We start from the raw sequence: 72089 nt of genomic DNA on the forward strand, positions 1-72089 counted from the left end.
TTTGATAATTTCTGCCTTTATTCACTTAATATTGCTACGCCTACATTATAAAATAACCAAATTAAGTGAAAGGAAAAAGCTGAGAGTAGGTAAAAGAACACCAGGATCGACCCAATCGTTTTCAAATATTTTCAGTTGGTTAAACGTTGAAACACGAATAAAATTATTACAGCATAGAGTCAATAGCTCTTGTAGGAAGTTACTGAACTCTTTGGTGGATTTCTCTGGCTGATGGTCGGTATTTTCGAAGTTAAAATTGTTATATCTGAGCGTCTACTTGACAGACTGACATAAATTGTGACGTGCAGGGAAATTTTGGATGTCTTATTTTCGTAATTAGCAAGTTTAATAGAGGAGGGATTAACCGTTTTAGTGTTTATTCTATTCAAACAGAATGACACACGAACAGATATTTCAGAAATTATGGTTACCTTCTTCGCATTTTGTATACTATAAACATTATTAAGATCGCGACAAAAAAACGCACGGCTGGACTTAACGTAGCCACACAGACGCACACGAGATGCTAACAGTAGGTACGATACTTTTATTTACAGATATTCACAAGTTAATACACACATAACCTTGATCACCGTATCACAGAACAAAAACACTTCACTTTTAGGGTATCTACAAAGCCGCAATCTTTAAGCAGTTGGCAAATGACACCGAATAACACAGAGGTTACATTTTGAAACACCGTTAGAAACACATGACTACCGATCAATTCAACATGGAGACTGCCTGGCTTGGCATGTCAGCCACGTGCTACTAAACAATAACTCTCTTCCAATAACTTCCAAACCACAACTAACTAAAAACTAACTTCACCGTCAAGTTCATCCCTTTATATATATATCCTGGCCAGGTTTCCAGAAAGATACACTACAAAAAACTAACTTCTTGAATATTCTTGAGTGCGTAATACATAGGTCATAATGTACAGTTTATTCTCAAATGTTCTAGCGCCTATACCATTCTGGAAGTTACACTGTGTTTCACAATTATGGATTACAATTTATATATACAGTTAATAATAAATTAAATATTAATTTACAGGTATTTACATTAACGGAACTGATATCAATGTATATGTACAACACATGTTTCATAACCTAACACACAGCGCGATCGTATCGTAATAATAATACAAATACTAACATGATGTAACACCTCACAGCCATACATACAACTAATAAATAATAATAATAATAATAATAATAATAATAATAATAATAATAATAATAATAACTATGGGTGAGAGAATATTGTTTTCAAGTTATACCTGATATCGCACTTGCGTCAGACTCTACATATTATATTAATAAAATTACTTTGAATTGTTTTTAGAATAACCCGCACACGAATAATAGGGAATTTACTGTATTTGCTGAAATGTATTAGATGTGTCCTGTTATTTAGAAAAGTACGGGCAAACATGAAATTTAAATTTACATTATTTACGAACGTGAAGCTGTGCTATTTCATGAATTCTCGCCTTTTATATTTCTGGAAACAACAACATGAACTGAATTCTGTATTGTATCAGAGAACTCTTTCGCTATCTCTAAAGCAGAACGTGAGCTCGCTTTCGTGTTTTGTTAGCGTTTTATCTACTGCCGATAGAAATATTGTTTATCTTTCTGGGACGATGTGGATTGGACTGCCAGCTGGATCACTGTGTAAATGGAGCATATTTCCCTTGTTACTGGCGTTAGGTTAACCGTACAACAGCGGGTTGTTATGAAAATGTAAATTCCACTTAATAACCTAAAGATCGTTGGTATTCCTCACCAACAGCTACTTGAATCGGTCACTAAGGATCTGGAACTGCAATGTGAAAATGGACAATGTGTTTCTCACCAATTTTTATTTTGTGAAAATAAGTTTATGAAGTGTTACGACTTTGAATAACTTAGTCTACACTGAAGTACCTATTGTTCTTGATATGCGATTATCTGATATTTTCTAAAATGTCCTGTATTAATCTACAAGAAGTCATGGTATCATTCTTTGACCATAGGTCCTAAGGCTATTTGTACTTTATCACTACATTTGATATCTGCCCCTCGAATACGATACTATAGCGTTATAAATCCTTCACTTTTCAAGATCCACTTTCTACGATAGGTTCCCTTTTCACCGCATTGGCTGGTATATTTTATAGCCTTGCGATATGCGAGGCTATAAAGTGAATGATATGCTTTCGTCTGCAGCTATATTTCATCATAGACTGTGTTGCCTTCCCTCTGGAGTGCTTCAGTGAGCAGTGACCTAAGTGTATGATGACGAGCAATTTATCATGACAACAGATTCCAAGACGTATACATGTGCATCACTTTTTTGTACAACATTTAGAGAGAGGTCATCCTGGTATAGATAGGCTGATGCCTATTTTCATTCACATGCTGAGCCTCGCACTATTCAGTACCTGCTAGTCTCTTATGATTTCCTGTCAATATTCAGTTGGTGAATCCAGTCTAAGAACACCAGTCCTCTTCCTTTTCATGCTAAGGCTCAAATAAATTCATTGCATATCATGATGTTACGATTTCTTATCCATAATTTGTTGCCTTAATTCCCCACCACCAATCCAGTGTATTATTTTTCCTAATTCTAACATCAACTGGACGATAAGAGCCCTTAACATCATAGGTCCATTTTCCTCAGAATATATTATTTTAATCGCCATATCTCCCTTTGTACCTTCACCAGAGTTAAGTTCGATTGGTTACATTTAGAGCGCAGTATATATTTTTCCTTGATCATCCGTGTTCATTGAGGAAATTGCATTACATTGAGTCTTTCTCTGAGAGAAACTACCCAAAATTTGGAAAATGAAATACATAGTTATTTTCCAAAGGCACCGTTAAAATCCACGGATGTGGATCAGTGACAAAATCACTAATAATAGTAATGCATTTTAATGTTTATTGTATTCATTCCTCCCGAGGACGTCGGCGGATGCAGAGTGGGTCTCGGCCCATAAGTGCCACGGCTTTTCCGTGGTTCGACAGCTCTGCACCCCGACCAGCCAACCCACCATATATCCTTCTCGACATTTTATCTAAAAGTAGGTACCGTACGTATAATGGGCCCACAATGCTAGTCGTTGTTATTATTTGTTCTTGAGGTTTAACGAAGCATTAACACATCAAAGGGTTTCCGCCTAACAAGGAAGGGAAAGGCAGCATCGGCGTCTGATAAGGGAGAATAAAACGAGAAGGTAACATGCATTTCCAAGTCATTCATTAGTTCTTCTGAGTTAGGACCTAAGCCTATCGCCATAAAATAATAAACTCAGATGGCACCATTATTGCGTTCGATACGGGAGGAAGAGCGCTTGGTCGTGAAGCCATGAAATGCGATTGGGGATAACTTCACGCTGACTACGTGATACTACAGCATCACTGGCCATCAGGCTGGGCAGTGGTCATCTTAGTAGGCCTAATTCCTAATTATAGCTGGTATGAAAATAGGAAAATACGGAAAAACATCTTCAAGGATGCCGCCAGAGGGATTTATTTACATACACTGACTGACAGAGCAAATGCAACACCAAGAAGGAGTGGTCAGAACTTTATGCCAAAATTGCAGGGTAGACTGACGTCACTGAGGTATGCTGATGATGTGAAATGCGCCGCTGTGCTGCGCACGTAGCGAACGATAAATGGGACACGGCGTTGGCGAATGGCCCACTTCGTACCGTGATTTCTCAGCCGACAGTCATTGTAGAACGTGTTGTCGTGTGCCACAGGACACGTGTATAGCTAAGAATGCCAGGCCGCCGTCAACGGAGGCATTTCCAGCAGACAGATGACTTTACGAGGGGTATGGTGATCGGGCTGAGAAGGGCAGGTTGGTCGCTTCGTCAAATCGCAGCCGATACCATAGGGATGTGTCCACGGTGCAGCGCCTGTGGCGAAGATGGTTGGCGCAGGGACATGTGGCACGTGCGAGGGGTCCAGGCGCAGCCCGAGTGACGTCAGCACGCGAGGATCGGCGCATCCGCCGCCAAGCGGTGGCAGCGCCGCACGCCACGTCAACCGCCATTCTTCAGCATATGCAAGACACCCTGGCTGTTCCAGTATCGACCAGAACAATTTCCCGTCGATTGATTGAAGGAGGCCTGCACTCCCGGCGTCCGCTCAGAAGACTACCATTGACTCCACAGCATAGACGTGCACGCCTGGCATGGTGCCGGGCTAGAGCGACTTGGATGAGGGAATGGCGGAACGTCGTGTTCTCCGATGAGTCACGCTTCTGTTCTGTCAGTGATAGTCACCGCAGACGAGCGTGGCGTCGGCGTGGAGAAAGGTCAAATCCGGCAGTAACTGTGGAGCGCCCTACCGCTAGACAACGCGGCATCATGTTTGGGGCGCTATTGCGTATGATTCCACGTCACCTCTAGTGCGTATTCAAGGCACGTTAAATGCCCACCGCTACGTGCAGCATGTGCTGCGGCCGGTGGCACTCCCGTACCTTCAGGGGCTGCCCAATGCTCTGTTTCAGCAGGATAATGCCCGCCCACACACTGCTCGCATCTCCCAACAGGCTCTACGAGGTGTACAGATGCTTCCGTGGCCAGCGTACTCTCCGGATCTCTCACCAATCGAACACGTGTGGGATCTCATTGGACGCCGTTTGCAAACTCTGCCCCAGCCTCGTACGGACGACCAACTGTGGCAAATGGTTGACAGAGAATGGAGAACCATCCCTCAGGACACCATCCGCACTCTTATTGACTCTGTACCTCGACGTGTTTCTGCGTGCATCGCCGCTCGCGGTGGTCCTACATCCTACTGAGTCGATGCCGTGCGCATTGTGTAACCTGCATATCGGTTTGAAATAAACATCAATTATTCGTCCGTGCCGTCTCTGTTTTTTCCCCAACTTTCATCCCTTTCGAACCACTCCTTCTTGGTGTTGCATTTGCTCTGTCAGTCAGTGTATATATTCTTTACGTCAGACCGACACAAATGTATCTTATGGCGGCGTTGGGACAGAACTGGGCTAGTTGACGGGGAGAAGCGTCCTTGGTCTTGACTAAGTGACAGCCCCAGCCTGGTGTGAAATTGGGAGACCCACTGTCTCCCGAATGCAAGCTGCCAGTAACGTGAACCATACCGCACAGCCACTCGCTCGGTACTGAGAAATTAGAACCCACCATCTCGCGAATGAGAGCTCATGACTACGCATCTCTAACCGCGCGGCCAACTCGCTCGGGTGTTAAAACTTTTATTTAAAGGAATTATGAGAGTCTACTCCCCCACTGTATTGAATTAAATGAAAAATACGTACCTAATCTCCTTTGTTGAAAACAGGGGGATAATTTTCGGAACAACAAGAAAATTCACATATCGAACAATTTCCATCCAAGATTTTCAAAATCAGCTTATCCCTTAAGTTTTTCTTCCCCATGAATCCTTAAATACAATATTTCATAATGCACGGCTATCAGGGAATTCGTGTGATTGCTGCCTGGGGACCCGATTACCTCGGACCGAGTAGGGGTATTTCAGACGCCTTGACAAAGAATACTGCAATGTAATCGAAACGTCGGCAAACTGTATGTAATGTACGGAAAACAACAACACGGTTCAACCCGGGAAATGAAATAAATCATTCTACACACTGTGAAATCTTCACTTCTAAGAAGATTTCACTTGTTTATATAGTCGAGTGGTTTTTAGAGCCTCCGTGGCTCAGGCTGCAGCCCGCTGGCCTCTCACCGCTGTGTTCCGTGGTTCAAATCCCGGTCACTCCATGTGACATTTGTGCTGGACAAAGCGGAGGCGAGACAGGTTTTTCCCCGGGTACTCCGGTTTTCGCTGTCATCTTTCATTCCAGAAAAACTCTCCAATATCATTTCGTTTCACATGTCATTCATTAATCATTGTCCCAGGGGACTGCGACAGGCTTCGGCAGCCGGCACAACTCAGCTCCTCGCCGCTAGATGGAGGCTTCATTCATTCAATTCATGACCTGGTAGAATGACTGGAAAAACAGGCTGTGGATTTTTTAATATAGTCGAGTGGTTTGCTAACAAAATATTGAACAGTGTATAGATACTTCACAAGTGAACTTCCCGTTTAGCCCACGACTATTATATGTAGGGGAGAGAAATTGATCTAGTTCATGTATCAATATATCCGTATCTGTCTTGAATTCTCACAGGTCCTTACCTGGAGATACGATATTTTTGTATTCTCGTACATATTGGAGTGTTCAGAAATGTGAATACACGAGCGTCTGATAAGTGAGGATAAAACGAGAAGGTAACACGCATTTCCAAGTCATCCAGTGGTTCTTCCGAGTTAGGACCTATCGTCATAAAATAATAAACTCAGATGCCAAAATTAATTCGTGTCTAATCATGCGTTCGATTTGTATTGCTCAGGAGATGACAGTGTTGTTTTCGTAAATTAACGATTACATTTAGAAATATGATTCCCCATCACCGAGCTCGATAGTTGCAGTCGCTTAAGTGCGGCCAGTATCCAGTATTCGGGAGATAGTAGGTTCGAACCCCACTGTTTCCCATTTTCACACCAGGCAAATGCTGGGGCTGTACCTTAATTAAGGCCACGGCCGCTTCCTTCCCACTCCCAGCCCTTCCCTGTCCCATCGTCGCCATAAGACCTATCTGCGTCGGCGCGACGTAAAGCAACTAGCAAAAAAAAAAAAAAAAAAAAAAAGTGATTCCATATTACGTAATCTCTAGTGCCAGTCCTGTAGAGTAAGTAATCGTTCTTGCCTCTTATCCAGAGGCCCTGGGCTCTATTCTCGGCTAGTGCAAGCAATTTAATTCTGGATTTAAGGCTGAAATGGGAATCACTTAGCCTTGTGAGGAGCTATCTGATACGGGAGGAAGAGCGCTTGGTCGTGAAACCAAGAAATACGATTGGGGATAACTTTACGCTGACCACGTGGTACTACAGTATCACTAGGCATCAGGCTGGGCAGCGGTCATCTTGGCAGGCCGCATTCCTAATTGGCTGTTGATAAAAACCGAAATGTTTGTTTACGAATTCAAAAATATTAAACCGTGTATATTTAGCCTCTTAATAAGTGACGTCCGCTGTAGTGATCAAGTCACTGTCAAGTGTTTTGTTCGTCCATTCTAAATGACCATAGTTCGTTGTTCATGCCTGAGTGTATTTAAACGTTGAATATAACAACCCAGTTTAAAGTGAGAATGAGTTAAGGAACGTAACAACACCAAGCGAGTTGGCCATGCTGGTAGGGTCACGCAGCTATGATATTGCATTCAGGAGATGGTGGGTTCGATTCCCACCATCGGCAGCCTGGAAGATTGTTTTCCCTATTTCACACGAAGAAAATGCTTGGGCTGTACCTTAAGTAAGGCCAAGGCCATTTCCTTGCCAATCCTAGTCCCTTCCTTCCCATCCTTGTGTTAGTGCGACGTTAAACCACCAACAAATGACCAAAAAGAAGGAAATAAAAACGCAAGAGGTTTACTTTTTTCATGCAATTCTCTCTGCTGACAGCGATCTCTTCGCAATGAGAATAGTGTAGTGCATGAATGCTGTTAAAGGGAGACCACCAAGACTAGGCCGCGCGTTTCGAAACGCATGAGACAACCACAATTTGAGCACAGACCTGTTGTAAATAACTGTAACAATCAAGCTGGTAACTCAAAGTTCAGACAAACTTTATTCCTGCCTTGAGTGGCGTAGCTTTGAAGGTATTCTGTTCGACATTATCCATTCAGTTTTCTTTGACCTAATAAATTTATTTACATTTACGTAAAACCTGGTCGGTATTTCATTCATAAAGCCTCCCGTGGCCTTTCCCACGTTTTTCCTGATACCCTCATTCTCCGATTGGTCTGACCTCGTGCATTATTTCCTATCATTATTACTAAAGGGTGTTGTTGCCATAAAACTGTAATTCACCACCACCGCCAACACTACCATCACCACCACTGTTAATTTACTCCATTCCATTTGCAAGCTAGCATACTTAATATCTCTTCATATCAAATCATTTGCGGCCTCCATGGCTCAGGCGGCAATGCACCGGCCTCTCACCACTGAGCTCCGCGGTTCAAATCCCGGTCATCCCTTGTGAGATTTGTGCTGGACAAAGAGGAGGCGTGACAGGTCTTTCTCCGGGTACTCCGGTTTTTTTTCTGTGCCCCACCGACTCAGATAGGTCTTATGGCGACGATGGGATAGGAAAGGCCTAGGAGTTGGAAGGAAGCGGTCGTGGCCTTAATTAAGGTATATCCCCAGAATTTGCCTGGTGTGAAAATAGGAAACTACGGAAAACCATCGTAACCCACTATCTCCCTGATGCAAGCTCACAGCCGCGCGCCCCTAACCGCAAGGCCAACTCGCCCGGCATCATATCATTTGTACTTTAGCTTACCCAAATACGAAAAGAATAGCATTCGCTATTCATTAATTTAAAGAAATCCGGCTCCATGGCTAAAAGGTAGCATGCTGGCTTTTGTTCCAGAGGGTTCCGGATTTGATTCGCGGATGGATTTTAACCTCTATTGGTTGATTCCGATGGCTCGGGAGCTGGATGTTTGTGCCGTCTTCATCACTGGAATTCACCACAAGTAGGGCCCCATTCTCATAGATGCGCAGGTCCCCTAAACGGCGTCAGCTCGAAAGACCTGCACCAGGCCTCCTCGGAGGCCACACGCTATTATTATTATTATTATTATTATTATTATTATTATTATTATTATTATTATTATTATTATTATTATTATTATTATTATTATTATTATTATTATTATTATTATTATTGTTGTTGTACCGGGTGGTACACCTCCACGCCGCTAATTCAAACGTTGCGCCAGTTGAAACTCCTCTACTGGAGGAAGTCTGAACTTTATCTACTGTGTTAATTCTCAAGTTTCTCAGAACATGTCCCTACTTGTAAATTTTGAAGTTTCTGAACTGGGTCGTTTTCGATGTATTTTTGTTTTGCCTGTAGTAAGAAGTGTGGACATTCTCTTCCAGATGGCACTACTGAAGGACTACAATTATGCACCCTAGTGCGAAGTGAAAGAACTGTGTTTCTGGAGAAATTTTGAATTCATAAGTTTGTTCTTTCTTAAATTTCTTTCAGTTATTGTTTAAGTTGGCAATATTAACCCTTTCTTTCCGCCAGTTTTGAATTCGACCAATAAGGAATTTCTGTAATTAATTTTCCACCAATAATGTGTTTCTTCTTCATCTAGTGTAGGGGTTTTCGTTATTAGCCAATAAAGTGATTGTGGGCGGGTGTTTTCATTCCTGAAACGCCTCGAACTTTCCACGAGGGTATATAAACTGCTGATTTTCGGGTCTCCGCGCCACTTCAGTAACATCTATCAGTGTGTAAAGTACGTAGCAGGGGGCGGGAAGCGCCTCTTTCTTCGGGCAGCAGTTCAACCACCAGGTAATGGCCGTTTAATAACTTCTTTTCTTGCTAGCTCAGCAGTTTAACTCTCGGGGCAGGTCCGAAGCGTTTTTACCATGTAACTTTCCCTAAAATGTAAAGACACTTGGTACCAATTCTATCTTTTTAAACTACATGTTGGGATAGAGAGTGCTTAACCCTCTCGAGCTCCCACTCATATTGCATTGAGGTGAACTTATTTTCACTACCGTTTCTTCCTTAACGTAATGTAAATTGTCTCCTTCTATAAGTCACCTCTTTAGTATGGGATTAGCCCTTGCAGTAACGGCCTAGTGCCAAGTAGGTCTTATATGAAGTGTATTAGGAGTGCAAGAACGCCTCCTCTCAAGTTGGTATTTTAGAGGCCATGTAATTGACCTGTTTCTTTACTTAATAGGCCTCAGTAGGTTGGATATTTTTACCCCTGTTTTCATGTCCTTGGAGGACAGCTTGAAAGTGGAGTTTGGTGTGGCCTTTGATAGGCTTGAACTTAAGAGCGGGTTCCTCTTTCTAAAATTTTGTTTTCTGCGCGCCTCGAGGAGGCTTTACTGTGTAATTGGGAGCAAGTGCTCCTGGGCATGATAGGGGTCTTCTGCCCCTTTGTTTAATTCTGTATATCGTAAGGTTGGGCTTATAGCTCAAGAATTGTGTGTCTGGCTCTCGGAGCCCAAATTCTGTAACTCTGTAATTGTACATTATCGATTTGTGTTTCGGCTACTGAGTACCTGTTCTATTTGTTATTTCTTAATCTTAAAAAGAAAATATAACCTTGTTAAATTTTATCTTAACTTTAATTTCGTATTATGAGACCTGTTCACCCCCGCACCTTCTTTCACCTCTGCTAATCCACCAAACCTCGGTAACAATTATTATTATTATTATTATTGTTATTATTATTATTATTATTATTATTATTATTAATGATAAATAATATCGCTAATTTTAATTCGCTGAACTGATATGAGCTACTGTCTTAAATAGAATCCCTTGCATATGGCACAACATTACCTTCCATCATAAGTAACACGAGGAAGACTGGTATCCCAAACGAAAAGCAATATTACTTATTGAAATGTGTGCATTTATAACTTCGTAATGGATTTCTGATTAGATGTACGGAATAAATCCATGCTATAATGGATTAACCCTCAAAGTAATACTGCCGTCCTTTTTTATTGCTACAAAAGTCAATGAAAATAATTTACGAGTGCTTAAAATCCCCCTTTTATGGCGCTCCGAGGAAAATAAAGCCAGAGGAAGACAGTCCCAAAATAGGGAACGTTATGTCTTGCTACTTTAATTTATCACGATATCAAGTCTTTGTCTGCACTGTAAGTACATAACGTCGACTGGAAGTATAGTTCTACAGATTCGGCTTGCGAGAACAAATATGATTATAGCGTAAGTAAAGCAGTGCTAAATAAATTATCTAAAACGTTATCATGACAGAGTGCTGTTGAATGTTCAGTGTTCACGTCCTCACTGTACTCAAAATAGCCTTTCAACATATTAGGTCGTAACTTATTCAGTACATACCGAAGAGATTTTTAGTCGGTTCGGGCCACGCAGCTGTCTACTTGTGTTCGGGAGATAGTGGATTCGGACCCCACTGTGGGCAGGTCTAAAAATGGTTTTCCTTGGTTTCCTACTGTTATACCAGGCATATGCTGGGATTATACCTTAACTAAGACCACGGTCGATTCCTTCCCAGCCAGGCTGAGTGGCTCAGTCAGTTAAGGCGCCGGCTTGCTGACCCCAACTTGGTAGGTTCGAACCTGTCTCAGCCCGGTGGTATTTGAAGGTGCTCAAATACGTCAGTCTCGTGTCGGTATATTTACTGGCACGTAAAAGAACTCCTGCGGGACTAAATTCCGGCACCTCGGCGTCTCCGAAAACCTTAAAGGACTAGTTAGTGGGACGTAAAGCAAATAACATTATAATGATTCCTTCCCACTCCTAGTCATTCCTGTCCCACCGTCACATCATGACGCCTGTCTGTGTCGGTGTGACCTGAAGCAAATTGTATTTTTGAAAATCGTCGTTTCCGGGACAAAACCTCCTATGTGATAATATTTTTGGAGATATACTGACCCGCAGCACATACATTACGAAGAGCGAGAATGCCTTGACCATATTCATACAATATTGTACCTTAGATGACAAAACCTTACCGGCCAATGTTCTAAGCTAAAATGTTTCGCATAGGAGGTTTTGTCCCGGCAACGACGAAATATTATTTTAAGCACAGAACACAAATGGCCAACCGAGCATCAGTGGAATCCAAACCCATTACGTTCCTATTTCGGAACACCAGAAATTGATTTTGGGCCAGTATGTCATCCAGCTTGGCCGTTTGAGTGTAGATTCTCCTTCAGTGCCGAAGGTATTGTCCATTTCAATGCGGTTTAGTCGCGACAATGCTTGTGGCTGACTACTGTGATATTGTATTTCTTTTGGTAGAGTGACATAATAACTTACTGTAACCACTCCTGAAGATGTATACCGAATGACTACGCTATCCAAATGCGATTGACCTGAATGGTTGGCAACATGGAAATACTTTCCGTTTAGGAGTGAACAATTTTGATCAGTGTAATAACTTGTTTTGACGTGAAACTTCCTATAAATCGGTACAATCAAAATTGTTTTATATCAACAATGAATTTCTAGCACTGAAACTAAAGGAGATATACAAACGGGCCATATACCATTCGAAAGAGAAAAATGGAATTATGTCTTTCCAGTATCAGAGTTGCCGAAATATACAGTACATGACGAGCCGATGTCTGAGGTGCCGAGTGCAGGATAAACTTTTCCTTCGCCGTCCTCGTTTCTCTTCTGTTTTGTCTTCTATATCAGTTGTATCAGGCTGTCTCATTTCGGATGCTGTGACCAAAGTAGGCTGCTTTTCTGCATTTTTCGAGGGTTAAGACTTCACCTGATGTTCTGCCACGACGAAGTAATTCCTCGCTTTTGACGTGGTGCAACCATGGGTTCTTGAACATTCTGAGATGTAATAATAATAATAATAATAATAATAATAATAATAATAATAATAATAATAATAATAATAATAATAATAATAATAATAATAATAATAATAACAGTGTATGGCCTCCGAAGAGGCATGGTGCAGGTCTTTCGAGTTGACGCCCAATAAACAAACTTTCTGTGACGAGAGGGCCTTACCTGAGATGAATTCTGATGCTAAGGATGCAAAAATACCCATCCTTCGAGACAGAGTAATTAAGCAATGGCAGATAAATTCCATGGCACGAGCGAGAATCGGACCCGTGACTCCTTGGACCAAACGCCAGCATGCGAATTATTTATCAACTGAGACAGACCATTCAGCGATATATCCGCATTTTTACGGCGTTTAGTCTGTTCGTTGACTGAAAGAATGAGTCATGGAATAATTTATAAATTATGAATTAAGATAGGAGGTATAAAAGAATAATTTACTTCATATATAGCAGGTATTAACACGTGCGGTGAAAATAGTTACGTCCATTTTATCCTTATTCCTAGAATTCCAGGTGAATGAAGAACAACGTAGGCTAATTGGTCTACCATGTTCTGCATGGGATAATTGATTGCAGCAAAAACTTTATAAACGGTTGCCATGACTTTAGTAACTCAACACACGGCTGCATTGGGGAGATAGGGAGGGATATGATGTACATTTTCCTGGCAACATGCCACGCCACAGTAAGCGAACTAAACCTTAATTATCTCCTGCATACAAAGAGCAGCTGAGTGAGCAAAACAGTGTTTTTTGCAGATCAGTCGTGGAACTACGTGATTAAATATATTATTCTTTAAAAACGTACAGTTATCTACGGTATGTACTGCTCTCCTCTTTCTCTTAGTTTGTTCATGTTACGAATATACCTTCGTCGTGACGCAACACAAGGCTGCAAATACTGAATGTTTAGTGTTCAGTAAATAGAAAAAAAAGGATGCAAATCACTAGAGAGGAACTGAACGAATATTTACTTCTGTTATTGTGGCGAACGATTAGAATGTGTGCCATTGGAACAAAATGGAAAGGAAACCTCAAATAGGAAGAAGAAAAATGTCATGAATGAACGGTAGGAAAAGGCCCGTCTTTGCTGTGGATGTCTAATACTACCGAGTTGGAAGGAAACTAATTCTGATGGCATACAATGTACTAAGCCCTCGAATCCAACAATAACTATCAATTCACTGACTTGTTAACTGGGTTCTGCCACATCTAAAGCCAAACATCTTCGCTAGGTAGAACTACTGCTTCAACTGACGAGTAAATAATTGCAGGCCCTATTGCCTACTGCGCGGTCACAATCGATTTGGGGAGTTTCCGTTACAATGGCAGTCCCCCTTTCCTACTTCCAGACATATTACAAATTGAGGAATTTTTATTATAATGGCAGGAAACTTCCCTACAACCAGTCAAAATTGAGTTGTGCAGTTATCATTATAATGTCAGGCCCCTTTTCCTACTGCCAGCCAGCTTACTGCCAGTCACACCAAGTTGGTGAGTTTCCATCAAAATAGCAGGCCAGTATGCCTAATGCCAGTCACATTTTAGATGGGTACATCTGTTAATAACTGCGGGAACGCTTGCCTACAGCCAAACACAATCGGGTAAGGGGACTTTTGAACAAAACTGCATGCTCCCTTGCCTTCTGCAAGTCAAATCGAGAAGTGAATTATTCATTACAATGGTAGGCCTGCCTTATTAATGCCAGTTACACAGGAATTGGAGAAGGACCCCATTCCTACTGCCAGTCAAAGTAGGTGTGGGGAGTACTGATTACAATAGCAGACACACCCTTTCTCGATCGCTACAAAATCGACATCTATACAGTTCGACATACGAAAGTATGTGCTTTTTTACAATATTGCAGACCTTCATTTACAGATTAACTTCTGCTAAACGGTACATCATATCGAGAAAGGATTGTACCATAACACGCCGTATTTAGCGGCCTAAATTGCTGGTCTTTTGATATCTCATCTATTCATGGGTCAGATTGAGTTAGAAACGTGGAATACGGTAAAATTTGTGTAAGATTATCTCAATTGCATTGCTTTTCGGATAATTAAGTGACAGCTACATACATAGCATTTGGCTCATATATGGCTACTGGGTGGACCAATTTTCGTGTAGAGTTTGATGATTCTATCTTTACATAAGTGATGGAAGGTATGAATTATGTATGTGAAAAGTCCAAATTTACTTAACATCGAGAAATAGAGAAAAAATCAAACGTAAAAGGGATCGAAATACGACAAAATGTCGAAAGACCAAGGTTGTAGATCACTCCAAATTGAACGGGGATTGTGCCATCCGTTATGTGATAATACTTCCCGAAGGTCTGCACTATCATTAAAATTGCCTCCATATTGCGATATTCTTCGGGATAAAAAGGGAAAAATGTAAATAACTTGGAAGTTTTCCGTCCGTTACAGGCTAAAACGTATAATTTTGCCAAATTTCAATATCCTTCTTCTACTGGAAGATTATCCCGCAATCTGGGTTTTTGGTGAGAAGTGTAAAAATTAGGACTTTCAAGAAAGTAAATAAAAAACATGCACATGGATATTATTACACCTTAAACGTGTAGCTGTACGAAAATTTCGCCAAAATAGTTAATGTACAGGCACACAGTCGTTACGATTTTATTTATATAGATAGATAAGGAACCTGCTCCACGTACAACACCTTTTGGGCTATATCCGCTGGACGTAACCGAAAAAACGGACCGTTTATGATATTTCCCTTATTAATCCTCCTGTCGAAAAAATGCACATGAAAAAAAATTTTACTGATGGAATTCCATCACGTTTGGTCGATTTCCAGTCAGGTTGGTCTTGCACTGTATATATTGTGTAAGAGTAAAACCACCATTTCTGTTCCCTATAAACCGCCAGTCCATTCCGGGAAATGAAATGTTATTGACGATTAACACCTACCGTTGGACAGGTGGATGTTAATGTAAAGTTTGACTCAAATACCTTCAGTAGTTTGCAAGTTGTAAAAAATACGCTTCACACACATCCGCTCTTAAGTTAAGTCCGGTGGGACTTGAACCGGAAAACGGTCTGTTAATGATATCTACCTTATTAATCCTCGTATTGAAATGACGCACATGAGGAAAAAGGCTTAGAAATTAATTTCCATTAAGGTAGGTCAATTTACATTAAGTTTGGTTGTGTATATTTTGTGGGAATGCAAAATCACCGTTTCGGTTTCGTATAATCCCCCAGTCAATTCAGGGATTTAAAACCAATATTTGCCCTAAAACCTACCAAAGGACAGGTGGATTTTAAATATCAAGTTTGGTGGAAATATATCCAGTAGTTTCCAATTTATAGACAAAGAGACAAACAAACAAACGGACAGACACCAGAACTCAGTATATGCAGATGGTCATTATTACACCTGAAACAGATAACCGTACGGAAATTTCGCCAACATTGTCAATGTACAGACACACTCTAGAAGTGCAGACCTTTATGTCGATAGTTACTGCTTTGAAACTGTACGACGTATCTACAAACGGACTACACCATCAGACGCATCTTTCAGTGCTCTACTTGGTTGGTCCTATGACATCTTCTCGTATCTCCTATATTTATGGATTAGATTGAGTTAGTGTTATTGAATGGGGTGAAATTTTGTACAGTTTTCACACACTACTTTATATTTTTGATACTCATGTGACAGCTAGAATTATAAAATTTGGCTATAAGGTGGCCAATGGTCATGTCAATGTGCGTGCCGAATGTCATGATTCTACCTTTCCTATAAGTGTGCCAAATGATAACTTATTATTATTAAAGCGTCTTTATTGTGGCGAAGTTAGAGCTCCCGGCCCTTTCTTACACATAATCACTTCATGTATATACAATGTAATTTTTACATAAAATTTAAACATAGAAATTTTTACAACCTAAAGTATAACTAAAGCAACTAAAGTATCACTAACTAAACTAAGGTGAGTAAAGTATAACTAAATTATATCCAGGAACACATTGCAATAAACAACCATATTAACTCTCATTCATGCATCCCATTCACACTCAAGAAAGACTGGAAGTGCTTAAAAGATGACGCTGACAAAGGATTTTAAATTTTGTCTTAGATTTAGCCTCTCTGATGTCATTGGGGAGTTCATTCCACCAGCTCGTGGAGGTGATCGTGAACGATCTGTTGTAGGTTGCGGTTCGATGCACAGGAATTTCTAGCGTACAGCCTGACCGGGTATTGAACAGGTGTAGTGAACTAAGGTAGCGAAATCTGGTGGATAAGTAAGGAGGAGTGTTTTCAGAAAGCACTTGATACACCAAAGTAGTTGCATGGAGTCTACGTCTGCCATTCAGTCGTAACCAAGATAATTGTGTACAGAATGGGGATACATGGGCGTATGGTTGTTTGTCGAATGCCTACCTGATGCATGCATTTTGGGCACGTTGCAGTCTCATGTTTTGCTCGTTATTGATATCAATAAAAACTGTATCACAGTATTCGAGAACTGGAAACAAGAGTGATTGAATGAGCTTTATTTTCAAGGACCAAGGAAATATATTTTTAAACCGCTTCAGAGGATGCAGGCTTTGATATACCTTTTGGCACACTTTCGTCACATGTTGCGACCAGTTCAATGTTTCGCTTATAGCTACACCAAGATTCATAACTGTTTCACAAAATGGAATAATGGTATTGTTTAGTGCTAGAGGAGGAATTTCGTATTGTTTTAAGACGTGTAAGTTTTTCGAAGTACCAATGATTATTGCTTGCGTTTTAAGAGGATTAATTATGAGACTTAAATCAGCGTTAACTTTTTCTACAGCACTCTGAATTTTATCAGTTCTTGAGTGGTAGTAGATCTGCAGATCATCAGCATAAAGATGATACCTGCAATGTGTAAGCGATTTGGCAACATCATGTAAGTAAATTGCAAACAGCAATGGTCCAAGTACAGACCCTTGGGGGACACCAAGAGGTTTGTTAAGCCACTCAGATCTGCTATTATTTACTTTGACACACTGACGGCGATTTTTGAGGTACGAACTGAAAAAGTTTATTGCCGTCTTGCTGAAATTTAATGAATCCTATTTTGAAAGTAGCAGTTGAGGAACAATAGTATCAAAAGCACTAGAAAAATCAAGTAGAACCAGTACAGTCACTTGTCGAGTGTCCATTGCCTGTCGGATATCATCAGTTACTTTCAGTAGGGCAGTCGTTGTGCTGCGTCCTTTCTTGAAACCAGATTGGTAAGGGTCAAGCAGTGAGAAGTTAGTCAAGTAAGTGAGGACTTGTTCGTGTACCAAGCGTTCTAGTACTTTGGAAAGGGGTGGGAGAATGGATATAGGGCGATAATCTGATGGTAAACTAGGAGAATTCTTCTTAGGAGTAGGAATGACGATACCGTGCTTCCACACAGTTGGGAATACTCCCTGTACAAGGCAATGATTAAATATATGCGTCAGAATAGGTAATATGGCACCAATAATATTTTTTATGAAAGATAATGGCATGTCGTCATTACCTGGAGCATCTGACTTGAGGGAGTAAATTACACGCTTCACATCGTTCGCACCAACTTATTTGAAAGTGAATTTTACTTGATTTACTCGGGAATGAACATTTATGGCGTTAATATCATCATCAGTTAGGTCATCAACTGGTCGATGATGATGATTATTATTACTATTATTATTATCATTATCAGTATAGTTAGCATCATAGTCATTATTGTCAGTAATATCATTATTAGTGTATGCTGCTTTCGTAAAATGAGAATTTAGATCATCAAGTGGTATACTGGGTGTCTGCATGGTCAGGCTGCGACCTATACCCATCTGATGCAAATGTCTCCATATTAGTGCTGAATTTCTTCTGTTTGTTATATCTTGAATATATTTATACTTGCTGTTACGAATTAATTTCTTAACTTGATTTCGAAGAATACGGTAATTTTCGAAATCACTAGCGCTTTCAGTTCGCCTAAATCGCCTATACCAAGCATCACGATTTGCCATGACCGACTTAATTTCATTTGTTAGCCAAGGAGACGAAGGGTGAGAAACTCGAATTTGCTTCTTCGGAGCGTGTTTGTCATACAGTCCTAATATTAAAGAGTTCAGTCTGTCAATCTTATCATCAATGTCATTAGTCAGTTGAATGTCATTCCACGGCAATTGATATGCTACATTTCGTATTATCTCAGTATTAAAATGCTTGAAGTCCCTTCGCATTATGTACCTGGTTTTGTACTTTGGTGCCTTGAGAGAGTAACATAGGTATATGAGATCGTGGGTCGAAATACCTGGTACAGCAACCTGTCCATGTTTTATCATTTTCTGCGGATTGTTTGTTATAATAAGGTCAATCAGTGTGTGAGACGTGTGGTTTATTCTGTGAACATGGTTAGTCGCGTCTAGTGTCAGTGTATTGTAATCCATGCCATGGAATAAGTTTTGTAAGTATGTTGATTCGTTACTTGTAACTAGGAGATTAGTACTGAAGTCACCAAGAATGATTATGTTTTCGTACAGCGGAGTTAACTTCGATAATGCCACTTCTAGGTCAGATATATGTCGTACGTCCAGCGCCTTGTATACCACTCCGATCAGTAGTTTTTGATTATTAAGTAAGAGTTCAACAAACATGAATTCAGGTCGAAATGGAGTCTTAGGATCTGAGGTCATAATTATTTTACTTTTTAAGTCGCTACGGCAATATATAGCGCAACCGCCGCCTACACGATTTAAACGATCTAGGCGATGTAACGTCATTTTATTCAGCTTTACGAGATCAGATTTGAGTGACTGCTGTAACCATGTCTCTGTTACACAAATACAATGCAAGTTACTGTTACTAAATAGAGCCTGTATTTCGTCCAAGTGACAAAGAAGCGATTGTGCATTGATATGACAACACTGAAAATATTGTTGGTGGGGAGCTAACTTTTCCTTAAGAATGTCTCCTGCCACGGCTGGTGAAGGGGAAGGTAAGGGTGAAGGTGGACGACAATGAAGAGGGATAGGGTCAATGACATCACGGTCATGCTGTTCGGTATAAATAATCGACTCATTTACGTTAGCCATTGTCAACAGAAAAATTCAAACTACTCACCCTAGTTGTTTCATAAGCACCTCCAGAAATATTTACACAATCACTCTCACACACACTTATACGTGTAAAAGTACAAAATCAACTTGAAATCGAGAAATACAGCTGTATTTAACGTATTAGGAATAGAAATACGATGAAAAGTCATAGGACAAAAGTTGTATATCTCTCCAAAATGAAACGCCATTTGCTTTCTGACTTGTGATACGACTTACTGATTAGCCACCAATTACACCGAAACGAAGATCTGCACCGTCGTTAAAATTGCATCCATATTTCGGAATTTTCCTGGGCGAAAAGTTATACATTTGCATAGCTTAGAATATTTCCTCAAAGAAAAGAGTGTCCAGCATTCGGGATTAGCACTCGCATACATACGTGGTAATTGAGGAAGAAAATAATACAGTTTAGTAAGTTGAAATTAATAGAAAATGGATTATAACTGAGGATATCCGGATGACGACAAATATGTAAATACCAAGTGAATGTATTGGAAAATCAAATGCTTCTCAATAAATTATGCCGGTGTGAATTATGGATATAAGAAAGCGGTAATCGGAGAGAAATTTAGGCGTAGGGATTCTTAGGTAATCACATAAGAAGATGAATATTTGTGTTATTACTTAAGCTATTCGAGGACGGTTATAACCTCCAATGATATTCTGCCAATATCCCGCAGAATGGCCGATTGACGACTCTGTTGCTGTCTGCCCAAGGAACAACCACGAATTTAAAGGAATGATGAGGAAAATGGCAATACGTTACTTCCCTGCTGGCAAGCAGTCAGAGACGTTGCCATAGTAACCTGTAGGTTCGTTGTCGGTCTGTCGGTCACTCAATGCAGAGCATTGGTATCGGCAGAAAAGAGTACGTTTCTCCGTCATATGAAGAGTAAGTGAAATTGTGTACGTAAAAAAGTTGTTTATAATGAGGGGACGTTTCATATATAGTCCACGGATTTTACAGAAAATCAATAGTGTAAGAGAAAACGGAAGAAAACTGTTCTGGTTTTCCTATAAATACCCCTTCTATTCCGACATTTTAAAGTTATATGTTGTAACTACTTCTACCACTACTCTTACTATTAATTTCCTTTACACAATATAATACAGATTGGTTGAGCGCCAGTTGCTGTAATAAGGAACAAAATTCGGTGAGCATTCTTCTTATCTTAATTATTCTCAATGCGTGAGGTGATAAACTCACACATCTGGCAATATACAGGACTATGGATCAAGTCAATTGTATATTATGGTTGCATTTCCACAATTGAGGATTGTACTTTTAAATATAATTATTATTTTTGAAAGAAAACTGAATTCATGACTATAGCTTACATCACAATTAACTTGCATTGCCGTACATTAATTTAATATTATCTAAGATACGCTGTGAGATTTGTTGTTACATAAAACTAGATATAAATTTAAAAAGTATAGACATTCAGTGTGAATTAATTGTGAGATCGCTGCTGATTAAATGCTTCTTCATGTTATTTATGCATAACATGAATGACATTGTAATTACCTGATGTCTGCACACACGGCTTTTGAACTTGAAATTCCTGGAAAAACCGTCGGGTTATAGTAGGAAGCCGTCTTCGGTTATCTCCTCTTCTTACGTAAGTTGGAGTTGACCTACATTCCCTGGGAGAGTGTAGTAACCTTGATGCGGTTACGTCAATTACTATTTATTGTTAGAAATTGGAAAACTTTACTGAAGAACCTGTAATATCTACTCTTTTTTTTTCACACGTCCTGATAGCTAATATAGAGACTGCTGAAATAAATACATCAGTTCTATGCGATATTAAATGTATCTACGTTTGATTCAATTCTCGAACAAAGTTCGCGAATTTCATAGTAGAATTCAATAAAGAATTCGAAGTACACTGACGACTGTTAACTGCATATATATAGTTAAATTCGATATATATCTATACTGCCTATATATCTACGGACCACGGCAGCAAGTCTCCGGTGAATCTAAAATAAACTTTCATCACGAAGTTCTACCTCGCAATTAGATGCTGCTGCTTCACTATCAGCCCGCTACAAGTTACCACTCATATACGACATATCAGACTACCACTCAGATCAGACCACACCTCTTAGACCAGACCAGACCTATTAGACCTCTTACACCTCAGAACAACCGTAACATCGACCTTTATAAAGTCGGGATGACCACTGAGAACCCTTCTAGCTGGCCACCCCTTCCACATCGACACTAGCTAGCTAGCGAATACGGAAACACTATCAAAACCACGTGGCCACGCACTTAACAAAATTTGCCTGAAGGAGAAGATGGAAACCACGGAAAACCACTTCGAGGATGGCTGAGGTGTTATTAGAACCCCCATCTAATCAGTTGACCTCCCTAGGCTGATTGGACCACGTTCCAGCCCTCATACCGCTTTTCAAATTCTTGACAGAGCCGGGAATCGAACCCGGGCCTCTGGGGGAGACAGCTAATCACGCCAACGGCCAAACCACAGAGGCGGACATTCTACCCCATTTAATATAGTTTATGTTTTTGTTTTCATTACATATAGTATCGTTCACCTCTATTGGCAGTTAAAACCAAAAAAGTCCATTATCGGTGCTACTCAGATGTTTATTCCCCTTGTAAAATTACGGAAGAGAAGACATTCAGGCACTCCTCTTCTTGTAGCCGCAAACATGATTATGCCTGGACAGTTATTTCTGCTCAACACCTTACTTGCTGGCACATTACAGTACCACTCTACAATCGACAATTTTGTTATTCACAAATATATGGGAATGATGTCAATGATATTCATCATCATGCTATTGGAAGCCCTGAAGTCAACAAATAAGAAAGAAATATCCTGTTCCGTTCTAGAGGTACATAGCAGTAACTTTTATTTCCATCTGTGTTAATGGTTCGACTAAAAATTGATTCCCTAACCAGCAGTTGTTTTTTAATTGACTGCAATACTTACCTACTGGCTATGGTTGATGGAGTCTTTTGGGTAGAAGACATTTTTGTACCTAAAAAATTAATTCTGGTGGAAACGGAGTTCGTGTACTTGCCCTCATGTTGAAAATTGTTGGTACAGGAGCACGGTTATTATTATTATTATTATTATTATTATTATTATTATTATTATTATTTTGCTAGGGGCTTTACGTCGCACCGACACAGATAGATCTTATCGCGACGATGGGATAGGAAAGGCCTAGGAGTTGGAAGGAAGCGGCCGTGGCCTTAATTAAGGTACAGCCCCAGCATTTGCCTGGTGTGAAAATGGGAAACCACGGAAAATCATCTTCAGGTCTGCCGATAGTGGGATTCGAACCTACTATCTCCCGGATGCAAGCTCACAGCCGCGCGCCTCTACGCGCACGCCCAACTCGCCCGGTATTATTATTATTATTATTATTATTATTATTATTATTATTATTATTATTATTATTATTATTATTATTCCTTACGGAGCTAATTCACGTGACAAATGGAGTGATGACAGTGACCCTTCAAGAGCCAGTTTGTGCATGCCATTCAGCGAGTATGCTGACTAATATGTAATGGGACCTTGTGATCTGTATCCTCAGCATACCTCTTCCTTGACGCCAAGGTACTCATGGACACCTGAAGTAGACCTGTCAGGAATCTGCTGATGCAGTGCAATATTGACAGTCTTCTTTCATGCTACCTTCCAGTTTCTGTAAACTGAGTGTCACGACGTTCTTCGGAGCAGATTTTCAATTGTGCGCCATCCAGAAAAAATACTTTTTCTTGGAAATAAATTCCTGTACAGTACCTTCCCGACGTAATTATATAAAACACCTCTCATCAGTTTTCTATTTATTGAGAAGAATAGTTTAGATCATTTCTTCGGCATATATATATTATTTGATTCCAGGGGACATTTCTTCGCCAATTATACATAATTCTTAACATCTGTTGTCAGGTACCTAGTGTTTCCGTGCAATAACAATATCGTCTTTTTACGTACTGGAGTTTATATTGCCACGAAAAGCTGCTATCATGAACAATAAAACTCCCCGCAGGCCAACCTCTGTGGGTAGACACAACTTTCCTGGTTTAACTCATTAGAAACTTACAAACTTCGTTCATTAATCGTGTAGGTACAGCGCACTCTTAAAAGTAAGTGGGAGTTAGTGGTTATGCATGTGATAGAAACCATAAACACGAGCTCGAAGTTCTGATAATTTCTCAATATATGAGTAATGGCAGGAAGAATAATGTCAATGACGTGTTGTATTATGAGTATGGGTATTTCATCAGGTCCTACAGCAGATGATGTAATTGATAATACCTCGCGTTTCACATCAATCTCTGTGACTTCGCGAAATTCAAAGAATGGCCTATTTGGTGGTGGCTGGTTCAGAAGAGATTTTATAGTCTGTGATATTGTACTTATAACAGATTATCGACCTGTTTGCATACTTTCATCTCTCTCCAAGCCTCTTGAACGCATAGTACACGTGCAATTAACCGACTATTTAAATAAATACAAACTACTTGACCCTTTACAATCGGGTTTCAAAAAGGGACACAGTACGGCCACTGCCCTGCTGAAAGTTACAGACGACATGAGACGCGCTATGGACGAAAGGCAGGTGACGTTACTTACATTTCTTGATTTTAGCAACGCTTTTGACACAGTCAATATAGACGTACTGGTTGCTAAATTAAAATCGCTTCACTTTGGACAGACAGCTCTAGAATTCTTTCTCTCATATCTTACGGAACGAAAACAACGCGTAATTATTCAGAATAGGTCATCCGAATGGGTAATGAAATTTTCAGGAGTACCACAAGGCTCTGTACTTGGATCACTTCTCTTTGTTATCTATATTAACGATATATCGACACGGCTAAGACACTGTAAATACCACTTATACGCTGACAATCTGCAGATCTATTACCATTCCAAAATTTCAGACATCAATCAAGCAATAGGTTATATGAATTCTGACTTAAATAATATCTGGGCATACGCTCATGAAAACTGTATTTTAATTAATCCATCAAAATCTAAAGCTATTATTGTTGGGCAGACGAAACAAATCAGTGCGGCAAAAAACAAAAACATTCCTCCACTAACTTTATCTGGTAAAATTATTCCGTACGAAAACTCGGTAAGAAATCTTGGTGTAATTATAAACGAGAATCTTAACTGGGGAAAGCACATTACAAATATCTGTAGAAAAGTGTACGCGTCCCTTCACCCACTAAAATATCATCAAAATATGCTGCCACTAAACATGAGAATTAGGCTTATAAATACTCTTATCCTCCCTATATTTTCCTACTGTGACGTAATACTAATTGATGCCACGAGAGAACAACTAAACCGATTACAACGTGCTATGAACTCGTGTATTAGATTTATCTTTTCCTTACGCTATGATGTTCATGTTACCCCTTATTATCGACAACTTTCCCTTCTAAAATTTGAACAATATAGAAACCTCCACGTGGCAGTATTAATCTTTCGAGTATTAAAAGAGAATATCCCATACTACTTATCTTCACAACTCAATTTCCTATCCTCTTTCCACCAGCATAACACACGCTCTGGCAGTACACTTGCTATCCCTCTCAGCAGGTCAGCAGCATTCAGCCGTTCCTTTGTTGCAAATGGAGCTAGAATATGGAATTCTCTCCCCCACAACATTAGAGCCATACAATCCTTAAATTCCTTCAAGTTGTCTTGCCGTGAGCATCTCCTCGATGTGTGCCGCCAGGCTGAATGAATCTGGTAGAGTGAATGCGTGTATGAATGTACGTTTACTGTGCTTAGGGTATTTAGTGTCAATCAACGTTTAATTTTTAACGATAGTTTAAGACATGACTAAGAATATTTATAGAGTTTATGTTATTTTGTTTCATATTTTGTTTCTAGTTTGTAATGGTAGTTTTAAGATAAGATTATGAATATTGCTCTCAGATGTACAATGTTAATGAAGTGTGGTTAAGTGTAAGAGAGGACCATGAGTCCTAACTTCGCCACTACAAATATAGGCAAATATAATATAACTAGCAAGATACCCGTGCTTCGCTACGGTATTATACTGAAATTTATAATTGAATGCTTATTGTTTTAGATATATAATCCTCCGAAATTCGCGAACTGACTCGTTTTCTGCGAGAATCCACCAAAATTCCCGATCTGACTCGTTTTCTATTATTTTACGGCACGTTTCCTCCCATTTTTCAATCTTCCTTTTCAGCAATCGATTTCGTACTTCCCGGGTTAGGCTCAGGTATTCCTCCCGGTCAGTTGGGTCCGTAAATCTGTACCATCTTTTCCTATAATCATTTTTAATATGGATATAATCCTTCAGGAGATCCAGCGTGGTGTCATATTGGGTGCCTTGGCGGCACTGAACCCGCGGCCAGGCTGCATTCTTAGTCATTACCCGTCCAGGAGCCGTTTCCAGCGCGGTCCGCACATTTGACGACGGTCCGGAACATTATTATTATTATTATTATTATTATTATTATTATTATGTCTTGCTGCAATGGCTGATGACAGGGAAAACCGGAGTATCCGGAGAAAAACCTGTCCCGCCTCCGTTTTGTCCAGCACGAATGACACATGGAGCGAACGGGATTTGAACCACGGAACCCAGCTGTGAGAGGCCGGCACGCTTGCGTCTGAGCAACGGAGGATTCTTATAAGTACATTAATAACAGTAAAATCAATTGGTCTCACCTCCTTCTACACCCCACCGCCGTTAAGTTTATTTACCGCCACCCCCCCCCCCCACGAAAAATTAAAAGAAGGCTTGTTTCTTTATGTTTAAGGGAGATTCCAAACACCAATGTTCACGTCTATTACCTTCAGTTGTATAAGTATCCCCATAAAAATAATTTACTTTCCTCACTTCATTTCATACTACTCCCCCCCCCCTTAAGTGAATTTTCCCGCAAAAAATACTTGTTTCTTTAATAGTGAAGGATCTCCTAAATACCAATTATCACGACTCAAAATTCTTCAGTTTTTGATTTATGTGTCCTCATTAAAGGAATTCAACTCCTTTACACTCCCGCCCTCCAAGATGGTTTCGCCCCCAAAAAGCGTTTTCCTTTGTTTTTAAAGGAGATCCAAATACGAATTATCACGTCTGTAACAACTTTAGTTTTTATTAGATGTATGTATTCTCATACAATTAAGTCAATTAATTTTTCAATTCTTTCACCCCCCCCCCCCTCCCTCCATTGGATTTTCCGACAATACGTGTTTCTTTACTTTTAAAGCAGATTCCAAATATCAAATTTCACGTCTGTAACATCTTCATATTTGAGATATCAGTAGCCTAATTAAAAGAATTCAACACCATTTTCAGTCACTTTTACCCCCACCCCCACCCCCACCCCCACCCCCCGCTCCACCCAAGTGGTATTTCCGAAAACTAAAAATACACGTTTCTTTATGTTTAATAGAGATAAAAAAAATACCATTTTTCACTTCTGTAACATGTTAAGTTTTTTGAGATATACTGTAAAAATTCTCATTTTAAAATTTCACCCCTTAAGTGGAGTTTCCCAAAACAAATCACCTATGTTTCTTTACATTTACAGGAGATTCCAAACACCCACTTTTTACGTCTGTAACATTTCACGTTTCCAAGATATTCTGTAGATATAGTCTTTCAAAAAATTCACCCCATTTTGTCACTCCTGTTTAACCGCCATTAATTGGATTTTCCAAAAACTAAAAAATACGTGTTTCTTTATTTTTAAAGGAGATCCCATATACAAATTTTCAGTTCTGTAATATCTTTCGTTTCTGAGATATATATATCCTTATTAAAGGCATTCAACACATTTTTCACCCTTTTAAACCCCTCCTATTGGGATTTAAGGAAACAAAAAAAGACGTGTTCCTTTATTTTTAGAGGAGAATCTAAGTACCAATTTTACATCTGTAAATTTTAAAGTTTTAAGACGTAGACACTTTCATTTTAAAAATTCACCCTCCCTTTTCACCCCCCAATATTTGGATTTTCCAAAAACGAAAAAATACATGTTTATTTACTTTTAAAGTAGATCCCAAATACAAATTTTCAGGTCTGTAATATCTTCAGGTTCTGAAATATAAGTAGCCTCATTAAAGGCATTCAACCCATTACTCACCCTTTTACACCCTTCCTATTGGGATTTTCCGAAAACAAAAGAATGCGTGTTTCTTTATTTTTAAAGGAGATTCTAAATACCAATTTTTACGTCTATAAGCTATAAAGTTTTGAGATATAGATACACTCATTTTAAAAAATCACCCCCTTTTCACCCCCCATTAATTGGATTTTCCAAAAACAAAAAATACGTGTTTCTTTATTTTTAAAAGAGATCCCAAACACCAATTTTCAGATCTGTAATATCTTCAGTTTCTGAGATATAAGTAGCCTCATTAAAGGATTCAACCGCTTTTTCACCCCTTTTCACTCCTCCTATTGCGATTTTCCGAAAACAAAGAAATACGTGTTTCTTTATTTTTAATGAAGATTCTAAATACCAATTTTTACATCTGCAAACTTTAAAAGTTTGGAGATATAGATTCACTCATTTTAAAAATTCACCCCCTTTTCACCCTCCGATTAATTGGATTTTCCAAAAACAAAAAATACGTGTTTCTTTATTTTTAAAGGACATTCTAAATACCAATGTTTACATCTGTAAACTTTAAAAGTTTTGAGGTATAGATACACTCATATTTAAAAATCATCCCCCTTTTACCCCCCACCATTAATTGGATTTTCTAAAAACAAAAAAATACGTGTTTCTTTATTTTTAAAGGAGATCCCAAATACCAATTGTCAGGTCTGTAATATCTTCAGTTTCTAAGATATAAGTATTCTCTTTAAAGGCATTCTACCCATTTTCACCCCTTTTCTCCCCTCTTATTGGGATTTTCCGAAAACAAAAAAATACGTGTTCCTTTATTATTAATGAAGATTCTAAATACCAATTTTTACATCTCTAAACTTTAAAACTTTTGAGATATAGATGCACTCATTTTAAAAATTCACCCCCCTTTTCACCCTCGCATTAATTGGATTTTCCAAAAACAAAAAATATGTGTTTCTTTATTTTTGAAAGAGATCAAAAGTACCAATTTTGAGGTCTGTAATATCTTCAGTTTCTGAGATACAGGTACCGGTATCCTGATTAAAGGCATTCAACCCCTTTTTCACCCCTCCTATTGGGATTTTCTGAAAACAAAAAAATACGTGTTTCCTTATTTTTAAAGAAGATTCTAAATACCAATTTTCACATCTGTAAACTTTTAAAGTTTTGAGATATAGACACACTCATTTTAAAATTTCACCCCCCGTTTTCACCCCCTTAGCGACGGAATATCTAAAAACCCTCTCTTAGCGAGCACCTACATCTTAATATGAATATATCCCCAAAATTTCATTTCTTTATGTCCAGTAGTTTTGGCTCGGCGATGATGAATCAGTCAGTCAGTCAGTCAGTCAGTCAGGACAAGCTACTTTATATATATAGATAATATAATCGTCTTCAACAGGCAATGCAGTAGGGTTTCTACAGTTCAACACTTTGCCAGTTCGACACGTCCAAGAGACCGACACAACGACTCCGGTCACGTGGCATTATCAGGCAAAAATCAAACAACCTCTTGAAGAGGTGAGAAACAAAAAGGCAAAATACAACGATGTTATTTTCCAGAATAGGCCTAATGTGGAAGATGTATTTAATGGAATTAATCATGGTTAAATATCGCTTTTCATTGAAGCATCAAACAACAAGCATCATCATCATCACCATTGAATAAAATATTAATTGAATATATATCGAACGGCTGTGCCATCATGTTTTTTATTTGAATTTACAAAACATGATCCAACAAGGAATTATATTACAGAATGCAGAAAATTACAGGCACACGCCGTGAAAGTGGCAAGATTTTTACGGTCACCTAAAACGAATGAACGGATACAGGTTGACCAAAATGATCTTTCACTTTTTAATTCAAAACCACGATTCCTTTTTTTTTCTTGCTAGTTGCTTTACGTCGTACCGACACAGATAGGTCTTATGGCGACGATGGGAGAGGAAATGCCTAGGAATGGAAAGGAAGCGGCTGTGGCCTTAATTAAGGTAAAGCCCCAGCATTTGCCTGGTGTGAAAATGGGAAACCACGGAAAACCATCTTCAGGGCTGCCGACAGTGGAGTTCGAAACCACTACCTCCCGGATGCGAGCTCACAGTTGCACGCTCCTAACCGCACGGCCAACTCGTCCGATGATTCATTGATTTAGAAATACCAAAGAATACCTTCAAATTCTGCGAATCAATGTTGTAGAGCGACACACCACCATTACTCCTGGTATCGAGGTGTGAGAATCTTTAGTATATGACTTTGGGTCTCCTCCGGTTTTTGGTTTGTGAGACACCGAGGTCCAGCGGTACGTCAGTGACATCGTCCAGCCCCATATGCTGCCCAACATTAGACTGCATCCTGTTACAGGCTTTCAATATAACAACGAACTTCCACGACACATACGGTATGTCTATAGACTGCCTGCAGCATGCTGAGGTACTTCAGTGACCAACCAGTTTGAAGGTCAACACCAATCCAGTGCTAATGTGCAGGATATCAGGGGCCAGTTGTGACTGTTGTGGACCCACTTACCCCAAAAGAAGGTACAACGACTATATATTATATTTACATATTTATTTTCGTAAAGGGCACCTAATCCTTTGACATATAGGTAAGAATACAGCCAGAGAAATTTCTACACTCTCCTTATAATAGATCATCGGTATTCCCGTACTTCCAACTCCGTTGTCTGACAATGTAACCGGTCGGTAGATGCAGAGTGGGTATCAGCCCATAAGTGACCACGGCTGGTCCGTGGTCCAACAGCTCTGCACTCTGACCGGCCAACCAAGCAGAGGAGGGGTGGCCATGGCTCTACTGTGGCTCTACTCCTCTGCATTCGCGGGACGGTACAGGGCAGGACCTCATGGCTTGCCCCAACCGTCGGCTATCCTGGGAATGGTTTTCTGTGGTTTTCCATTCTCCTGCACTATGGCAAATACCGGTACAGTTCCCAGTATAGCCCACGGCCACCAAACCCCTCACCTTCTTCAAGCATCTCCACAACCGTAACAAATCTCCAGGCCTGAAAGACGGCGTCACCGTCTACGAGGCTATATTACCACTTCATTTCGGCCACTCCTACGTGTTCAAATTGCTTTGTTCGTGTGTGTACGTACAGTATGTACCTGTTCTATTCGTATAGGCTGTTTGCGTTAGTACCTCTGGGCACTACCAGAAGATAATAAAATGAAAAGGATTTTATTCACTGAACATATATTTAACAAAGTCTTCAGGAAACATATACTGTATCTACTACATCTGTTTACAATCATGTTTACTAAACATACAGCTTCTAATAAAGAAAAGCGCGCCCATAATCTTGTACCTTTCCTATTCGTACAAGCAAATTGAACACTTGAAGTAAACAAAAAATGAAGGGTTCCTGGAACATGTTAGTATCTAGTGGAATGTACCCTACCCTTTATTACTGTCTAACATCGTCACCCCATAGAATAAACTAATTTTTTGCACATGTCCGGGTTGATTTTCTGACCATCCTGAAGAATCACACTTTGAAGTTCCTCCTTCGTACGCACACGTTGCCTTCGGGTATTCCTCTTCAACGTAGCCCAATGATTTCGATGGGAGTTAAATCCGGGGATGGAGGAGGTGTTCTAAGCTGCTTAGGAATGTTCCAGATCAACCATGTCTTATTGACGTCAGCAGTGTGCTCTGGGTCATTATCATGCTGGAACATATAAACAGGTGGCATCCCCATTTTTTCGGTACTCTGCTTTACATTTGCCATCAGGATTGTATTATATACCCTCCTTGTTAATTTTTCCGCCAATGTAATGTACTTTACCTACACCGCTGGATGACATTCAGCTCCAAAGCGTTGCAGGCCCACCACCGTATTTTACAGCCGGGAGTGCATTTGCCACATCATCGTCCGTACCAATTCTTCTCCATATTCTGTGGATCCCATCTGAGCCAAAAAGGTTTATTTTTGTCTCATCAGACCAGATACCATCATTCCAGAACTCGTTCTCCTTATGCATTTGCTCCTTAGCGAATGCCAGTCTAAGCCGTCTTTTTATACTAACGTATGGCCTTTTATAGAGGGATTCTTCCATAGTACCCTTGCCGATACAGGATCCGACAGATGGTGGAGTTGCTGATCTTATTTCCAGTTCGTTCCTCCGTGAGTTGCCTCAATAATGGTGCACTTAATTTGAAACCTGACTTTTATCAGCCGAGCAACAAACCGCTCTTCCGTTTCAGTTAAACACTTTCTCCCGGGTATCCTCAGCGTGTTCTTAATAGTGCCTTTGTATTTACATTTATTAACCAAATATTGCACCGTAGAATATGTTCAATTGACCAGCTGCGCAGTCTTTCGTAATGGATATCCTTTAAGTGCAAGTTTAAGTATAGTGTGCTTACGCTCCCTACTTAACTCTGCACTTCTACCTATGCCCACCACAGATATACTAGGAAGGAGACTAACGCACTTGACCAGTCGTATGCCGTCACTGAGACTTTTCCGTTCATCGCAAACAAACTGTGCGCGTCATCCTGTCCATGTGTACGGATACAACTGGTACAGACGTGCACATTAACGGTGTCCCGACATAAACAATCAACACCGACTCACTCCAGTACTGAAAACGAGGGGGAGAGAGTGAAGGGATAGTGTTGAAAGCGACTCCAGCACAAAACAAGAGGGAAGGGAGTGAAGGGGTAGTGCCGAAGGCACAATGACCCACCTTCTCGCTTAACGCATTGCTGCATGTAGGCTCGCTACTAGACATTGTTGTGATTGAAACGGGCACAGTGGCGGATGAATTGAAGCACACCATTAGGTAACCTACACTGATAATTAAAGTATCAAGAGGTAAAACCGGTTTTTAACCGAAAATTATTTTATACTAGTTAGGAATATTTTGTAGGTGCCTTATATCGCGTCGTAGTCCGACTAGTTGGCTGAATGGTCAGCGTACTGGCCTTCGGTTCAGAGGGTCCCGGGTTCGATTCCCGGCTGGGTCGGGGATTTTAACCTTAATTGGTTAATTCCAATGGCTCGGGGACTGGGTGTTTGTGGCGTATTCAACATTAGAAATCATCCTAGGTAGGGCCCTCATCTTCACAGATATGCAGGTCCCTAATGGGCCGTCTACTAGAAAAACACCTGCACCAGGCCTCTCCGGAGGCCATCATCATCATCATCATCTGTTTACCCTCCTCGGACTCAGCGAGGGATCCCACCTCTACCGCCTCAGGGGCAGTGTCCTGGAGCTCAGACTCTTGGTCGGGGGATACAACTGGGAAGTATGGCCAGTACCTCGCCCAGACGGCCTCACCTGCTATGGTGAACAGGGGCCTTGTAGGGGGATGGGAAGATTGGAAGGGATAGGCAAGGATGAGGGAAGGAAGCGGCCATGGCCTTAAGTTAGGTACCATCCCGGCATTCGCCTGGAGCTGAAGTGGGAAACCACAGAAAACCACTTCGAGGATGGCTGAGGTGAGAATCGAACTCACCTCTACTCAGTTGACCTCCCGAGGCTGAGTGGACCCCGTTCCAGCCCTCGTACCACTTTTCAAATTTCGTGGCAGAGCCGGGAATCGAACCCGGACCTCCGGGGGTGGCAGCTAATCACGCTAACCACTACACCACAGAGGCGGACTCCGGAGGCCATACGCCATTATTAATCGGATCGTAATTTGAAAGTACATTTCCCTGGTTCGTAACTTTGTTCTGGACTTTACTGAAGTTATATCATCATAATTTACCATCTCGGATATAGAATTATGGTAAATTATATAAACAGAAAATTTGTTGTTGTTGTTGTTGTTGTTGTTGTTGTTGTTGTTGTTGTTAGTCGTTTAGTCGCTTTCGACTCTCCGTGACCCCATAGACCAAAGTGCGCCATTTCTTCCTGTCGTATACTATTTTCCGAAGTCTTTCTAAATTGAGATGGATAACTGTGTAAACAAGTCTATAAAAATATATGAAAATACATTTTACTCCTTGAGCAATAAGAAAATACATCTGAAAATAATTTAATATCATTCAAATTCAATTTCCATAAAATAGAAAGTCGTGTCTTAAAATACAAAACAAAAATGCTATTATTGCAACATCTCAACATAACTAATTATTATAAAATTAACACGTTTTTTTACAGAAATGTCTTATCAAAAATATGAACGTATCGCATCTTCCTCGAAAATATATTTTAAAAAATAAATGAACGGTAAAATAATAAACATAATGCGCTGTATATAGATACATAGCCGGGCTGAGTGGCTCAGACGGTTGCGGTGCTGGCCTTGTGACCCCAACTTGGCAGGTTCGATCCTGGCTCAGTACGGTGGTATTTGAAGGTGCTCAAATACATCAGCCTCGTGCCGGTAGATTTACTGGCACGTAAAAGAACTTCTGTGGGACTAAATTCCGGCACCTCGGCGTCTCCGAAAACCGATAAAGTAGTTAGTGGGACGTAAAGCAAATAACATTATTATTATAGATACATAAATTCAAGAAAAGAAAAATGGAAATTTACTCAAAACTAATTGTGAAATGGGTATTAAATACTAAATAATTGTGTCAAATATTGAATTTACAACAAATGTAAGTGACGGTTCCTCCTCCTCTCTCAGAATTAATAATCAGTTTATGTTTATGTTCCTGTTTATCACCTGCTCTAGCCGCTTGGGAATGGAATCTATCAGATGTTGGAAAAAATCTGGTTCATTCCTTAGATTCGCCCACTCTCGATGGCAGTTCATTAACAGAGCCGCTCTTGTCTTTTCCTGACCTGGAACCCATATGTTTACCATTCGTGCCCAAACATGTTCTATTATATTTAAGTCAGCCGACTTGGGAGGCCAGTCAAGCACGTGAATGTCAGAATGCTGTTTGAAGAAAGCTTCGGTTACATGTGCAGTGTGAACAGGGCTGTTATCCTGCACAAACCTGATAACGGGAACTCCTTCTATGCAGTAAATTGCTCGAACACTAGAAAGAACGGCACCTTCTAAAATGTCCACATATTCACAAGCAGTCATATGCGGAGTGACCTCTATCAACTCTCCTGGACCAGCACCACTTATCTACCCCAATACGACACATGTGACGCGATCCGACTGATACGTTACCTGGGTCCTAGACAAAGGGCTTTTCATAACGCTTTCCAACTGGACGACAGCACTTCAGCTGTTTTACCTGGATCGGAGCAAAATACCTTTCCATCCAACCAAATTGTAATGCCCTATTCCTGTCGTGGAGTAACACTTTCTTGTAGTGCAAAGCCTACGCGAAGTTCTCTGTGTATAGGAAGAAGTCGCCCCATTTTCGCAGCTCGGCGATTGTAAATACCTGCCGCGTGGAGTCGGCGACTCACGGTAGTCCTGCTTACTGGCAATTTCAATGCGGCAATCGCATTATCGATTGTTGCAAACGGAGAATTGTCCATAGTTTGAACGATTCCAGTATCCTGTACGGAAGTAGTTCTTCTATTTTTGCTATTGGCTTTACGTCGCACCGACACAGATACGTCTTACGGTGACGACGGGACAGGAAAGGGCTATGTCTGGGAAGGAAGCGGCCGTGGCCTTAATTAAGGTACAGCCCCAGCATTTGCCTGGTGCGAAAATGAGAAACCACAGAAAACCGTCTTCAGGGCTACCGACAGTGGGGTTCGAACCTACTAAACAAACCCCACGGCACTACAGCCCTTGAAGGGCCTTGGCCTACCAAGCGACCGCTGCTCAGCCCGAAGGCCTGCAGATTACGAGGTGTCGTGTGGTCAGCACGACGAATCTTCTCGGCTATTATTCTTGGCTTTTTAGACCAGGGCCGCTATCTCACCGTCAGATAGCTCCTCAATTCTAATCACGTAGGCTGAGTGAACCTCGAACCTGCCCTCAAGTCCAGGTAAAAATCCCTGACCTGGCCGGGAATCGAACCCGGGGCCTCCGGGTAAGAGGCAGTCACGCTACCTCTACACCACGGGGCCGGCGGTTCGAATCTACTATCTCCCGAATACTGGATACTGGCCGCACTTAAGCGACTGCAGCTATCGAGCTCAGTAGTAGTTCTTCTAGGAGCCTTGTTATGTGACCTATGATCTACCAATCCTTCTTCACCTCGTTCTTGCCATATTTCTACCCATCTCCAAACTGCATGGTATTGCTTGAGCTACTGCTTGGGGGACCATGTGAGCCTCCCACAAGCCAATAATACGGCCTCGATTCACCTGTGATAAGATAGGAGCTATCTTACAATATTTATTACGAAATGTAGGCTGGAATACACACACTCTGTATTCAACACTACCTGTTCACTCCCTTCCCTCCTTCTCGGTACTGGAGTGGCCTTCAACACTATCCCTTCACGTTCTCCCCTCCTTTTCAGTACTGGAGTGGGGCAGTGTTGATTGTTTATATCGGGACACCATTTATGTGCGTGCGTATACACCCGTTTGTCGACGCCGGCACATTCATATAAAATCTTCCTGCCTGTATGTAAATAAGTATGGCTCTGGCTAAGGAATTATTATTGACAAACCATGTTTTTACCCGCAATGTCTGCCTGCTGTCATTTCTTGATGGATACAGTACTTTTGCATCCATCTCTTGGCACAGGGCAGAGTAAAGTGTAGCTTCCACTGAAGTCCCAGTCAACATCCATGGCTGTGACAATGTGGACGCTGCTGGGGTATGGGTAGTGCTGAGTAATGACATTCAGAGCACGACTAGTGCATCTGAGTGTTATGAAAGGTGCTGCTCATAGGGTCCATCGTGCTGCAATAGTACTTTCTGACCCAGTGAGGAAAGCAATGGCAAACTACCTCACTCCTCATCTTGCCTAGTAAGCCTCATTTTGGTGCTGCATTGGTTTTTGGGGTTACCTTATAACCGCATAACCTTTGGTGGTGCTATTTGAGGATCCAACCAGCCTCTGGGCTGATGACCTAACAGACAGACACCCGCAATGTACGTTTTATTTCTTTTTTCCAATCGTTGAAATGGCGTATGGCTTTTAGTGCCGGGAGTGTCCGAGGACAAGTTCGGCTCGTCAGATGCAGGTCTTTTGATTTTACTCCCGTAGGCGACCTGCGCGTCTTGATGAGGATGAAATGATGATGAAGACGACACATACACCCAGCCCCAGTGTCAGCGGAGTTAACCAATTATGGTTAAAATTCCCGACGCTGCCGGGAATCGAACCCGGAACCCCTGTGACCAAAGGCCAGCACGCTAACCATTTAGCTATGGAGCCGGACTTCTAATCGTTAATATGAATGTACGAGACTTGATAATAAATTGAACCCTGTACGAATACCAGAGCCACATACTGTATATCTGACCAGTGATATGAAGTTCTAAATATCCATAAACGCCTGGACGAAAATACATGCATAATTTGAAGTTAAATGAAACTTAGAAATGCAGAGATATTTAAAGAAAAAACATTCGTTTTCGCAATGTGCTAATGGAGTCATTCAAGGCTGCGGGGGCATGATAGCCGAGTAGCATGGTCACGGGCTTCTTACCAAGACGGATTCAATCCCAGCCAAAGTATAGCGGACAGTAAAGCGACACCGAACACCCGTCCTAACACATATTCCGTGCGAAAAGTGGCAATACTGTTGTCACTTATCGACACTGCCATCGCTGTGGTAGGAGAACTGCATAGTGGCAACTCACAGGTGCACGCAGTTGTTGAGTTATGCCTTTGTTGGTGCGCGGGCTGGTCTAGTGTGTTCGTCCTGTTGTACAAATGGATACATGCAAAGAAGAGTAGAGAAGTATGGTTTCTTTTTCTGGTGGCTGAAGGAGCTGGAGTACGTGAAACTCATCGTCTCATGTCTGCTGTGTATGGCGAGTGTGCACGAGTGGCATAGAAGATACCGAGAAGGGAGCATATCACTGAGAGAAGATGCGCGCCTAGGACAGGCCCATCGAAACATTACTCCTGATGTGATAGGCGGATTGATGGCCTTATCAGGGAAAACCGTAGAATCGGGGAGGAAGAACGTTATTCGTAGGCGTCGGTTTCACTCGGAGGAGGGTGCGGTTATGCTCCCATCAGTGACCAAACTCTTTCTCCTCTCTCAGGGGAATACATACATTAAGGATTTTGGTGATTACTTCTGAATAAAACCATTCAATGGTCACGTTGTAGCGCGTGTTCGGTTTTCATTTGACTGCTCCGCAAAAATGTGATTTTACAAATTAAATGTCATGTCCCTGTGGTGCGAATTTAACGTAAAAAGGTCACCTGGCTATAATTCTTTCTTAATCGGCTTACCCTCCAGGATTGGTTTTTCCCTCGGACCCAGCGAGGAATCCCACATCTACCGCCTCAAGGGCAGTGTCCTGCAGCGTGAGACATTGGGTCGGGAGATACAACTGGGGAGAATGACCAGTACCTCACCTGCTATACTGAACAGGGGCCTTGGTGGGGGATGGGATGATTAGAAGAGATAGACAAGGAAGAGGAAAGGAAGCAGCCGTGGCGTTAAGTGAAATACCATCCCGTCATTTGCCTGGAGAAGAAGTGGGAAACTACACAAATCCACTTCGAGGATGGCTGAGGTGGGAATCGAACCCACCTGTACTCATTTGACCTCCAGAGGCTGAGTGACCTAGTTCCAGCCCTCGTACCACTTTTCAAATTTCGTGGCAGAGCCGGGAATCGAACCCGGGCCTCCGGAGGTGGCAGCTAATCACACTGACCACTACACCACAGAGGCGGACTGTGGCTATAATCTATATAAATAAAGTTGTAGGGGTTCGCTGTCTGTAATTTCTTTTGTTTTGCCAATTTTCCAGATATTTATCAGTTTTAGGTCAACTCAAGACCGAATCAGTGGTTTTTACTTTTCGTGTCTGTCTGTCAGTTTGTCTGTTCCACCATCACGTCCAAACGGCTGGATAGATCACAACCAAACTTCATATTTAGAGTATACTCATCCCAGGGAAGGTTTCGATATGCATATCATTTTATAGGAAAACCTGAACGGTTTTCCTCCATTTTCTCTTATACTATTGATTTTCTGTAAACTCCGCGGACCGTACGTGAAACGACTCTTATTATAAACAACTTTCGTTATGTTCATAATTTACCTTACTCTTCACATGACGGAGAAATTTACTATTTTCTGCGGGTATCATATTCTGCATTGAGTGACCGACAGACCGACAGCGAACCTACAGGTTACCATGCCAACATCTCTGACTGCTTGCCAGCAGGGAAGTAGGCCTAACGTATTGCCATTTTCCTCTTTATGCTTTTAAATTCTTGGTTGTTCCTTGGGCAGAAGGCAAGAGAGGCGTCAATCGGCGTCAATCTGTGGGATATAGGCGTAATACCGGTCTCAAATAGATTAAGTAATAACACCATTAGTCATCTTTTTATCTGTTTATCTAAGAACCACTGCACCTAAATTTCTCCTCTTTTACCGCTTTATTATATCTATAACTCACACCAACAAAATCTATTGAGCGGCATTTGATTTTCCAATACATTCACTTGGAATTTACATATTTGTCGTTATCCGGCTGTCCTCAGTTATAATCCATTTTCTATTAATTTCAACTTTCTTAACTGTATTATTATTTTCCTTAATTAATCCGTACGTACGCGAGTGCTAGAATATACTGGATATATCTCCACCAAACTTCATATTTAGAATCCACCTGTCCTTGGGTAGGTTTTAGGGCAAATATTGTTTCTAAATCCCTGAACTGACGGAGAGTTTATACGAAACCGAAACAGTGATTTTGCACTCCCACAAAATATACACAACCAAACTTAACGGAAATCTACCTGCCTTAGTGGAAATTAATTTCTAAACCTTTTTCCTCATGTGCATTATTTCGATACGAGGATTAATAAGGGAGATATCATTAACGGACCGTTTTTCGGTACAAGTCCCATCGGACTTAACTCAAGAGCGGGTGCGTGTAAAGTGTATTTCCTGCAACTTGAAAACTACTGAAGGTATTCGAACCAAACTTTATATTTAGCATCCACCTGTCCAAAGGTAGGATTTAAAGGTCAATAACATTTCATGTTCCCGGAATGGACTGGCGGTTTATAGGGAACCGAAATGGTGATTTTACTGTTCTACAATATATACAGTACAACACCAACCTGACTGAAAATCGACCAAACGTGATGGAATTCCATCTCTAAAACTTACTTTTCATGTGCAATTTTTCGTCAGGATGATTAATAAGGAAGATATCATGAATGGTCAGTTTTCAGGTTAAGTCCAGCGGACATAGCCCAAAAGATGTTGTTCGTGGAGCAAATTCCTTATCTATCTACATAAATAACATGGTAACGACTGTGTGCCTCTACATTGACTATTTTGGCGAAATTTTCGTACAGCTTTCCCTTCAAGGGGTAATAATGACCATCTGCATATATTTTTGGTTTAGTTTCCTGAAAGTCTAATTATTACCCTCCTCGCCCAAAATACAGATTGCGGCATAATCTGCCAGACGAAAAAGAAAATGGAAATTTGACAAAATTATACGTTTTAGACTGTAACGGACAGAAAACTTCCAAGATCTTTAAATTTTCCACTTTTAATCTCCGAAGAATATCGAAATATGGAGGCAATTTTAATGATGGTGCAGACTTCCGCGAAGTCCTATCACAATCTCCGTTCAATTTGGAATGACCTACAACCTTGTCCTTATGACTTTTACGCTTGATTTTCCTCTATTAATCGATGTTAAGTAAATTTGGACTTTTCACATGCATAATTCACACTTTCAATCACTTATAGGAAATATAGAATCATCAAACTCTTCACGAAAATTGGCCCACCCAGTAGATATATATGAGCCAAATGCTATGTATGTAGCTGTCACATAATTATCCGAAAGGTAATGCAATGCGAGATCTTACAAAAACTTTACTCTGTTCAACGTTTCTGACCCAAGAATAGATGAGATATCATAGGACCAGCCATTTAGGCATTAAATCCAGCGTCTTATGGTATAATCCTTTGTTGGTATGACGTACGTTTAGCAGCAGTTAATCTGTAAATGAAGTTCTGCAATATTGTAAGCACGCATATACTTTCGTATGTCGATCTATATATATTCACTGATATCGATTTGTAGCGATCGAGAAAGGGTGTGTCTGCTATTGAAATCAGTACTCCCCACACCGACTTTGACTGGCAGTAGGAATGGGGTCCTTCTCCAACTCCTGTGTAACTGGCATTAGTAAGGAAGGCCTACCATTGTAATGATTAGTTCATTTCTCGATTTGACTTACCATTGTAATGATTAGTTCACTTCTCGATTTGACTTGCCGAAGGCAAGGGAGCATGCAGTTCCGTTTAAAACTCCCCTACGCGATTGTGTTTGGCAGTAGGCAAAGGTGCCCGCTATTATAAACAAATGTCCTCATCTAAAATGTGACTGGCATTAGGCATAGTGGCCTGCTATTTTGATGGAAACTCACCAACTTGGTGTGACTGGCAGTGAGCTGGCTGGCAGTAGGAAAATTGAGCTGACATTATAATGATAACTGCACAACTTAATTTCGACTGGTAGTAGGGTAGTTGCCTGCCATTATAATAAAAACTCCTCAACTGTTATCTGTCTGGAAGTAGGAAAGGGGATACCATTGTAACGAAAACTCCTCAAACTCCTCAAACCGATTGTGACAGCGCAGTAGGCAATGGGGCCTGCATTTATAATGTAAACTTCCACACTCGATTGTGAATGGCAGTGGGCAAGTGAGCCTGCCGTTACATCACAAATCCGTATCAAACACTTTACATTGGAAACAACGTATGGGGACCTCTCCATGCAGTTTCTCGGATAACGCTAAGAGACATGCAATTTTAAAACAATGTTATATACTGCATGTACAGTATTTACTTCGATATTCGAATACAATGTAGAATACCGTAGCGAAGCGCGGGTACATTTGCTAGTTACGATATAAAATTGTGCACAAATAAGTGCAAGCGTATATTTGTGTTTGTTTCAAAATGTTACTGAAAATATTTCCACAATACTGAGTTAGTTCAGAATAATTACCTCGTATAGAAGATCTCGCTGAGTTCCGAAGAAGAAGACCTTTCACCACACGTACATTTGAATGCAATCAATCAATCAATCAATCAATCAATCAATCAATCAATCAATCAATCAATCAATCAATCAATCAATCAATCAATCAATCAATCAATCAATCAATCAATCAATCAATCAATCAATCAATCAATCAATCAATCAATCAATCAATCAATCACTGCGTCAACAGTCATCATTTCATATCTTTCATTGAGGTGCTCTGTGTATTGTCTGCAAATATCCCTATTGACCTCTTCTTGAAAAGTGAATGATACCCATAAAACTTTTAAAACAATTAAAGATAGTGGATTTGAACTTCACTGTCGGCAGCTCTGAAGATGGTTTTGCGTGGGGATGTACTGTAATTAAGGCCACGGTCGATTCCTTTCTACTCCTAGGCCTTTCCTATCCCTTCGTCGCTATACGACCTATCTGTGTCGGTGCAACATAAAGCAAATTGTAAAAAAAAAAAAAAAAAAGGAACAATTAAAGAGGACATAGTCAATGTTACTTATGCTGAAATAACGGTGAAATTTCACTTGTATGGATTTATTATTCTACTTATCAGGGCTACTGAAACTTACTCAGGGCGAATAACTCACAGCTAGACCATGTGGTGCCGAGACTATTCCGGCAGCGAAGTAACTGGATTGTAAGGAAGAATAGGGCAAAGGAGGGAAAAGAGCTCACATGAACAACGAAATAAATATCTAGCGAGAAATATTAAAATTCCCTTCCATGATTTCCTTCGAAGTTTCTCCGATAAAATATACTGCAGTAAAGCAATATTTTAAAGAAAACGTTTCCTTACACCCGTTCCATTTGAATGATTCTCATCCTTTAGGAAATGATCCATACACTACGTGGCTGGTGTATTGTTTGTTTAGAGAGCCCCAACAGCTCATGCAAATAGAGGAGAACACTGTAAACAAGATGCGCAGTGAGCCTGGCCTACAGGCCTGAAATACCCGCTCAGCAGCTGATGTGTTGTCAGCTGGTATTACTCTGTGGAAACACATTCGAAATTGAAAATACGACCAGTAAAATGCAAGTTACAGAACAAATTTCTTCTTACTAAAACCCCTTCAAGTGGTTGTTAATGTTTACCAATTTATGAATACAGAATCAGTGCTTGCTGCTCCATTAAAATAAAAATCCACAACGAAACGAATGAGTGATGTAACTGGAGTATCGTTGACTTCCATCCAGCTAATCAAAACAAACCTGAGAATTGTCCAGGCAGGTGAAACCTAACACCTCAACAGAAAAATCTCAGACGAGTTCGGAAAGCAACTTCAGGCAATTTTATTGATTTTATTGATCGTGTGGTAAAAAATTCTACATTACAGCTGAAAAAATACTCATTTTATTCATACAAAATTACAGACCAATAAATTTCGAAGGAAGTATCAATACACTCTGTAAAATTCTCCACCTTCCAGGATTCAAGTGGAAGAAGACAAAGCTTCACCGAAAAGTACTCAAGGAATAAAACCGTATCAGGTTCAAAGGAATACCTTACTTAATATGTATCCAGTCCGCCTTTGTGGTGTAGTGGTTAGTGTGATTAGTTGCCACCGCCGCGGGCCCGCGTTCGATTCCCGGCTCTGCCACAAAATTTGAAAAGTGGTACCAGGGCTGGAACGGGGTCCACTCAGCCTCGGGAGGTCAAATGAGTGGAGGAGGGTTCGATTCCCACCTCAGGCATCTCCGAAATAGTTTTGCGTGTTTTCCCCACTTCTCCTCCAGGCAAATGCTGGGATGGTACCTAATTTAAGGCCACGGCCACTTCCTTCCCTCTTCCTTCCAATCTTCCCGTTCTCCTGCAAAGTGAGGCCGCCTGGGCGAGGTACTGCTCATCCTCCTCAGTTGTATACCGCGACCCGATGTCTGAAGCTCGAGGTCACTGCCCTTGAGGCGGTAGAGGTGGGATCCCTCGGAAAACCGACCCTAATGGGGTAAGCAGATTTAGAAAGAAAGATGTACCCAAATGTACGGGAGTAGGCGTCGTCCAAGAGTGTACATGGACAAGACACATTCACAATTAACTGCAGGCCCTGTTTAAACCATTTTCGAGAGAAAAATAAATTACGCTACTATAGTAGGGCGGGTAGGGTGCTTTTGTACCGAATGCTTACGTAAAATACAAATCTGGCCATAAAACAGAGAATTATCACAACGACATGGGCTTCACAAATTATAAAAAGTGGATCAGGGAGAGATTAATACCAAATTTAATAGTTCATACTGTTCTCGTCATAAAAAGCACTCCTTACCACAAAACTTGCTCACGTCATCGCTCTTTCCCACCGTATTATTCCGCTCCCGCATATGTGAGTGTTCGTATATTTGCACGAGCTGCATAACCTTACTAGGGTAATAATAATAATCGTTTGGCCTCAGCTACCGTTTGCAGACATTTCGATTTGACGCCATCTGGCTGTCTGCTCGTCAATTTCGACGTTCCGGCTTACTCTGTCTGCCATCTAGCGGACCTAGAATAAACCGGATCTCTCTTGGGCGTCTATGGCTGAGATTTAATTTTGTCGGGTAAATACCAAATGTATCACCAGAGATCTTTTACATGCCGACATCGTACGACATGGAGTGTCGAATGGACTTTTTTCCGCCCTTCAAAAATCCGACTACCTCTGCCGGGTTTGAACCCGCTATCTTGGGATCCGGAGGCCGACACTCTACCACGGATCCACAGAGGCAGCTGCCTTACTAGGGTGAGCAACAATGATAATCAAGTGTCTGTCCAATGAATCTAACTCCAGTCATAGGAGCCTTTAGTAACAGACTGTATACGAGGGCTCAAGATGAACAATCGTGTATGTAGATAGGTACACAAGCCTAAACAATTATTTATTTTCATGTGTGTTATATAAATAACGTAACATTGAAGAATATCATGAACTATGAATTACAAATTTGCAACATAAAACACACAGACCTTCGTTGCTCATATGTGATATTTCTAAATACTGCATTGGAATCTTCTTCTTCTTAATCTGTTTACCCTCCAGGGTTGGTTTTTCCCTCGGACTCAGCGAGGGACCCCACGTCTACCGCCTCCAGGGCAGTGTTCTGGAGCTTCCTGGAGCTTCAGACTTTGGGTCGAAGGATACAACTAGGGAGGTGGAACAATACCTCACCCAGGCGGCCTCACCTGCTATGTTGAACAGGGGCCTTGCAGGGGGATGGGAAGGTTGGAAGGGATAGACAAGGAAGAGGGAAGGAAGCGGCCGTGGCCTTAAGTTAGGTACCATCGCGGCATTTACCTACAGGAGAAGTGGGAAACCACGGAAAAACACTTCCAGGATGGCTGAGGAGGGAATTAAACCCCCTTCTATTCAGTTGACCTCACGAGGCTGAGTGGACCCCGTTCCAGCCCTCATACCACTTTTCAAATTCGTAGCAGAACCGGGAATCGAACCCGGGCCTCTGGGGGTGGCAGCTAATCGCACTAACCACTACACCACAGAGGCAGACTGCATTGGAATCACTCAACAGTGTTGGAAAATTAGCTGGAAATATCCTCCATTGTACCGTGGTAGTAACTTACACAGTACCTATAAAATATTCCACTGCCATTTTCCCCTGGATCCCCTGAATGGTGAAATAAGGATACTACTCTTCCGTAAATTAAAACAACTCGCAGATCTACTCGAGTGACTTTTTAAATTTTGGAGAACCATAGTGGTGCAGATTTTTCACCTTGGCAGCTACAACTATCAGCGGAAGGGAGGGAGACATTCCTGATAGGTTGTGTCTCCATTTCCTCGTCCTCACCTATTGGGTTACTCTATAAATGTTGGTACCACCACTTCAAAGACATTAGAGTATCCCGTAGCAGGATAAGTAGCAGATAATATTGGAAAAGATCTAAGCTATACACAAATATGACTATGGCGCTTGGGTGACAGATTCTATCAATCATTGGTACACATACAGTACAGGACATGACCAGGAGTAGAATATAGCACGTACAAGTACTGAGGGGCAATTCTCAGCCGTTTCCGAAAAATAAATTAATGGAAAATTGCAGTGCGCGTATATAGCCTACAAGTTATGTTTGCGAAAAATGCAAAATGCCCGTGGCGCAGCGGCAAGTGCTCTGCTTCGTAAACACGGCATCGATGGATAGAATCCCGCCGGTGGACGATTTTTCAAATATTTCAAATCTCTCACAAATTAAGGTGTCTTCAATACTGTTCCCTATTTTGCTGTACGTCACACCGACACAGATATGTCTTATGGCGACGATGGGATAGTAAAGGGCTAGGAAGTGGAAGGAAGCGGTCGTGGCCTTCATTAAGGTACAGACCCGGCATTTACCTGGTGTGAAAATGGGAAACCACGGAAAACCATCTTCAGGGTTGCCGACAGTGGGGTTCGAACTCACTATCTCCCGATTACTGGATACTGGCCGCACGTAAGTGACTGCAGCTATCGAGCTCGGTCAATAGGCCTAACGTTCGTTTTAGAATCAATTCCAATAAATTGTTTTTTAATGGGGAAAAGGATTCTGCAAAATTCGGACAGGAGCTGTTCGAAAAATCAAACGATTCCCAGTATTTTGTACAACTTCTTCTTCTTCTCTTTCTTAGGGCCTGTATTACGACAGCCGGATAAAAGTGCGGTTTAAATTGATGTGGCAGTTTGCACATTTATCTGGAAGTTCGGTTGAAAACGCGTACTACGACTTTCGTTTATGTGCAGTCTCGGAGAATATTCTCGAGTTTAGCTATGCCGAAGTTGGAGAGGCAGTTAACGCTCTTATCTGGGACTTTGCTCCTAATGGGGACGCTACTGTAAGATTCAAGATGGCTACACATCAAGACGAATCTATATTTGCACGAAGCTCTACGAAAAATAAGTTGTTATAATGTAATATATGTATATCTTCTTAAATATATCATGCTTCCTGTCCAGCTATTACAGAATTTTTAAAATTTCCCAAACAGCAAGTTCTTGCTACCGGTACTGACTATATGAGTTGCCGCAAGAAACTTAACAGCAAGCGTCGCAGGTAGCCGTAGTCGTTGTGGCGACATCGTTCGATGCTGCCACGCAGTTGTTTATGGGTTCGAACCCCAAGAGTCGGTAATTTTGTTATCTTCTAGATGTTAGTCGGTAGGGTGCTAGAGGTGATAATACACATTTCCAAATCATTAGAGTGCGTGTCAAAATCTTGGGTTAAATTCCAAATCTATCTGCGACGCACGTATGAAGTAAAGGTATACTATGTTTTCCATAGTGATTCGTCCGTCGAATGAGGACGTTAAGGAGGTTATCTTTCTTTGACTTCATAACAACTTATAACTATTTAAACTAAAGTGAGATAAATGCTTGCCAGTTACTATTCTAACACTAACTTGTAAAAAAGAAACTAACCAGCCGTACTTATTAAATAGCAACAATAAATTGAATTAATAATAAAATTTTCCGCCACTGTGGTGTAGTGGTTAGTGTGATTAGCTGCCACCCCCGGAGGTCCGGGTTCGATTCCCGGCTCTGCCACGAAATTTGAAAAGTGGTACGAGGGCTGGAACGGGGTCCACTCAGCCTCGGGAGGTCAACTGAGTAGAGGAGGGTTCGATTCCCACCTCAGGCGTCTTAGAAGTGGTTTTCCATGGTTTCCCACTTCTCCTCCAGGCAAATGCCGAATGGTACCTAACTTAAGGCCACGGCCTCTTCATTCCCTCTTCCTTGTCTATCCCTTCAAATCTTCCCATCCTACACCAAGGCCCCTGTTCAGCATAGCAGGTGAGGCCGCCTGGGCTAGGTACTGGTCATACTCCCCAGTTGTATCCCCCGATCCAACGTCTCACGCTCCAAGACACTGCCCTTGAGGCGGTAGAGGTGGGATCCTTCGGTGAGTCCGAGGGAAAAACCGACACTGGAGGGTAAGATTAAGAAAGAAGAATAAAATTGATGATCCTACGCCACATACAGTGGCATTAATTACGAATATAAACTTTACTTTCGCCGTAACGCGCATCCTCGTAAATAGTATTAGAAAAAACAAGATTATGCGGTGTGGTAGGAATTATTTAATGAGATACAGAACCTGAATCTTAACTTTTGCATCCAGATTACATTTTCAGTCTTTTTATTTTCTACAACAATTTCTGAGTTTCGTAACGTAGTTAATTTGAACATTTCTTCGTAAGTGTAGATTTCAGTCCTAATTGTGTGTTTGACATGAACCATATTATAGCTTAATAAGAGTCTGATATTGGACTCTAGTAATACAATTTCAAATGGAACAGCGCTAAACAAACGAAAACACCAGGGCACACGTATGCCACAACGCTAAATTTCACTATATTTTCAGTAACTTCACTACCAACGCAATAAAAAATGTTACTACATCTTACGCACAACAATACCTTCGTTAAAATCCGTTGGTAGTACGCAAGAAGATATTCAACTTCTAGTTTGCGAAACTACAGCCTACGTATCTGGCTGTTTATCTGACAGTCGTAGTACAGGCCCTTAATCTGTTTACCCTCCAGGGTTGGTTTTTCCCTTGGACTCAGCGAGGGAACCAACCTCTGCCACCTCTATCACCTCAGCTTCAAACTTTGGGTCGGGGGATGGAACTAGGGAGGAGGACCAGTACCTCGTCCAGGTTGCCTCACCTGCTATGTTGAACAGGGGCATTGTGTGGGGGATGGGAAGATTGGAAGGGATAGACAAGGAATAGCGAAGGAAGGGGCCGTGGCCTTAAGTAACGTACCATCCCGGCATTTGCCTGGAGGAGAAATGGGAAACCACGGAAAACCACTTCCAGGATGGCTGAGTTGGAAATCGAACCCACCTCTACTCAGTTAACCTCCCGAGGCTGAGTGGACCCAGTTCCAGCCCTCGTACCACTTTTCAAATTTCGTGACAGAGCCGGGAATCGAACCCGGACCTCCGGAGGCGGCAGCTAATCACACTAACCACTACACCACAGAAGCGGACACAACTTATTCTACCCTATATTCTTATTCACTATTGTGTTGTTCGCGACGAATTACTGCACGAACTAGGATTATATTGGTCATAGAATTAAGGGAGAAATAATTATTGAGGCAGTCTTGCGCAAGTGATAAATGCTGTATTTTTGCATTCGCAGGGCTTTTTAAATGCATCTGTCGCAATGCAAACTTCGTTGACGTTCATGAACGATGTCTTGTCATCGCACAATTTGACCGCAAACCACGCGTATTTTAACATACTGCAGAACATGGGTGCTGACAACTGATGGTATACCAGAGCTTGAAATTTTATACAATTTTCTGTGGTTGTGGAAGTTATTGAAGACACCTTATTTGAAAATAATCGCTCATTGGCGAGATTCGATCCACCGAACCCGCACGTACGAAGCGGAGTTCTTGCCGCTGCGTCACGAGCTAGCCTTTTTTTTCCCCCCAAACATAGCTTGCATATAAGCGCACTGCAATTTCTCATTAACTAATTTCTCAGAAACGATTGAAAATTGCGCCTTACTACTTGCAGTCCTACCTGTTATACTCCTGGTCGTGTCCTACACGTGTACCAAAGATGGATCGAATCGGTTACCCACGCGCCATAGCCTCCCCTTGTTAGGCCATCATAGCTTAATTGGTGAGCGCATTTGACGCGAAATCGGAAGGTTGTGGGTTTTGATCCCACAGTTTTGATCCCACAGTTGTCCAGTTTGCTATTTTATTTCTGTACTTAACATCTCGTTCTAACAGACTACGTTGAAGGTTTTTTTTTTTTTTTTTCGAGTACAACGCTGTCGTGAAAAGGAAATGTTCATTGACTTCGAGAATCCTCTGAGTAATTGATGAGTGTAGAGACTCGCATTTTCCCCTCGAAATATCACTTCATCAGGTTGGATATAATTTGCTATGATAACGCCAGTGAATTTTAGATAGCGATAGTGGCGCTGATTCTCCAACTTGTCAGCTACTCTATCGAAGGGAGGGAGATTATCCTGGTGGGTTGTGTCTCAATCTCTTCCTTACCTCCATGAGAAGAGCTTCTCTGTTCTCGATTTGAACGGCATAGGATGAGTAGAGAGAGTGAAGGGCCGAACCTCGGTCTCTTTTCGTATTTCCGACGAGGTCGGAACAAAAGCATCTGTAGTGGTACTGTTCCGAGCTCACGTGTTTGTAGCGCGGGGAGAAGCGGAGTGGGGGAAAATGCTCTTCCCAGTACACAGCCTAGCCGCCGTTACCAGGGCGTCCTTCCAGGGGAAAATATCGGCTCGCTCTTCAGTTATTGTCTGAGTGGATTTTTTTTGTTTGTTTCTTACTCAGTTTGTAAATGCGCTATTATGAAATCATTAGTATCAAGCACTCTTGTGCTTTTTCCTACAAAATATATTCTTTGAGAGTGCGTAGAATTTTATGACTTGATGTATACATTTTCTGCTTTCATTATATCCACCGTTCGCAAGAAATGGGAAATCATTCGTAGTGGGGATAGGCAAATAATAGGGAACTTTATTCTTCTTTCTTAATCTGTTTACCCTCCAGGGTTGGTTTTTCCCTCGGACTCAGCGAGGGATCCCACCTCTACCACCTCAAGGGCAGTGTCCTGGAGCGTGAGACATTGGGTCGGGCGATACAATTGGGGAGAATGACCAGTACCTCGCCCTTGCGGCCTCACCTGCTATGCTGAACAGGGGCCTTGGTGGGGGATGGGAAGATTGGAAAGGATAGGCAAGGAAGAGGGAAGGAAGCGGCCGTGGTCTTAAGTTAGGGACCATCCCGGCATTTACCTGGAGGAGAAGTGGGAAACCACGGAAAACCACTTGCAGGATGGGTGAGGTGGGAATCGAACCCACCTCGACTCAGTTGACCTCCCGAGGCTTTTCAAATTTCGTGGCAGAGCCAGGAATCGAACCCGGTCCTCCGGAGGTGGCAGCTAATCACACTAACCACTACACCACAGAGGCGGCGTTATATAATCACTGGTGCAAATTTTAAAGACCGTTAGCCGAAAGCAATAATAATCTTAGAGTGCGAACAGCGCCACTTCATCCATGAATAATGATCGTATGACCTCAGCTACCGTGTGCAGACATTTCAGTTTGACGCCATTTGACTGTCCGCTCGTCAATTTCCACGTTCAGTTTTACTCTAGGTCCATTAGATGGCAGACCGGGTAAACCGAAACGATCTTGGGCGTCTATGCTTGAGATTTAATTTTGTCGGATAAAAACCAAACGTGTCACCAGAGATCTTTTACATGCCGACGTCGTACGACATGGAGTGGCGAATGAACTTTATCCCGCCCTTCAAATATCCGACTGCCTCTGCCGGGTTTGAACCCGCTACCTTGGAATCCGGAGGCCGACACTCTACCACTGATCCACAGAGGCAGAAACGGGACGTGAGTACCACAATCAGCTGATTTTATTTCGAAAAGGATATAATTAGAATCGTCATGCAGTGACGACGTAAGAAGAGGTCACGAAATTGGAACACGAACGTTACCATGCTTGGCTAGTGTGATTAAAAGTAAATTACAACAAAAACCGTGGGAGTAAAGTTATTCTAGCTCGATGGTGAAATCCTTTTGTTTTTTGTTTATGGACAGATGGGATTAATGTCAATGTCGAATTAGAAGGTATCTTGCGTAAAATACATACAAATACAATTTGTATTCTATGGGACATTTCATTCCTGCCCTCTCCTTTTATTTCACAATTTCTTGACTGACTTTCTTTATTCCTGATTCCAATATTATGACTCCGTGAGGCTGTAAAATAAATGTTGGCCAGTGGGGAAATTCTGAAAGTACGACCTACCCTGCAAGTCATTATCAAGTTATGACCGTTTTTTAAAGTTTACTACGTGATTATAATAATGTAGCCAAGTACTATGTTATTTTCTGGTACTATTGTCTTTCTATTAAGACTTCAGCTCGGAGGCTACATGGATCTTTAAAAATATCACCAAAATGTATGCGACTGTAGCTATAACGAAGCATAGATGTCATGATGTCCGCCTCTGTGGTGTAGAGGTTAATGTGATTAGCTGCCACCCCCAGAGGTCCGGATTCGATTTCCGGCTCTGCCACGAAATTTGAAAAGTGGTACGAGGGCCGGAACTGGGTCAACTGAGTAGAGGGGGATTTGATTCCCTCCTCAGCCACCCTGGAAGTGGTTTTCCGTGGTTTCCCACTTCTCCTCCAGGCAAATGCCGGGATGGTACATAACTTACGGCCACGGCCGCTTCCCTCTTCCTTGTCTATCCCATCCAAACTTCACATCCCCCCACAAGGCCCCTGTTCAGCATAGCCGGTAAGGCCGCCTGGGCGAGGTACTGGTCATCCGCCCCAGTTGTATTTCCCGACCCAGAGTCTGAAGCTCCAGGACACTGCCCTTGAGGCGGTAGAGGTGGGAGAGAAAAACCAACCCTGGAGGTAAACAGATTACGAACGAACTGTACCAATAGTAATTACTGTTATTATCCTACAATCTCTGTTTATTCACAGCCTTGTTTGATGTATGTTATCAATATTTACAAAATATTACATGACGGTATTCTTGAACTTTTGTGGAGAATATAGTTATTTCATCTTATTTATTTTTGATTTTATTTGTAAAATAACCCATTGTGCTATATGACTACATTTAGATTAAATGTGGTTTTACGTTGAATTTTATAATGATTACCTTCCATTATATAAACCACCAAATCTAAATCTAGAGTATTGGTAATAACATCAAGTACATAAGTTACTGATACAGAACAATACTCGTTTCTCTCTATAGTGTGAATTTATGGAACAATACATTACTTGCATCACTACCATTATTAAAAATATCCTTTGGTATCTGAACCATAAATGAACATTGTAATTACGCTTCCATGAAATGAAATAGTCCATTCTATTAACGTTAATTGCTCGTTTTATAATTGGTAATGTTCTTGTTTAATTACATGATGCGTTACCAATCTTCTGAAAGTTATAGTATATATGTAAATGGTGTTGTAATTTACAGAAAAGCATATCTCAACAAAAGCTTATGGAAATATGGTGTCGGTGACGTTTTAATGGGTTGTTCAGAATGGAAGTAGAATATTTTCAGGGTGCCTGGATATTTGTTGTAAATATTTACGCGTAAGTATCTGTAGTACTCCTTGACAAGTTGCCCTCATCCCTAATTTCCGCGTGGAGTCTCGGTTTCGAGGGATGCAAGACTGTCGTTTTAAGTTTTTCTTCTCTTCACCCGTTTCTTTTTCTTTATTCGACTTAAAACACGGGTTTTAATTGATGAGTACTACATTATACATTTTTTTTAAATACGAAGTATGTGATATAACATTCAACTAATTTCAAAACAAAAATATGTCTACCGTGCGACTTGGCCGTACGTCAAGGGAGCGCGGCTGTGAGCTTGCATCTGGGAAATAGTGGGTTCGAATCCCACTCTCGGCAGCCCTGATGGTGGTTTTCCGCTATTTCCCATTTTCACATCAGGTAAGTGCTGGGGCTGTACCTTAATTTAGGCGACGGCCGCTTCTCTCTCCGCAATCATTCTCGCTGCTTCGGGAGATAGCGGGTTCGAACCCCTACTGTCGGTAGCCCTGAAGATAGCAAATGCTAGGCGGGGTAGGTAGCCCTTTCCTGCGCGATCGTCACAACGTGTAACGGATGCCCTTCCTGACGGCATAAGTTGCCAGGATTTGAATCGCGGTATCCATCATTGACTGTCTTGCGTGTATGCATGGGACAAGGTCATGCGCATTTTGTTGCTGAGATAACATGTCACTTCCGTTCGCCTGCCATAGCGGCAACTCACAGTACTGCGTCTATTTAGTCTTACAACTTGGAGGAGACCACATGCGTCCATATAATTTATGATTTTTTATCCCCCCATTTTTTTAAACATGTAAGTATGTAGTATCTCGCAACATTCTTGTCCGTGTGTGTGTGTTTCGAAAAAAGTAACGTGTATCAGTGTTCTAGTCGTGTTGCAATTACTAAGCGAGTGACTGAGCGAGTTGGCTACGCAGTGTGCTTTCTTGATTTTCGCATGACATATATCAGTGTATTTGCAATTACCAAGCGTCTTAGCAGTGCGGTGAGCGAGTTAGCTACGCAGTATGGGTTTTTGATCTTCGCACAAGACAAGGCAAATCATTTGAAGTGTTGCTATAGCGTTTACTGAGCGAGTTAGCTACGCAGTATGTGCACAGTGTGGTTTTGATTTTCGCACTAGGTAAATCATTGAAGTGTTGCTATATCGTTTACTGAGCGTCTTAGCTACGTGATATGCATAAGATCGCGTGGTATGTTCGATAACGCTATACCTTGACAGAGCAGGAAGAGGAAAAGTAGGTTATAACAATCGCTATCTTACGCAAGCTGTTCAGAATTCTAGTCTAATTATTTTTTCTCTTAGAACAAAGGTATACCCCAGACATGTTCTAAACACATCAGTCGATGTTCTGTTCACATGTTGTATCGAGTACAGTGTTCGATTCTATTCTTGCTATGTTTCAATCTCATCTTCTTAGAACAAATGTATCCCCTGACATGTTCAAAACACATGTTGTATCGAGTACAGTGTTCGATTCTATTCTTGCTAAGTTTCAATCTCATCTTCTTCGAACAAAGATATCACCTGACATGTTCTAAACACATGTTGTATCGAGTACAGTGTTCGATTCTAGTCTTGATCACTTGTTTAGTGATTCGAACACATCAATCAATGTTCTGATCACATGTTAAAGTTAACAGCATCGATTCTAGTCTGGTTATGTTTCAATCTGATCTTCTTAGAACAAAGGTATCCCCTGACATGTTCTAAACACATGTTGTACAGTGTTCGTTTCTAGTCTTGATCACTTGTTTAGTGATCTGAACACATCAATCAATGTTCTAATCACATGTTAGAGTTAACAACATCGATCGATTCTAGTCTTGTTATGTTTCAAACTAATCTTCTTAGAACAAAGGTATCCCCTGACATGTTCTAAACACATGTTGTAGCGTGCTCGGTTCTAGTTAGTGTTCTCAACATATCAATCAATGTTCTAATCACATGTTGAAGTTAACAACATCGATTTTAGTCTTGTTATGTTTGTTTTGTTATCCGCAAGTCTAAATATGCACAATAATGTTATCGCTGCACACTGTTGTCTTCGCGATACGTGTTCGATAAAGCTATGCCTTGACAGAGGAGGAGGTAGGGGAGGAGGAGGAGGTGGTGGTAGAGGAGGTAGCCATAAAAGCCAACGCATCTTGTTGTATGGTCTCATTCAAGATGGTAGATGAGAGGTTAGATTCTCAAATGCATTAAAGTTGATGACAGCTAACGGAAATTCAAATTATCCGCCACCACAACTCAAAGGGATAGCAGCACGGTGCTCTGTTGATTAAAGATAGCATCTGGATAGAATTTCAAATTGCCGCCACCACATGTTAAATGTATGTAGCTAAAGATAGCAGCACGATGCTCTGTTGATTAAAGATGGCGGATGATAGCTAACGGAAGTATTTTTCAAATTATCCGCCACCACATGTTAAATGTATGTAGCTAAAGCTAGCAGCACGATGCTTTGTTGATTAAAGATGGCGGATGACAGCTGTCAAAAAAGCATGTAGATTTTAAATTTCCCACCACCACCAGGATAAGGCTTAGTACCGTAAAGATAGCAGCACTGAGGTAAGCGATGCAAGATGGCTGATAACAGCTGACAGAATTGCCCACAAGATAGCAGCACGGTGCTCTGTTGATTAAAGATGGCGGATGACAGCTGTCAAAAAAAGCACGTAGGTTTGTAAAGCACTTCGAATTTGCCGCCACCACATTTCAAAGGTAAGTAGCTAAAGAGGGCATCACTAAGGTTAGCGATGTAAGATGGCGGATGGCAGCTGTTACGTAGAAAGTATCTACTACTACGATAAAGATAGCAGCACGGTGCCCTGCTGATTAAAGATGGCAGCTTGTCAAATAGAATTTTTCGAATTGCCTGCCTCAAAGGTAAGTAGCTAAAGAGTGCAGCACGGTGCTCTGTCGATTAAAGATGGCTGATTGTCAAAAAAGCACGTACGTTTATTTCCAAACAAGAGAGCTAAATAGGGCAGTACGATGCTCTTTTGATTAAAGATGGCTGCTGTCAAACAAGCACGTAGAATTTAAATTACCCGCCACCACTTTTCACAATGGTAAGTAGCTAAAGAGTGCAACACTGAGGTTTGCGATACAAGGTGGTGGATGACAGCTGACGGAATTTCCAGCAGTGTCGTAAAAAGTGCAGCACTAAGGTTTGCGATGCAAGATGGCGGATAACATCTGTCACGTGGAATTACCCACCACCACATTTTAAAGTTATGTAGCTAAACAGGGCAGCACGGTGCTCTGTTGATTAAAGATGGCTGCTGTCAAATAGAATTTTCCAAATTGCCCTCCTCAAAGGTAAGTAGCTAAAGAGTGCAGCACTGAGGTTTGCGATGCAAGATGGTGTATGACAGCTGACGGAATTACTAGCAGTCCTGTAAAGAGGTCAGAACTAAGGTTAGCGATGCAAGATGGAGGATGTCAGCTGTCAAAAAAGCACGTAGCTTTGTTTACTGATTCAAATCATGCGCTAGTAAGGTTAAGTTGGTAGCACTGAGGTTTAGGCCCGTCAAGATAGCAGCACTGAGGTTAGCGATGCGTTGTTGTCGATGACAGCTGTCAAAAAGTACGTGGCTCTCAAAAAATACCTGTCTTTGTTTACTGATTCAAATCTCGCGCTGGTGAGGTTCAGTTGGCAGCATTGAGGTTTAGGAACGTCAAGATGGCAGCAGTGAGGTTAGCGATGCGTTGTTGTCGATGACAGCTGTCAAAAAGCACGTGGCTTTGTTTACCAATTCAAATTTCCCGCAGGTGGAGGAGCGGGACCCTCGAAGGCCTCTCGGAAGCCCCCTCGGTAAGCTGCGGAGGAGCGGGCCACTGGGAGCCTGTGGAGGCGGAGGCGGCCGAATCATCCAGTTTATCTACTCACGAGTATTTTTTCGGTTCAGCATCTTGCATAGTAGTCCTCTCCTGCACAAGCTACATGCTTGTAACCCATGCCAACAGATTGAAACAATATGTTTCCGAACCGATATTTCATGTTTATGTGATAACTTGTCCAACAGCTATGGACTTAAATGAAGTAGTGTATTTCTTATAGCACTAGCGTTCTGTTTAATTTTACTTTCCGCATGAGCTACATGCTTGTAACCCATGCCAACTGATTGACTGATATTTCATGTTTCATGTTTATGCGATAACTTGTTCGACTGCTGGAACCAATGTATTTCTTATAGCACCAATCGTTCTGTTTAATTTCACTTTCCGTGTTTGCGATAATAGAACAGGGTTTGAATCTATGTTTTTTCTATTGTAACTAAATCAGATTATCGTTTACCTAGCGAGTTGGCTACGCAGTATCTTTTTTTGTAGTTTTTGATTTTCGCACAAGACAAATGATAGAAGGTAAATCATTTGAAGTTGTACTTTTGTTGTATTCATATTATCGTTTACCGAGCGAGTTGGCTACGCAGTATGTGCACTGCCTTATGGATAAGATCGCGTTGTATGTTCGATAAAGCTTTGCCTTAACCGAGCGGGAAGAGGAGGAGGACATTATAACAGCCGCTCTCTTGCATAAGCTGTACAGAATGCTTTTTTTTTCTCTGTTGGAATGCACCTTCTTAGAAGAAAGATATTCCCTGACATGTTATGAGCACATGTTGACCGAGCTCGATAGCTGCAGTCGCTTAAGTGCGGCCAGTATCCAGTATTCGGGAGATAGTAGGTTTGAAGCCCACTGTCGGCTGCCCTGAAGTTGGTTTTCCGTGGTTTCCCATTTTCACACCAGGCAAATGCTGGGGCTGTAACTTAATTAAGGCCACGGCTGCTTCCTTCCCACTCCTAGCCTTTTCCTGTCCCGTCGTCGCCATGAGACCAATCTGTGTCGGTGCGACGTAAAATAACTAGCAAAAAAACACATATTGTATCGAGTACAGTGTTCTATTCTAGTCTTGTTATGTTTTAGTCACTTATTTAGTGTTCTGAACTCATCAATCAATGTTCTGATCACATGTTGAAGTTAACGACATCGAGTACAGTGTTCGATTCTAGTCTTGATCACGTATGTAGTGATCTGAACACATCAAACAATGTTCTGAACACATGTACAGTGTTTAATTCTAGTCTTGTTATGTTTCTTTTGTGATCTGCAAGTCTAAACATGCACAATGATGTTATGGCTGCACACTGTTGCCTTCGCGATGCAGGTTTAAACTTGTTCGATAGAGATATAAAGCTATACCTTGACATAGGAGGCGGAGTAGGAGGTGGAGGAGGAGGAGAAGGATGAAGCCTTAATAGCCTATGTATAGCCGCCATTATTTAAAGATGACAGCTATCAAAAAACGCATAGAATTTTTTAAATTACCCGCCACCACATTTCAAAGGTATGAGGTTTAGTGCTGTAAAGATAGCAGCACTATGCTCTGTTGATTAAAGATGGGAGCTGTCAAAAAACACATGGAATTTAAATTACCCACCACCACATGTATAAGGATGAGGTTTAGTGTCATAAAGATTGCAGCACGATGTGTTGTTGTTTAAGGATGGTGGTCGACAGCTATCAAAACCACGTAGATTTTTCAAATTGCCGCCACCACTTTTCAAAGGTAGTAGCTAAAGATGGCAGCACGGTGCTTTGTTGATTAAAGATGGCGGATGACAGCGGTCACGTGGACATTGCCGCCACCACATTTCAAAGGTAGTAGCTAAAGATGGCAGCACGGGGCTCTGTTGATTAAAGTTAGCCGCTGTCGAAAAGATCGTAGCCTTGAAGAGCACGTAGAATTTCAAATTGCCCCCTACCGCATGCATAACAGCAGCCGCCATTTTGCGCAGTAGTCTCTAAGCTAGCTTTCTTCATAAGAGCAGCCACCTTCTTGTGCGAGCACCCCTAGGCCGTCTCATAAGGAGCTGTGTATAGCCGCCATCTTGTCGCTGCCATCTTGCGCAAGCATCCCTAGGGAGTCTAATAAGAGCCTATGTATACCAGTCATCTTGTGCAAGCACCCTTAAGCAGTCTCATAAGAAGCTATGTATAGCCGCCATCTTGCGCAAGCATCCCTAGGGAGGCTCATGAAAGCACCAGGCATCTTGTGCAACCACCCTTAAGCAGCAGTCTCATAAGAAGCTATGTATAGCCACCATCTTGTAGAATTAGATAGTTGGCAATGCCAAAGGTCCTAAGTAGAAACCGAACCGTTGATCTCATCATTAGACTACTTTTTTCTTATGCTATCATGTTCCTGATACTGCGAACCTGGGTAGTAGGCAGAAAAATGTTGTCCGTTTTGCTCTACGACGCACCGTTTTCGAGATATTTAACATTTTGCATTTAAGCCACAAATTTAATCACTCGAACCAGCACGGCACGTTAGCCTCTAAGCTAGCTTTCTTGATAAGAGCAGCAGCCATCTTGCGCAAGCCCCCTTGAGGTGTCTCATTAGGAGCCATGTATAGCCGCCATCTTGTGTCCGCCATCTTGCGCAAGTATCCTTAGAGCGTCTCATAAGAGCAGCAGCCATAAACACCCTTAAGCCGTCTCATAAGAGCAGCCACGATCTTGCGCAAGCACCCTAAATGCGTCTCATAAGGAGTCATGTATAGCCGCCATCTTGCGCAAGCATCCCAAGGGGTCTCGTAAGAGCCATATATAACAGCCATCTTGCAGCCACCATCTTGCGTAAGCACCCTTAAGGTGCCTCATAAGGAGTCATGTATAGCCGCCATCTTGTGCAATTGGCGTCGAGATGGGCATCCTGTCGTAAAACTGAGGTTAGGTCCTTCTATAAGGTTAGGCTTGCTGACTTGCGTGTCAAACGTTCTTGCGCAAGCACCCTTAAGGCGACTCATAATGAGATGTATAGTCGCCATCTTGTGCAATTGACATCGGGAAGGGCATCCGGTTAGGCCTTCCATGAGGTTAGGCTTGCTGACTTGTGCGTTAAAAGTTAGGTTAAGCCCTTCCAAGATGACGGATGTGAGGTTAGGGTCACGCTCTTAGCCAGCGTGAGAAGGAGGCCTCTCCCGAGACCGTGTGGAGGAGGTGGCGGAGGACGGCTCTGCGGAGGGCCTGTGGAGGTGGAGGCCGCAGAATCCGTGACTTATACTACTGGCGCTGACGAGGAGACTGGTGTGAATGATGTACCGTAGCAACTGAATTGTGGAACTTCGATACGACAGTATTTTAGATGGAAATGCTGCAGCTGCAGATGACTGAAGAAAGAGCTAACATGCACAAGTTGGGGTCAGAAGGACGGCGTCTCAAGCAAACATCTGATATGAAAGCTTTTCTTCCTGCGCCGGGCTGTGTGGTTCAGACGGTTGCTTGATGACCGTGGGCGATGCGCTACCGCAGCACACTGATGTGTTGCTAGCTCACTTGCAATCTAGTTAGTAATGGCAGGGTATCACAGAGCAACATCTGATATCATGACCGGATAATGTAGAGGCATATCTTGCACTAAGGTTTTCTGAAACGAAGATATGGCCCTTTCGTAGAAATGGAAGGTAGCACAATGTAGGCTAACATCGAGAACTGCGTGGCTCAGACGGTTGAGGCGCTGGCTCATTCCGGTGGTATTTGAAGGTGCTCAAATACGTCAGCCTCGTGTCGGTAGATTTACTGGCACCTGAGACAAGTCCTGATGTGCTAAATTCCAGCAGCTCGGCGCCTCCGAAAACCGTAAAAGTAGTTCGTGGGACGTAAAACCAAATTTACTATCATTCTCATCGAGAATCGACAGAATATAATTTTTCACAGCCTAAAAATTGTCTTTCAGTTCGTTGAACTCCATGAATATTCCATCAATACTAGAGCCTCCCGCAAACATCTGTCATCTGGTATCAAAACCTAGGAAATGTTCGCGACAGACCTTCTTTTAGTTAGCTATTGCTTGTTCCACACACGAATTCGGAATTAAAGCTTTAACGCTAACTACTAACTGAAACAGCAGATAGACTGCAGACTAGAGATAAACCAAGAAAGGCCATCTTTGGGGCAAATAGAAAATATGTTCACTGTCTTATCTTCAACATACGGTACTGCCGGTGTCCGGACAGTTCCCCACACTGACACTTACACACACTGCCGAAAATACTGACACTTCCCCACAGCGCTTGGATGCGGCTACCTGATTAATGACTCAGAAATAATATCGACTGACAATTCCACACATATCTCCCCACAAAGGCTACCATTCACTTCCGGCACTGACGATCACTGCCCCAAGGGGTAATCCCACAGAGCACAGAAAAACCAGAGCGGCATACAGTGGTGGCGTGCAAATTGCGCTATTCTTACACACTTCATAGGATAGTATGTGGAGGAACTCGTGGAAATTTCTCATTTTTAATGCACTACTACACATAATAATATATAGCTGAAGATTATTAAATTATTAAATAGACGCATGAAATAATGTATAATAAATGTGCGGGAAGTGGATGGTGCTTGGTGGCAATTCCACATCTCGCCTGGAATGTCTTAGTTGTCTAGCCAGTTTTCAACAAAGTACTCAGAAAACTGTCTAAGTTTGGAACTTTCTGGAGCTTGAGAGTGTATTTCTACCCACCCATCGAGCACATCTTCAGGTTTTAAAAACGCAAGTGCTGCGCACATACTGACATGAAGGCTGATTTCGCTATTCTCTCGGTACTCCACCGACAATCCGAGATCCTGCACTTTTCTCCATCAGCATTTTGTCATGTGGAAATGGCAGCGATGCATATTTGTTGGAAATACCCCTTGCAGAGAAGAAATAACAGCAGTTTCAAAATCCATGGGAGCCGATGGCCTTCGATATTAGGCCCCTTTAAACAACAAGCATCATCATCATTATCATCATCAAAATCCACGTTTATATTTCCTGGTCTCCACTCCGGATCAACTGGGACGGCCCAGGACAACGAACGCTGTTGAGGGCTGGAACAACTGACTCAACAAAGTAGTCGGGAGACCTCACCCCAAATTGTTGAAGACGGAAGCTGGGAAGACAAACTGCGCATTCCCGAAGGCTGAGCTCAAGTTGGAAGGAGAAAAACAAGAAGACGAAAATGTGTCAAACTAGATGGACGGATCGGTTAAATGCAGAAAAATTCGAAAATGAAAAAAAAAGTTTTCTGAAGGCAGTTGCCTATTTACAGAAAATGGAGTAGGTTATTGTTGAGAAATTTGGACCAAAACAAAAAAATACAAAAAAAAACAAGAAAAATGACGAAGCTGAAAAAGCTGATTTTAAACACGCCAAAATGATTACAACACCAAAATGATAAATTCTGTTATTATTTTGCCAGTCCAAAGTCTGGATAAAGTGTAATGGAAATCCGACTCTTTGTATTTATTTTATTTCGATGAAAATTACACTACATCAATGATGTTTTCCAGACCGTATTAGTAATGATAATGAAGTACCTAGACCGAGCGCCTTCTTCACTGAAAAAGAATAACATGTTAACTTTAAAGGTCAGTGGGGCGAACCTTGATATTACAAGCGAGCGAATCGCTTCGGCAATTCGCCAGGGCGAACTCGCTGCGCTCGTTCACATCAGTTAAATAAAATTTACATTTGGTTTAAACATTATATATTTTAAAGTATAGTTTGGGCTCAGTTACAAGTAGCCGTTTTCGGGATACGCCGTACACGCACACGCACGCACAGCTGCTTTATTAGTATAACTTAGATATATTATTATTAGTACAGTATATACTAATAATAATCTTTTTATTTGGGGCGACGGGAGGTAGTTTGTGTGTGTGTGGGGGGGGGGGGGGGGAGTTGCGCAGTGGCCTTGGGGGGATTTGTGTGGAAATGTCAGTCGAGTTTGTTTCTGAGTCATTAATCAGGTAGCCGCATCCAAGCGCCGTGGGGAAGTGTCAGTATTTTTGGCAGAGTGTGGAAGTGTCAGTGTGGGAAACTGTCATGTTACCGGTACTCCCACTTATGAAACAATTTTTTTACTATTTGTTTTACGTCGCACCGACTCAGATAGGTCTTATGGTGACGATGGGATGGGAAATGCCTAGGAATTGGAAGGAAGGGGCTGTGGCCTTAATTATGGTACAGCCCGAGCATTTGCCTGGTGTGAAAATGGGAAACCACTGAAAACCATCTTCAGGGCTGCCGACTGTGGGCCTCGAACCCACTATCTACCGATTACTGGATACTGGCCGCACTTAAGCGACTGCAGCTATCGAGCTCGGTATGAAACAATTATTATTATTATTATTATTATTATTATTATTATTATTATTATTATTATTATTATTATTATTATTATTATAAGCAAATACGTCGCAATTCGGAAATATCCCGGTGGCAATGGTCACTTACAGTAGTGTGATAATAAAGTAAAGTTAAGACATAATTACCCAACAACAACAACAACAACAAAACTGCAACAACAAAAGTACAACAAGCATTCCATGGACATAAATTATTACAAGAAATTCTACTAGCTTAACATTCTAAATCAAGTACCATATACAAATTCACACACAACTTAATTATATCCAGTGCTTAATATTACGGCTTGCAGTACTATAGTCTGCGCTTATTATTAGCTTAACATTACAAGTGATAATAAACTAAAGTTAAAACCTAACTACCCAACAACACCACTACAAAAACTTAAGTACAACAAGCAATTCTATGGAAGTAAGATACGACAAGATATACTACCAATTTAACAATCTAAATCCAGCATCTTCATATACAATTTCATACACAATTTAAGTATTTCGAGTGCTTAACACTACTGCTAACAATACCAGAGGTTGTGCTTACTACTAGCTTGGTATTAAAAGTGATAATAAAGTAAATTAAAAAACATAATTACGCAACAGCAACAACAACAAGAGTACAACAAGCAATTCAATTTGTAATAAAATATTGCAAGAAGTACTACTAGTTTAACAATCTAAATCCACCATCATAATATACGAATTCACACAGAACTTAAATATTTCCAGTCTTTATCACTACGGCTTACAATACTATAGGTTGAGCGTACTACTAGCTGAACACTAGAAGTGATAAATTCAGTGATATATCCTGGATTCGCTACCCAGGCTTGCAACTAGTAACCATGCAGTAGCACAATGTAGTACCGTAAGTAAATTCCAATTCTACTCACCCTCTTCGCATGCAAGTGAACTCCATCCTGCGATTCTCTTTGCAGAATTCCTTGGTGACGTCACTGCAGAAGTCCTCAAGCGATTTCATTTCAACAAGAAGATTCTTTTCTATAGACATAATTCCTAATGCAGAGGGACGACTCTGACTTATAAAGCTCAAGAAGACCGCTGTGGAGACCACTGGTCAATAGGAATTTCTGGATTTGAGCCACAATCTTATCTTTGAACTGTTCACAATTGAACGTTGCCCTTAATTCGGATTTAAGTCATACTGTATCAAAATGTTTCCCATAAACTTCAATCAATTTACTGAATTGCTCTTTAGGAAAATCGCCGGGAAAAAAATTCTTACACTCAAGCATTTCAGTAAAAGACAAATCTTCTAATGAACAGAAGTTATATTTTAACTGTGCTAGAATAATATCATGTATTTCCAGGTAAACACTCCTATACGCATCTTTAACCGAAAATTAAGTTTCTTCCTTCCTTCTTTTCATTGGTGGATCAAATGTCTCTTCAGTTCTGTCCCAGACATTAGCAAATCCACTGTTACACATTATTGACAGTTTCGTTTCTAACGAATTCACCTCGCTGGTGCAAAATGCAAAGTCTAGGGTCTTAGATTGAAGGCCTTTATGTGACATCACTCAATGAAAATATTTCATTTAAGATATTCCCAAGAAAACTGAACTGAAATTTCGTTAACTTCACAAGAAACCCGCTTGCCTTATTGATTGTAATGTTATCCATGGAGAGGAGCACGATATTCCGCGATGGTATGTACTAAATGGCTGGAATAGTTCTACCTTGTTAGAGCTAACTTAGAAAACCTTTTCTTGAGGACACTGTCCAGCAGGTTACTTTTCTTAGAAGAACTCCGAAAAAATGTCGCAAAACCACTCATCGTTACGAAGAACATACGACATTCTTTCGCGCATGACAAGGCTTGAGAAAGAATTAAATTAAGTTTGTGTGTGTAGCAGTGGGTGAATACAGCCTCAGAAACCACTTCCTTCAATTTAGCTTGCACACCATTCAGCTGACCTACAAGTACCGCCGCTCCATAGAAAGTCTGCTCAACTAAGTTTTCACGGCAGTCAAAGTTATCCATACACTCAATCGCAAGTCTCACCAATACATTCGCTGTCCTATCAGAACTCACATTGTAGGAACCAAGCAATCTTTCAATTACATGACGTATCTGAGAGCCAAGCAGTTTTACTGTAAGTTACTGGATTGAACGTGCGAACATAATTCTTGTTTTCTCTTTTTTTTTTTTTAAATGTTAAATTTTCATCAAATGGACGGGTCGTAAAAGGCTTTTCTGAGACTCATTCATTCTTAATCCGTTTACCCTCCAGGGTTGTCTTTTCCCTTAGCGAAGGGTCCCACCTCTACCGACTCGAGGGCAGTGCCCTGGAGCGTTAGACATTTAGTCGGGGATATGACTGGAAAGGAGGAGTAGTACCTTGCCCAGGCGGCCTCACCCAGTATGCTGATTGGGGCCTTGTGGAGGGAAGGAAGCGGCCGTGGCCTAAAGTTAGGTTCAATTCCGGCATTTGTCTGGAGGAGAAGTGGGAAAAGACGGAAAACTACTTCAAGATTGGATGACTTCCCGAGGCTGAGTGGACCCCGTTACAGTCCCCGTACCACTTTTCAAATTTCGTAGTAGAGCCGGGATTCGAACCACCCGGACCTCCAGGGATGGCAGCTAATCACACTAACCACTACACCACGGGGGCAGGCCGGTTTAGACTCATCAATCGTTATTGAACACGAGGAATAGCATGGAAACAACACACAATTATTGAATTCAATAATTTAAAAAAATCACACAATGAATGAACTCCCTAGTGAGTCACTACTCAAGCACTGGAAGCAAATCACCCCAGTGACCGTGGTCACTTTCGTCGCGTTGGGTTCTCGCTAGGAGGTAATCAGTAGTTCCCGCTCGCTGTAAGCTTGGGACATGTCGACCTTCTCCAAGTTAATAACAGATGGCAGAGGGTAGCACATGGATGGTGACCAAATTTCAACTGCAGCGACGTCATTCTGAGGGTTTCAGAACTATGTCTACCACCGAATGCAATTTACAGACTGAATGCGTTACGTCCTTAACTTCTCCATTTGCTGTCTCTTTCTACTTATAGTGGATTATATGGTGAGACTACAACAGCACCACACGTAGTCAAACAACGGAACTAGTGCAGTTGTACGGAAATTTGAACTAAGAGATGAAATTGTCAATATTTGACTTGAAACAAACTCAAATCGTACTTCACACAGTTCTTCACCTTATCCTAACGCATGCAATGAATGCCTTGCAGACGAAGATAATATTCCCCTTGATAATAATAATTTTTTAAAAAAACTTACAACATAACCACCAAACAACAACAACATGAGTACAACAAGCAATTCCATGGAAAGAAAATATTACAAGAAATACTACTAGTTCAACATTCTAAATCCAGAATAATCATGTAAAATTTTACACACAACCTAATTATTTCCAGTGCTTAACACTACGGCTTACAATGATATACGTTGAGCTTACTACAACTTTCTCCAAGTTGTTAACAGATGGCAGAGGGTAGCAAATGGATGGTGACCAAATTTCAACTGCAGCGACGTCATTCGGAGGGTTTGAGAACTATGTCTTAACATTACATGTTATAATAAAGTAAAGTTAAAAACATAGACAATTAACCAACAACAACAATAACTACAACAACAATAAGCAAGTCCCTGGAAATAGAATTATTATAGGTCAGGGGGGGTACAAGTCGTACACCACACTCTAAAACCTTTTAAATATTTTAATCGTAATTTGTTCTCCTTCTTCCTTACGCTTGACCATGCATGTCCGGCAAAAACGGCATAGGGTTCCGGATCCGAACTGGATTCCACGATTTGAAGACCCAAGTTATAGATGACTAGCAAGATACCCGTGCTTCGCTACGGTATTATACTGAAATTTATAATTGAATGCTTATTGTTTTAGATATGTAATCCACCAAAATTCCCGATCTGACTTGTTTTCTATTAGATTACGGCACGTTTCCTCCCATTTTCAATCTTCCTTTCCAGCAATCGATTTCGTACTTCCCGGGCTAGGCTCAGGTATTCCTCCCGGTCAGTTGGGTCCGTAAATCTTTGCCATCTTTTCCTATAATCATTTTTAATATGGATAAAATCCTTCAGGAGATCCGGCGTGGTGTCATATTCCGTGCATTGGCGGCACTGAACCCGCGGCCGGACTGCATTCTTAGTCATTACCCGTCCAGGAGCCGTTTCCAGCGCGGTCCGCACATTTGACGACGGTCCGGAACATTATTATTATTATTATTATTATTATTATTATTATTATTATGTGTTGCTGGAATGGCTGATGACGGGGAAAACCGGAGTATCCGGAGAAAAACCTGTCCCGCCTCCGTTTTGTCCAGCACGAATGTCACATGGAGTGACCGGGATTTGAACCACGGAACCCAGCAGTGAGAGGCCGGCGCGCTGTCGCCTGAGCAACGGAGGATCCTTATAAGTATATTATGAACAGTAAAATCAATTTGTCTCACCTCCTTCTACACCCCACCGCCGTTGAGTTTATTTACCGCCAACAACACCCCCCCCCAAAAAAAAATTAAAAGAAGGCTTGTTTCTTTATGTTTAAAGGAGATTCCAAACACCAACTTTCATGTCTATTACCTTCAGTTTTGAGATATAAGTATCCCCATAAAAATAATTTACTTTTTTCACTTCATTTCACACTACTCCCCCACCCCCAAGTGAATTTTCCCGCAAAAAATACTTGTTTCTTTAATAGTAAAGGATCTTCTAAATACCAATTATCACGACTCTAACTTCTTCAGTTCTTTATTTATGTGTCCTCATGAAAGGAATTCAACTCCTTTACACTCCCGCCCTCCAAGATGGTTTCCCCCCCAAAACGCGTTTTTCTTTGTTTTTAAAGGAGATCCAAATACGAATTTTCACGTCTGTAACAACTTTAGTTTTTGTTAGATGTATGTATTCTCATACAATTAAGTCAATTAATTTTTCAATTCCTTCACCCCTCTCCCCTTCATTGGATTTTCCGAGAATACGTGTTTCTTTACTTTTAAAGCAGATTGCAAATATCAAATTTCACGTCTGTAACATCTTGATTTTTGAGATATCAGTAGCCTAATTAAAAGAATTCAACACCATTTTCAGTCACTTTTACCCCCCCCTCCACCCAAGTGGTATTTCCGAAAACTAAAAATACACGTTTATTTATGTTATTAGAGATAAAAAAATACCATTTTTCACTTCTGTAACATGTTAAGTTTTTTTTAGATATACTGTAAAAATTCTCATTTTAAAATTTCACCCCTTTTGAGTTCCCCTTAAGTGGAGATTCCAAAAACAATTCACCTATGTTTCTTTACATTTACAGGAGATTCCAAACACCCACTTTATACGTCTGTAACATTTTACGTTTCCAAGATATTCTGTAGATATAGTCTTTCAAAAAATTAACCCCAATTTGTCACTCCTGTTTAACCGCCATTAATTGGATTTTCCAGAAACTAAAAAAATACGTGTTTCTTTATTTTTAAAGGAGATCCCATATACAAATGTTCAGTTCTGTAATATCTTTCGTTTATGAGATATATGTATCCTCATTAAAGGCATTCAACCCATTTTTCACCCTTTTACACCCCTCCTATTGGGATTTACAGGAAACAAAAAAATACGTGTTCCTTTATTTTTAGAGGAGATTCTAACTACCAATTTTTACATCTGTAAATTTTAAAGTTTTAAGATGTAGACACACTCATTTTAAAAGATTCACCACCCTTTTCACCCCCCAATATTTGGATTTTCCTAAAACGAAAAAATACGTGTTTCTTTACTTTTAAAGTAGATCCCAAATACCAATTTTCAGGTCTGTAATATCTTCAGGTTCTGAAATATAAGTAGCCTCATTAAAGGCATTCAACCCATTATTCACCCTTCCTATTGGGATTTTCCGAAAACAAAAGAATACGTGTTTCTTTATTTTTAAAGGAGATTCTAAATACCAATGTTTACATCTATAAACTTTAAAAGTTTTGAGATATAGATACACTCATTTTAAAAAATTACCCCCTTTTCACCCCCGCATTAATTGGATTTTCCAAAAACAAAAAAATACGTATTTTTAAAGGAGATCCCAAACACCAATTTCCAGGTCTGTAATATCTTCAGGTTCTGAAATATAAGTAGACTCATTAAAGTCATTCAACACATTTTCACACTTTTCCACCCTTCCTATTGGAATTTTCCGAAAACAAAAAATACGTGTCTTTATTTTTAAAGGAGATTCTAAATACCAAGTTTTACATCTATAAACTTTAAAAGTTTTGAGATATAGATACACTAATTTTACAAATTTCACCCCCTTTTCACCCCGCATTAATTGGATTTTCCAAAAACAAAAAAATACGTATTTTTAAAGGAGATCCCAAACACCAATTTTCAGGTCTGTAATATCTTCGGTTTCTGACTTGTAAGTAGCCTCATTAAAGGCATTCAACCCACTTTTCACCCCTTTTCACTCCTCCTATTGCGATTTTCCGAAAACAAAAAATACGTGTTTCTTTATTTTTAATGAAGATTCTAAATACCAATTTTTACATCTGCAAACTTTAAAAGTTTGGAGATATTGATTCACTCATTTTCAAAATTCACCCTCTTTTCACCCTCCCATTAATTGGATTTTCCAAAAACAAAAAAATACGTTTTCTTTATTTTTAAAAGAGATCAAAAGTACCAATTTTCAGGTCTGTAATATCTTCAGTTTCTGAGATATAAGTACCGATATCCTGATTAAAGGCATTCAACCCATTTTTCCCCATTTTCACCCTTTTCCACCCCTCCTATTGGGATTTTCTGAAAACAAAAAAATACGTGTGGCCTTATTTTTAAAGAAGATTCCAAATACCAATTTTTACATCTGTAAACTTTTAATGTTTTGAGATATAGATACACTCATTTTAAAATTTCACCCCCCTTTTCACCCCCTTAGCGACGGAATATCCAAAAATCCTCTCTTAGCGAGCACCCACATCTTAATATGAACTTTCATTTCCAGTAGTTTTGGCTCGGCGATGATGAATCAGTCAGTCAGTCAGTCAGTCAGTCAGTCAGTCAGTCAGTCAGTCAGTCAGTCAGTCAGTCAGTCAGTCAGTCAGTCAGTCAGTCAGTCAGTCAGTCAGTCAGGACAAGTTATTTTACATATATAGATTATACCTCTCAGTGTTCAGTTTGGAAGCCTTTTTTTTTTTTAATTTACTAAACGCCACCTCAATTCTATGATAATAGGTTGTACTGTTGAATCGTTAGTAGCATACCTCCTGCCTTGAAATCATTTGAAATTGAGTCGATTCGTAGTCGTCATGGCCTCCCTCTACTTCTTTTACCCTCCGTGACCGAGTTCAATATTCACCTAGAAAACTATCCTCCTCCATTCACCTGACATGACCCCACCATCCAAGCCGGTTTATTTATTCATACAAATTCATGAATCAAGTTCATTCTTAACTTAGCCCTTATCTTCTCGTTCCGAGTACCGAACTGCCATTGTTCCCACCGGTATGTACCAGCGATCATACTCACTACTCTCATGCATGTTACTTCTAACTTACGAATAATGTATCCTGAATACATCCAGCCCTCACTCACATAGAGCAAAGTTGATCTGAAGATAGACCGGTGTAAAGATAGTTTCGTCCGGGAGTTGACTTCTTTCTTAGAGAGTAGGCCTACTGATGATCACAAATGCGAGCTCAATGAATTAGCTTTGATTCACCATGAGTAAATCTCACTTCTACCATCCTGAGAGAACACACATCCAAAATACCTAAAATGATCTACTCGTTTCAATATTTTATTCCTAATCTCGAAGTCACTTCTCTTAGCTTTCTTCTTTACTAACATAACTTAAATCGTACTCAATGCACCAATTTTCAAACTCAAATGAGCAAATGTACTAGATTGCAGATATTTAGCACAGTATGCAATTTTTTGGTGTTTTTGCTATTGGCTTTACGTCGCACCGACACAGGTAGGTCTTATGGCGACGGTGGGACAGGAAAGGGCTAGGACTGGGAAAAAAGCTGCCTTGGCCTCAATTAAGGTACAGCCTCAGCATTTGCCTGGTGTGAAAATGGGAAACCACGGAAAACCATCTTCAGGGCTGCCGACTGTGGGGTTCGAACCCACTCTTTCTCCCGAATACTGGATACGGCCGCATTTAAGCGACTGCAGCTCTCAAGCTCGGCAGTATACCATTTAGACAAAGTCGCTGGCATAACTGAAACTGCGTACTGCATCCCTCCCGGCCACTTTTTGTTTTCGGTACATGATCAATAAAGATGACAGAATACAGCCTTGTGTAACCCCTGTAATTTCCTTAAACCAAGATCTGATTCTACCATCAATTCTTACCGACGCCCAATTTTCAAAATTAATGGCTTTGATTGTTTTTTATAATCTACCCTTAATCTCATAATCCCCCAGTAAGGATAACAACTTCTTCCTCGGTGCTCTGTTATCTGCTTTGTCTAGATCTATGACACATAAACATAACTACTTATTTCTCTCGTATCAGTTTCCTCATACTGAAAATTTGATCCTAATAGCCCCTGTGTGGTCTGAAGCTTCATTGGTTTTCGTCGAACATACACAAACTCTAAACCACAGTTCGCACCCTTCCCTCCAAAATGCCAGTGATCACCTTGCCTAGTATTCTGATCAATGAAGTACCTCGATAGTTATTGTAATCCTTCCTGTTCTCTTCCTTGTAGATAGGTGCAAATACTGCTTTCGTCCAATAAAATTATACCTTAATAACATTCCATGTTAATATTATTCTATGAAGCCATTTCATCTCTGTCATCCCACAATAATTCACCATTTCAGGTCTAATTGCATTTGTTAATGCTGCTTTATGAAAATTGAGTTTATTTACCATCCGTTCCGCTTCCTCAAGCGTAGCTTAACCAACATCATTTTCCTCGTCCCCATGAACTCGGTTGTTTACGAAGACATCAGAAAATTTTTCTTTTACGTTGAGAAGATTTTCAAAGTATTCCTTCCTCCTGTCTATTGATTCACTCGGATCTATTATGATCCA

The sequence above is a fragment of the Anabrus simplex genome, chromosome 3 (genome assembly GCF_040414725.1).
Source record: "Anabrus simplex isolate iqAnaSimp1 chromosome 3, ASM4041472v1, whole genome shotgun sequence".
Lineage (NCBI taxonomy): Eukaryota > Metazoa > Arthropoda > Insecta > Orthoptera > Tettigoniidae > Anabrus > Anabrus simplex.